Source organism: Pyrus communis, chromosome 11, assembly GCF_963583255.1.
Source record: "Pyrus communis chromosome 11, drPyrComm1.1, whole genome shotgun sequence".
In the NCBI taxonomy this organism is placed as follows: Eukaryota; Viridiplantae; Streptophyta; class Magnoliopsida; order Rosales; family Rosaceae; genus Pyrus; species Pyrus communis.
Genome location: NC_084813.1, coordinates 7,249,893 through 7,320,315, shown reverse-complemented (window position 1 = coordinate 7,320,315; position 70,423 = coordinate 7,249,893). Strand labels below are relative to the sequence as shown.

At 36.9% G+C, this 70,423-nt stretch overlaps 7 protein-coding genes across 8 annotated transcripts; 5 read left to right on the top strand and 2 right to left on the bottom strand.

Moving 5' to 3' along the window:
* The first annotated feature begins 1,061 nt into the window (after positions 1-1,061).
* On the top strand, positions 1,062-4,958 carry LOC137749230 (BIIDXI-like protein At5g11420). The gene is made up of 3 exons (XM_068489339.1): positions 1,062-1,175; positions 2,314-2,826; positions 4,157-4,958. Exons 1-3 carry the CDS (start codon positions 1,097-1,099, stop codon positions 4,687-4,689), a joined length of 1,125 nt encoding a protein of 374 aa, XP_068345440.1. The 5' UTR covers positions 1,062-1,096; the 3' UTR covers positions 4,690-4,958.
* Positions 4,959-14,126: 9,168 nt separating this feature from the next.
* LOC137708454 ((6-4)DNA photolyase) lies at positions 14,127-18,964 on the top strand. Its single transcript, XM_068447538.1, has 14 exons — positions 14,127-14,483; positions 14,584-14,655; positions 14,863-14,943; positions 15,078-15,257; positions 15,328-15,399; positions 15,747-15,833; positions 15,955-16,053; positions 16,140-16,223; positions 16,608-16,694; positions 16,819-16,890; positions 16,983-17,096; positions 17,537-17,624; positions 17,714-17,809; positions 18,250-18,964. The coding sequence occupies exons 1-14, from the start codon at positions 14,181-14,183 to the stop codon at positions 18,426-18,428; spliced, it is 1,614 nt and encodes a 537-aa protein (XP_068303639.1). The 5' UTR covers positions 14,127-14,180; the 3' UTR covers positions 18,429-18,964.
* Positions 18,965-20,860: 1,896 nt separating this feature from the next.
* LOC137708232 (cytochrome c oxidase subunit 5b-1, mitochondrial-like) lies at positions 20,861-25,012 on the top strand. Its single transcript, XM_068447266.1, has 6 exons — positions 20,861-21,152; positions 21,246-21,328; positions 21,591-21,641; positions 23,805-23,871; positions 24,011-24,090; positions 24,598-25,012. The coding sequence occupies exons 1-6, from the start codon at positions 21,002-21,004 to the stop codon at positions 24,649-24,651; spliced, it is 486 nt and encodes a 161-aa protein (XP_068303367.1). The 5' UTR covers positions 20,861-21,001; the 3' UTR covers positions 24,652-25,012.
* An 11,075-nt stretch (positions 25,013-36,087) lies between these two features.
* Positions 36,088-39,124, top strand: LOC137709459 (uncharacterized). Its single transcript, XM_068448546.1, has 9 exons — positions 36,088-36,178; positions 36,424-36,535; positions 37,550-37,586; positions 37,693-37,762; positions 37,854-37,958; positions 38,136-38,286; positions 38,371-38,453; positions 38,601-38,694; positions 38,772-39,124. The coding sequence occupies exons 1-9, from the start codon at positions 36,145-36,147 to the stop codon at positions 38,857-38,859; spliced, it is 774 nt and encodes a 257-aa protein (XP_068304647.1). The 5' UTR covers positions 36,088-36,144; the 3' UTR covers positions 38,860-39,124.
* Positions 39,125-53,046: 13,922 nt separating this feature from the next.
* LOC137707614 (periodic tryptophan protein 2-like) lies at positions 53,047-60,013 on the top strand. Its single transcript, XM_068446521.1, has 7 exons — positions 53,047-54,349; positions 55,751-56,002; positions 56,091-56,183; positions 56,437-56,808; positions 58,225-58,569; positions 59,096-59,323; positions 59,437-60,013. The coding sequence occupies exons 1-7, from the start codon at positions 53,129-53,131 to the stop codon at positions 59,605-59,607; spliced, it is 2,682 nt and encodes an 893-aa protein (XP_068302622.1). The 5' UTR covers positions 53,047-53,128; the 3' UTR covers positions 59,608-60,013.
* A 1,048-nt stretch (positions 60,014-61,061) lies between these two features.
* LOC137707612 (monothiol glutaredoxin-S15, mitochondrial) lies at positions 61,062-63,808 on the bottom strand. 2 transcript variants are annotated; one of them, XM_068446519.1, is made up of 7 exons: positions 63,697-63,808; positions 63,545-63,620; positions 62,768-62,902; positions 62,555-62,654; positions 61,855-61,921; positions 61,380-61,458; positions 61,062-61,286 (listed from the first exon to the last, which is right to left on the bottom strand). In XM_068446519.1, the coding sequence occupies exons 2-7, from the start codon at positions 63,617-63,619 to the stop codon at positions 61,224-61,226; spliced, it is 519 nt and encodes a 172-aa protein (XP_068302620.1). In that variant the 5' UTR covers position 63,620; positions 63,697-63,808; the 3' UTR covers positions 61,062-61,223. The 2 variants fall into 2 exon arrangements, with proteins under 2 accessions (XP_068302620.1, XP_068302621.1); XM_068446520.1 differs by having other exon boundaries at positions 63,545-63,629; positions 63,697-63,774.
* A 1,770-nt stretch (positions 63,809-65,578) lies between these two features.
* LOC137707567 (uncharacterized) lies at positions 65,579-68,760 on the bottom strand. The gene is made up of 3 exons (XM_068446463.1): positions 68,709-68,760; positions 66,135-67,618; positions 65,579-65,954 (listed from the first exon to the last, which is right to left on the bottom strand). The coding sequence occupies exon 2, from the start codon at positions 67,580-67,582 to the stop codon at positions 66,155-66,157; it is 1,428 nt and encodes a 475-aa protein (XP_068302564.1). The 5' UTR covers positions 67,583-67,618; positions 68,709-68,760; the 3' UTR covers positions 65,579-65,954; positions 66,135-66,154.
* Positions 68,761-70,423: the final 1,663 nt, after the last annotated feature.

The window sequence follows — 70,423 nt, the reverse complement described above, 5'->3', positions numbered from 1 at the left end:
CATCCATGCACTTGAGGAAGGTGTTTATCAGTCCATCAGTCCCTCAGTTGCCGTCACCTTCTGTTAAGGTGTCCATCGATCAGTTCATTTATCAAAATGTTGGAATATTAATCGTATTCCAGCGCAGCCATGTGGCTCTGCGCTCTGCATGCTAAGACTCAAAGTTATTTTGAATGGCCTGTCTATAAGTCTATAACCTCCCCCAGAAAATGGTACCTGAAATCCCAAATTTAAGCATTTTCTTAAACTTCAGTAAGTCATATAAAATAATTAGCATTTTTAATTAAGATTTAAGATAATCCGTCAGATGTTTACAAACACCAAGAAATTTCTATATTCTTCGAGTTTATGGAATTAATATTGCCAGCCCAATATCTATTGTTTCACCTCAAAGATTTGAATTATTATGTTTCTTTTAAACCCCATAATAGTGTACTATTCCAGCAATAAATTAAAATAAGGAAAATTAATAAAAAGCGTTTGAAAACTTTGAGTTTTAATGATAAGGACAAATAAAGGGTAAAGTGAATGGTACCATGTTTGACTTTTTAGTGTAAAAATGTGATTTTTCATTAAATTAAACAGTACTGTGAGCTTTTCGTTAAAAATCTCTTTCAAATAAGATGTTTGAAAGGGGTTTAAAAGAAAAACTGCTCGAACTTATTTTATTTCTATTACAAGATCTACACTAATCTAACGTACTAAGGAGATAAGAAAAATTTGAACTCGAAATATAATCTATACAAGTTTATTATTTTAACCTAATCCGGACCAATAAATCACAAATAATTAATAATAGATAGAGATAATTAAGAATATTTTGTTAGTGTCTGCAGGTGTAACGTTTTTTCGGTGAAGATTTGCCTGGGCAGTGGGTTTTTCTAGATATGGACCACCCCAAATTAAGCAAGAGTTTTGTAATATACGCATGTTTTGCAAAATTCGAGGAACGTGGTGCGTAGCCAAAAGATACTTCCAAACTCAGAGGCTTTTCGTGGCGGCCAGCAGTATATAAACCGCTGCTCACTCCCTGCGATCTCAACCCAACCCCTTCCAACCCTTTTCTCTCTCACGGATAAAGACTCCGAGAGCCACGATGAATAACAAACTCTCAGTGCTGCTGGTTCTGCTATGTGCAGCTAATTTCCACGCCACCTTATCATTTGTCACAGATGGTAAGCTCTCCTCTGCTATTTACACTGTTTTTATCTCTTTATTTGTGGACGTATCGGATAATTGAACTGAATTATGAGATCGTTTTAAGAAGGTGTTTTTGCGGTTCGTTATTTTTAATGAGTACTTTGAAACTTATACGTATATATATGACTCTGCCCGGGGAAATCCATTCCTAGTACTTGGGTTTACCAATTTCAAGTCATTCGGTCATGCTGGAAAATAGATTCTTTTTATTTTTTGTGATCACTATGCTCAAATACCTAACAATATTAATATGTAGCCTTTCAATTTTATATTTTCATACAGCTCCTAGGTAGGTTGTCATAAATATTGAAGTCTTGTTTTTTAAGTGATCTCCATGTGCCTCTAGTAAGTCCCTATGCAATAAATGAGAGATTTTTTTTTTTCAGTTTATTAGAAAATTGTGAAATATAGCCTTTGAAGTTACATTTATATTATAATACATGGTATACCATCTTGTGTTTGTAGTATACAAAACTTCTTACAGTGAGTTCAAACCTCTTTTAACTCGATGAAGAGGTTGTTTTCATTGATTTCTTACTTGTCTAGTCCTGCAAATAATAAATTTCTTCTAAGTTTTTAATAGAGCGACAACATTCAGACTAAGTCACATGAATATATGCTGAGAAATACCATCAAAACGTAAGATTAGTTAGTAATTTCTTTTTCTAATTTGAAAACACAAAATATAATTGAAAGAAAAAGTAATATGAAAATGGCCTTCTATATGGGTCAGAGTCTAACTGAATTCTCATCATATCATGATCGGTGGACACATAACAGGTGATCCTCTCGTGGCATCAATAATATGATTTAATATTAGGAACAAAGGCAAACACGTACAATCTTGCATGCTATTAAAACTTATTAAATTAACTTTCGGTCTTCCAATTTTCTTTTCATATGATTTCATAAAATATGTCATGCCTTTAAATGTCATGCCTTTTCATATTATTAAGTTAAATTTAATTTTGTTAAGACTTTTTCCCTTTAAATGATGTGGTGTGTGACAATATGCGAATAAATCAAATATTGTCATGCCAGTTAGCAGTCACAACCGTAAGATCTGTTGAATGAATTTACCTATTATTGACACTAACCCTATTCATTTCTCAGGCTTATTACCCAACGGCAACTTCGAGTACGGTCCAAAGCAATCAGAACTCAAAGGCACAGTAGTGACGAAACCTCATGCAATTCCCAACTGGGAAATCTCAGGCTTCGTCGAGTACATAAAATCAGGTCAAAAACAAGGTGACATGGTGCTGGTAGTCCCCGAGGGCAGCTTTGCAGTGAAGCTCGGCAACGAGGCCTTGATCAAGCAGAAGTTGAAGCTCACGAAAGGCGGCTTCTACTCCACCACGTTCACCGCTGCTCGGACGTGCGGGCAGGAGGCGAAGCTGAACGTGTCCGTTAACCACAACCTTGAAGAAAATGACTGGGGAATAATACCAATCCAGACAGTGTACAGCTGCAATGGATGGGATTCGTATGCATGGGGTTTTAATGCAGATTTTGATGACGTTGAGCTTGTGATCCATAACCCTGAGGTGGTGGAAGATCCTGCTTGTGGCCCACTTATTGATTCTGTTGCTTTGAAGCTCTTGGAACCTCCTAAACGTACTAGAGGTAAAAAGTTGTGGTTTTTTTTTATTATTATTATTTTTATTTTTTTTGGCTCTTGGTAATTAATGAGTTTATTGAGATTTTACATTAAAAAACCATTTTTAGACAACAAACAAAACCCATTTCAAATTAATTAATTTGCCATAAAACCCAAATTTTCTTTTTCCAACTCTCTTATCTGTACTAATCTCTACTAATTAATAAAACACTAATTGTCAACCAAAATCCTATGAAATTATCAGTTTAACCCTCTAATTAAAACAGAACATGAATAAGAAATATAGGGCAGAAATGTAATTTCACACAACCACATTTTGCTTTTTTTTTTTTCAAAGCCTCATCTACATGTAATCCTAACATATCTCTAATTAAAAAAAAAAAAAAAAAAAAAATCTTCCCACTCCCACATTCTCTATCACTCTCTTCCTCTCTCCTTCTATGTCAAAAACAAAAATAAAAATTTTTCTCACACTTTGTGTGTACCCATATGCTAGTATATATGACATGAGTGAATCCACATGGTCTCACCCACTATTAGAAAAATTCTCGCCTAGCGCCACCTAGGCCCCACTTAAGCGCTAAGCAGCTGACCACAGTCCCGATTCATTTTTAGGCGTTTGATAATTAAAAAATGGCATCTAGGCCTATCTAGACACCCGCCTAGGTCGCGACTCTCACTTAGACAAAAAAATAGATAACTTTCATTTTGCATTTTATTTTTTCAATAAATTGCAAGACACCTTTTAAATACTTGGGTGAACTCCCCACGTTTTCAATATGTTATAATACATTATAATCTATATGTTATCTATTTTGCAATTATGTATCCCAATACAATTATGTAATTTTTCAAGTTTATATTTATGTTATACAATAAATTTAATTAGAATTAAAAACTGCCTATGCCCCTATCCACCGCCTAACTATCGTCTAGCGCCTAGCACCTTTTAGATCCTTGTTCTCACCTAATCGAGAAAGTTGTTAATATGAATCATTCAAAGCGTCAAGTATATTGTCCAAGTGATAATTTGGTAACATAACTTGTCAGAACTAAATCATTATTTTTTAATTATCATACCCAAATTTAAGAAAATTTTTATTGCTGCTATATTAACACATTTTGTATTGAGCCATATTAATACATTACTAACCACATTATCGATTTATCTTCATTCTGAGATTGAATTAACTTGTAACCCAAGTAAATTGTTCGTGAATATGATATGACACATAATAACAATATGACCTATACATATGCTACAGACGTTTAATGTTGTCATTTTTGTACCAGAAAAAGTTACTTATCATGTTTGTTCAATTATTATTTTTCCAGCCAACTTGTTGAAAAATGGAAACTTTGAAGAAGGGCCCTATGTGTCGCCCAACACATCATGGGGAACCCTAATCCCACCCCAGATAGAAGACGACCACAGCCCACTCCCAGGCTGGATTATCGAGTCTCTCAAGGCCGTTAAGTACATCGACTCCGAGCACTTCTTCGTCCCAAAAGGCCGGAGAGCCATCGAGCTCGTCGCCGGCAAAGAAAGCGCACTGACCCAAGTCGTCTTCACCAAGCCCGGCAAGCTCTACGCCCTCACATTCTCCGTCGGCGACTCCAACAACAGCTGCGAAGGCTCCCTTGTCGTCGAGGCGTTTGCCGGCAAAGACACCCTCAAGGTGCCGTACCAGTCCAAAGGCAAAGGTGGGTTCAAGCGCGCGAGGCTCATTTTCACCGCTGTGGGACCGCGCACGAGGATCATGTTCTACAGCACGTTTTACACCATGGTCGCCGACCACTCTGGGTCTCTGTGCGGGCCCATCATTGACGACGTGAAGTTGCTTAGCGTTCGTAAAGTACGCGTTTGATTAAATGCCTATGAAAAAAAGTTATGCGGCTGGTTTGGTCTCTTAGCTGATTAAGTTATATATGTTATGTTATACAGGAAGGAGGGTTTCTGAAATTTTACTTCTGTTGTAATAGAGGTATAAGACAAACTTTACTACACGAATGCTATCTATATATGTGATGTGGACCAATATTTAAAATATGGACGAAGTTGTCAATATTTATGTCCAAATATTCCAGAAATAAAAAATTGATATGCAAAGCGGGTGTGAAATGCAAGCTTCATTCTTTACCAGCTAGATATTATAAATTTATGAATATCAACGATATTTGTCAATTCCATTACGGGAATTTCACCAGAACTCATTGCAGATTTGGAACTTTTGAAATTTTTTTTCTTTCTAATTTCGGCTAAATTTGAATAAGTTGATATGTCCAACCCAAATTATAGCTTTCCATCTTCAAATTGGCACTTGATCTCTCCATCTTCAAGTCTGTGCGTTAGTATCCTTCGTCGCTTACCCTCCATCTCTAGAACGTGTCTATAATCTATATTACCGACTCAGAATTTCAAATCTTTTAACATCTTTATGTATTTATTTAATATCTTAATCGTTATCCCTTATTACAATTAATATTGTTTTATATAATTACCTAATTAAATGTGTTGAATTGGAATTTTCTGTTGAGATTGTTTTGGTTTAAATTAAGTTATGTATTATTTGAAGATTATCTGAATTGTAGATCAATGGAATAAGATTCAACAAAAGAAAAATGATTAATTGGATAAGGACACCATTAGACCATCTCCAACCGAAGGGTCCAAAGGGTCAGAGAGCTGAAAATAGCCTGAAAATTGTCTCCAACTGAGGGCTAGGCCAGAGGGCTATGGAATCTGAGAGGGCTCCATGGAATCGGAGAGGGCTAGAGAGATGGAGGGCTGGCTAGAAAATATTGCTTAAAAAAAAAATTTGAATACAACGGCTAGTCAACTAGCCGTTGTATTCAATTTTTTTTTTTTTTTTGGTTTTTTGGGCCGATTTTTTTTTTTTTTTAAATTCTTAAAAATTCTATTTTTTTTTTCTTATAAATACCTAAACCATTCATTAAATTTTAATTTTAATTTTTTTGGTTTTTTGGGCCAGTTATCATTGTAGTTTTTAAATTTAAGTTGTTGGATTTGAATTTAAGTTGTTGTAGATTTTAAATTTAAATAATAAATTATGTTTGGCCCTATGACTCTTTGGCCCTCGGTTGGAGACGGAACCCTCTGACCAGCCCTCGGTTAGAAATGGCCTTAGTCTTGTATCTGTCAAAGGATGGACATGATATGTGGTAATTAATCATTAAATTGTTAGTAAGACATGTATTGTGGTTTTTTTTTAAAAACAAAAGACATGTATTAGGGTTGATATTGTTGCAATCTTATTAGATTATGAATGTGATTACGTAAATTTTAGTGTATCTAGCAGTATCTTTGAATATTCCTTAGGATTAGATATTATCCTATATGGTTCGTTTGTTTGGTTTCACTAAGTTTTATTGGACTAGACTGAACTAACTCTTAGTCTAATATAAGGATTAGTCCAGTCCAGTGTTTAGTATCACGCAAGACTCATGTTAATGAGATTAAGTAGGATTAGCATAGACTAAAGCCTTCATTGTAGGTTCTTAACGAGAGTCCCCAACAACCATGGGACTAGCTAAGACCTGCTTTGTTCCTCCGCTTTGCTCGTCTGCATCGCTTCGTGAACTCTCTCTTCTTCGCTCGTCTGCTTTGCTTTACGTCGAATTGCCGACCCAACACGCCAACTCCCCCAACGGGTCTCATATCGCCGGACTCCATCTCCGAGAAGAGTCTAGGTCGGCCGGATCTGGAAGATGACTGTGGTTTGATTTTGTGTTTCTCAACAATCTGATCCAATTATCTCTCGAAGCCTCTTGAGCCTTTCAAAGGCGTGGTCTTTCTCTCTTATTTCTTGGTAATTACGTGTTTGTTTGCTAGGAAAGTGTTGGAAAACTGATTGATTTGCTTGATGTTTGAGATTTATAATCAATCAATTAATTTGGTTGTCATCTATTTAGATGCGAAATCAGGAACTTGGAAAGAAAGTTTGCCTGGAATGTGATTTTTATTTTCAATTTTTATGAATTATGGGTTTTTTGGTATTATAACTCATGGATCTGCATATCTTTTCAAATTGAAATTAAATTAAGCTTTGTATCAATTTTGATATGTAGATTTTATTTTGCATCCGATATCTGATTTGAGATTTGTGGTTGATCAATCAATTTGCTATTCCGCAGGGAATTGTGGGGACAAAGTGAGTACTTTTGGAGGAAATTTGTGTTTTTTATTTGTAATTTTTAAATTTTGAGAATTTGGGTTTTGAAAATCAGAGGCTGTGTGGTTGGCGGTTTTTTTTTGAAGAGGAGAGAAATGGTAGGTGTTGAGGAAGAGGACAAGTAATTGGACAGATAGATGCAAATTATCACAATTTAGTTCCATTGAAAAATGGATAAAGACACCAATATTGGATCTAAAATATGTTAGTTCGAGGTCTAGTTTAGTACTGCACCAAACACTTCACTATTTTTACCATGATTAGTCTAAGCCAGTCCAGCTTAGTCTCTGAAGCTAGTCCAGTTTAACAAACGCATCCTTAAAGTTGTAATCCTATTAAGGTAAAGATTTAACCTTCCTTACTACATATCTCTATCTTCTTTCTCCGTGCCATTGGCCCCCTCTCTCCCTAGCCCTAAATACAGTTCATTAAATTAGGCCTATAACATATATGACATTTTCTAAAGTGTCGTTTTAAATTTCCACGTTTCTAGCAAATTTCCATCATTTCCGTCAATAGCAACCGATATTGATATTGATATATCCACGATATTTTCATAAATTTGCATATAAATATTTCCACCGATATCGATATTTTAAACACTAATGTGTACGCAAATTTCATCTTGGTTCCCATAGATTTCATCTTCATAATGTTTTCCTCAATCTTGAACTCCTGAAAAATCTCTTGTTTGTTGCTCTTTTTATTGAGGAAAACCATGCCTTTCTTATTTTCACTCCTAATGTCTATTAAAATTACGACTTGCGTACTATTTTGTTACTTTTCAGGTCCCATGTAAGGATGGACTTTATCCGTTGTCCCTATCATTTAGCCCAAAAATGTCACTCACCAATCCAACCAAGTCTCAAGGTCCAATTGTCATGCAAAGCCTACATTCAAGCCCAAACACATGCCAAGACGCGAGATCGATGAGAAACATATTTACAAACATGCCATGCCATATAGATTAAGCTGGATATTCATGTCATGCTCAGACCCATTCATCACGCCATGCTTCCTCATGATAGTCACTATTCATGCCAAGCCCAAGTCATACATTCAAGGCTTGTTAAGTGGATTGTGGTGTGGATGGTTATGGAAGGTTATTGGGCCTGTTTAGAATCGGGGTTATGGAAGACTTTGGGCTACTTGGGGGCCCAAAAATCCAAGCCCATACCCTTCCTATTTCACGCAGTTATCATCGAGAGAAAACTAACCTAATTTACTATTTCCCTAGCAAGCCAACCCCCTTAGTTAGAACTAAACTAGATTCCTTCATTAAATGCATACTAAACCTAGCAAGTCAAGCATTTAATGCTGACTTTTCCTTCCCAGCTTACACAAACAGCCAACGCGCGAAAGTCATAAAGTGCGCTACCAAAAGTAGCGCTTGCGAAAAGTCGGCCTGGGAAAGCCACGCCTTAGGAATAAACAAACTGCATGTCTCAATAGTGCGCTATCTTACACCAAAAAGGGAATAATATGGTGGCTAGGGAGAAATGAATGTAAGACTAAGCAACAAAGAGAGATTCATTTGAAACCTAGAGAAGAACCCTTCATCTAAAAAATGAGGGAGAAAAGCCATTAAAGGGGGCGACAGACATGAGGCAACACAGAGAGATAGAGAGAACGTAAGGGAGAGAACCATCCGGGAAATAAGTCCAGAGAGTTCCATCTAGCCCAAAAACATACTTCAAGCCTCAAGCATCATAATCCATGTAACCTTAGTAATTTCCACAGCATTCCATTAAACATCTTAGCCATTAGAAGTCTTACAATCCCCTTGGGCAAGCCCAGATTATCCAGTCAAGAATGTCATACATCCATGCAAATCCCTCATCTCTCATGTTAAACTGATAATCTTCTAGCTTCCACACCATGCTTCACTTAAGCAAGTTATTATCTTGATCAATCAATTTATCTTCGAGCCGTTGATGTTACCGAGATATTTCCTAAGACAAACTAACTCTTTCGATATATCCGGGGACTTGGTACGAATCCACACCAAGAAAGACAAGAAGATGTTCTCAAAGCCCAAGTCCACCTCGACCTAAAAGTCCCCCAACAACTACCTTCACTGTTCCTTATGCCTTTACTACTATCTCTTCTTCCACTTAGCATCAACGACTTGGCCATCTTTCATCTCCTTTCTCATGTATGGTCTAGCCCAAGTTCTGATGTTAAAATTGTAAGGTTTTTTTGCATGGGGTTGTGCCCTTAGCAAGTCTACCAAACTTCAATTTATTCTAATAATAATAATAATAATCATTTATCTTCATTATTTAATATTATTCTCTTTGATGTATGGATGCCTTCAGTTACTTCTACTAGTAGGTTTCAACATTATGTCATTTTTATCGATGGCTCGCTGTTCCTAGATATATCCCATAAAATGCAAATCTGAAGAGTTTTACCACTTTCAAAATTTTGTGGCTATGGTTTGCAATGTTTTTCTCGCCACTATTATGGTTCTCCAAAGTGACAATGCAACAGAGTATGTGAATCAATATTTTTTTCCACATTTTGTCGTGAGTTAGGCATTGAACAACGCCATTTTTACTCTCATACTCCTCAACAGGATAGGCTTGTTGAACGAAAACATTGCCATATTGCCACCTTCATACATGCATTACTCCATAATCCTGGCCTTCCTCATCATTATAGGTTGAGGCCGCTCTCACTGCGTTTCACCTTATTGACCGTTTTTCCCACCTCGTCTCACATTAAGGTTTTCGGTTGTCTCCGTTTTCCTCCCCTCAAACCTTGTCTCCCACAAATCTTAGAATCGGTCCAAACCCTGTGTTTTTATAGTTTACTATAGTCGTCACCACAAACGTTATAAGTGTTTGATCCATCCACAGGTCTAGTCTATGTATCACATCATGTTATTTTAACGAATCATGTTTTTCTTATAGTGAGTTGTAGGTACAATATCCCGCATAGTACATTGATCTCCTATTACACAACTCTCTACTCCGAACTCATGTACAAGTCCATTTTGACAACCTTGCTCCCTGTGCAACACGCCACCAATTTAGCCTACACCCAATGTTGCTATTCCTCGTGTGTATGAATCCCTAATTTGTGCCCAATTGTTGTCAAGCTCCTACTCATTCTTCATAATCTATCTCCACACCTAGCCCAATACCATTGTTAGGCCCTTATTCCACTTCTGTGTGCCCTAGCTCCGTTATGGACCTTATTTCATCTCAACTTGTTTCCATGACCAACTTAGATCAATCTCAGCCTATTGCCTCGTCCCTCGTCCAACTCTATGCCAGCTTCTCTAGTCTTTCGATATGCCGAGACTACTGCATGACTCCAGTTTAGCTCAACCATGTCCACCTACTGCACCACTCCAGTTTGATGTGTCTCTTACGCCCAACCACCACCTTTCACGAATTCCCATGAATCAATTTCTCCAATGGCAGTCAACTTCTTGTCAACTCATCTAATGGTGACATCTCCAAACCTAAAACCCAAAAAAATGACACAATTTGGCACCCTTTTCCTCTTGCTCTTTTAGCTTGTATTGACTCAGCAAACCTACATGTTGGTCTCAGGCTTCTAAACATCCTAAATGGTATCATGCAACGAATGAGAATATCTATGGCCATATTTGCAATCAGACATAGTTTCTTGTTCCTGCTCGCTCTAGCCAAAACACATGGTTGCAAGTGAGGTTTTTGCATTAAGCAAATTCCTAATGGTTTCATCAAACGCTACAAGGCTCATCTTATTGCCAAAGGTTTTCAACAATGTTTCGGTATTAATTATGTTGATGCTTTCAATGCTATCGTCAAACTAGGTATTATTCACAATGTACTAGGGATGGTAGTTTCGCGTGGTTGTCGTCTTTCGTTAGTTGGATGTGAAAAATGCCTTTTTTACATGGTTTTTTTTTTTAAATTTTATTTTATTTTTATGAGGATGTTTATACGCCTCAACCTCTTGGATTCATAGATCTCAATTGTCTTGAATATGGATGTCGACTTCATAAGTCACTTTATGGTCTCAACCTCCTGGATTCATAGTTAATTTTTTACTAGAGTTACTTGATTTCTCCTTGTTTATTTGTTGGCATTCCTGTCACGCCCCGGATCCAAGGTCGGTGGAAAAAAATGGACCTACCCCGATGCGTGAGTAAAAGTAAAATTAAAACGACAAAACTAACTTCTCTTATTCAATAATCTGAAAACCCTTACAAGGTGTACAAAATAAATAAAAACTCTTAAATCCCTCGTCTAACACAAACTCAGCTTATCCACCCTTCATTAGTCTTGTAACAAACATGCAAGGTCTAAAATGCATAAGGTGAGCGAAGCTATAGCTTAGTGGGGGTACATATGTCTTGTCAAAGATAATTGTCAAGGCTAAATCGAGTGTCAGGCAACACTTACTGAATTATAACATTATGACTAGAAACCATTTAAATGATAAACATGAATGCAGCTTAACTTCAATTACTCAACCCATTCATTTATACAACAAAACACGCATACCTGCACATCTCATACCATGCATTTTACCATTAGAGTAGTGGTCTGTAAGCTTTATTATATAAACTAACACCCATAACTTTGTCATTCCGAATTTCCCCTTTTGTTGTCATCTTGTTCTTCTCTCTTTCTCCAGAGTCCCCACTACTCGTACTACTCCTATAATTTTACTTTTGTCACCCTTGGTGGTTCTTACGAGAGCCGAATTCAACCACACAAAAGATAGTTCTATTTCCATATCCCAATCTCTAATATTCTAATAAAGTCCATCCAATCCAATATACAATGACATATGCATGTAATAAGCATTATAACGATATCCACATTATCGAAAATTAATAACAATAATATATCAAAGTCCCAATATAAACAATTATATCAGTTATACACATACCAAGTATAACACATACTTCTCAAAGCTTAAACAAGACAAATACCCCAATAATGATAAGTTCACTGAAAAATCCTTATCCCAAATCCAAAACTAGAGCCTAACTTTGTGGAACAACCCAAGCTCCAAGATCTACGAACTTAATCACAACTAAAAACATGTATTTCTTCCACTCCTCTTTCTTTTCTGATCCTCTATACTCTCACATACAGATAGACACACAAATTGTTAGAGCAATATTAGAAAATATGAAAATGACACAAGAATTACAATAATAATAATAATTATAAAGAAATTTAAAACATCAATTATGTATGAGATTAATATAAACAACTAGGAGAAAGTTAGAAAAACTGACAAATTTGGAGATTGAGGCTTACATAAATGCAATGTCCTAAAGACAAAATTTTGCCCCTGCTCTTGTGCTTGTAGTTCGGTAGGTGTCCGTTTCCCAGGATTCAACAATCTATAATTTGAGGTCGAAGCACTTCAATCTTCGGACTCTGACAAACTTTATATATTTCGTACTCTCAAAACACGACTCGGAATTTGACAAACGAATAATGAGAGAAATAGAGTGGGAAAACCCTATTTCTCAAGAGTAAAAATTAACTCTAATTTTCTATATATTCTTAATTATAATGGTTTCATGAGTTTATATAGAACCTAAGTACTTCTTGTTAAAGAGATATAACTTTTCATCTATAAGTATACATCATTTGACAAGGAAATGCACTTAAATAACATAACCTTTCTAAAAAATATGGTTAACACTATTTTTCCTTCAATTATTGAAATTATATATTACAATATTTTATACTACAATATATAATTTCCAACACAAATCTCTACGTAATGCATGAATTGCATGCTAACTCCATTTGTAAAGAATGAAATGTAGCTTCTACTATAACCCTACGCTCTAATTGGACCAAGTGGACAACACAACAAATAAGTTAAACTCTTTGATAACCTAAGCTATTACTTAGACGGCTCGTACTATAAAATCATGAGTCATACACACATATATATAGATGGCATGCAAATTCAATGCCACCTCCAGCTTGTGCATGCAAACTCAATTGTCACCTCCATAATTTGCATGTAAAGTTTAGGCCACCTCCTGCTTAAGTTGATAACTATATTGCATGTAGCTTTAGTTTGTCATCAACTGTAGAGTGCTGATAAACCTAGGACCATTATACACTGCCACCTTAACCTAAAACTAGATAGTAAGCTATGAATATATATATATATATATATATATATATATATAAAATAACAACATATATGCAATACTTACAAAAACTCAATAAAAATCCTTTTAAAATAGTAATAATAATCAACAAATATATAGGGTCTCACAGTCCCACTCACCATTTGTTTACTACTCTATATTGATGATATTGTGATTACTTGTAGCTCTTCAGACCTTCTCACTCGCTTACTGCACTCTTTGGTAATCTGACATCAATGATTTTGACCCTCTTAACTACTTTTTGAGCTTACAAGTTGCCGGTGACTCCACTCGTTTCAACATCTACCAGCTTAAGTATACTCATGATCATCTTCCAAAGTTTGATATGGTATCCTGCAAACCAGCTTCTACGAATGATTGCTCTCTTCTTGCCTCGTCTACTGTATGGCGAGTTAGTTGGCTCTTTACACCATCTCACTCTCATCCATCCTAACATCTCTTTTGTTGTCGTCGTTGTTGCCCAATATACGAGCTTCCTTCACGCTTCTCACATGAATGCTGCCAAAGAGATTCTCTGCTACATCAAAGATACTATGGATTTCAATATCTCTACGACTCCTCAAGTCTTTTTCTCCTTCATGGTCTAATTATTCTGATGCCAACTGGGTGGATTGTCTGAATACTCGCCGTTCTATATCTGGCTATCGAATCTTTCTCGCCATCAACTTGTACCTGGTGCCCAAACAAGCAGCCAACCGTTGCCCGCTCTAGTGCTGAACCTGAATATCGACCTCTTGCTCACGCCTATGAGCAAACATGGCTTCATTGCGACAATTATAATGTCAATTGCCATGTTTTTGTCGTAGATCATCTTTGATCACTTTGCATTTACGTGGAGGAGCATTCCTAGAACTAATCCGCGTGGTGCTTTCTAACAAAAGTTACGTGGCATCTTGTGGACCGGTCTAATGTGTCCAAAAGTAAAGCCTTCCTTCCAACCAACCATTAAAGCGCGCCAACCACACAGACGGTTTAAACTCTCCGACCTTCTCTAGCTTCTCTCTATCCGAACCCGACAATGTCATCCGGGTCAAGTTCTCTAATGTGGTTCCGGAAGGGCCTCAGGATCCACGACAACCCGGCCCTCGAGTACGCCTCCAAAGGCTCCGATTTTTTATACCCGGTATTCGTGATCGACCCGCACTACATGAAGCCCGACCCGGACGCTTTCTCACCCGGGTCATCGAAAGCCGGCCTGAATCGGATCCGGTTCCTGCTCGAGAGCCTTTCGGATTTGGATTCGAACCTCAAAAAGCTCGGGTCCAGATTGTTGGTGCTCAAAGGTGAACCCAGCGAGGTCCTCAATCGTTGCCTGAAGGAGGTAATTAACTCTCTCTTCCCCCACTCTCTCTCTACAATTTCTAATTTTTTGAGTTTATTTTTTACTTTTGGGTTTTTGGTTTTGGTTACGTTTTGAGCAGTGGGATGTGAAAAGGCTTTGCTTTGAGTACGATACAGAACCATATTATCAAGGTGTAGATGTTAAAGTTAAGGTATGCAGGTTTGGATTCTTGTATTTGGAAATTATATTATAATACCCGTGTAAAATTATATGATTGATTGTAGAAAAGCTTGAATCTTTTGTTAAATGGTGAACTTACACAATTGTATGCTAAAATCTCGAACGGGGTACTTTAAGATGATGTTAATTAGTGATGTTCTGGTAACTGGAAGAGGTTTTGTTTTGTTGGTATTGACAGGGGTATGCATCTGCGGCAGGCATTGAGGTTTTTAGTCCCGTAAGTCATACGCTCTTCAATCCGGCGGATATTATACGACGGGTGAGTTTCTGAATTATTTTGTTATTCTTTTTGTTATTCAGAATTTGAGTGTGTTTTTAAATGCTTCTTTGAGGGGTCTGGATTTTCTTAATTTAAGTACTGATGATTGGTTAAATATATTTGGTGCCTTGAAGAATGGTGGCAGGCCACCTTTGACTTATCAATCATTTGTGAAGCTTGCTGGGGATCCCTCATGGGCATCGTCCCCTCTTTCTATTACCCTTTCTTCACTTCCTCCAATTGGGAGTTTTGGAAGATGTGAGATTTCAGAAGTTCCAACAGTTGAAGAACTTGGCTATGAAGAGACACAACAGGTTTGGAGGAGTAATTTTTTCAATGGCACGTCGTTAGCACCCCTTTTCTTAAGGAAATACTTTCGTGCAGGACGAACATCCTCCCTTTAAAGGTGGTGAATCAGAAGCCTTGAAGAAGTTACGAGAATCAATTGAAAAGAAGGTGCAATGCAGAACTTTCTTTTGGACATTTATTAGGCTTTACATCCATGGCTTGCTGTGATATGTCCTTAGCAACGACTATATACATCAAGTCATGTATGCTAGGCTGAACCAATTTCCTCACTGTTCAGCCAATGAATTATTGACACTCTGGTAGTGCATATTCTTCTCCGTGATGGCTATCATGAACCAACATTCTTCCCTTTGGTTTTGATGATTTTTACCTGGTTCATGGATGCCTATCTACTCTTGTGATTTTATTGTAAATATTGGTCTGCAGCTGAATTCAACTTGTTAGGATGTCAATTTTGGTGTCTGAGTCTTTTTGTTCCTTAATTGGTGTTGTAGGAGTGGGTGGCGAATTTCGAAAAACCTAAGGGTGATCCATCAGCATTTATAAACCCAGCAACTACTGTTTTATCTCCTTACTTGAAAGTGAGTTGGAATTAACACGTTTTATATTTCTTTGAATTGTTTGAAATATAAACTGTCTTGGCAGTATTTCTTACTGCTTGATACATTGTTTTCACCTTTTTTTTTTTGTGGTCTTTGGAAGTTTGGTTGTCTCTCTTCGAGATATTTCTACATATGCCTTCAAGATTTATATAAAAATGTAAAAAGTCATACTTCACCACCGGTATCTCTTGCTGGACAGGTCAGTCATCCTCAACCAGTTATATTGTATCTTGGAATTCCTTGTTCTAGCTTTAGAAATTTGAAACAATGTCTCAACCCTTTTAGTTATTATGGCGAGACTTTTTCTACACGGTTGCATTTGGCACTCCTAATTTCGATCGGATGAGGGGAAACAAAATATGCAAGCAGGTAAACTCATGGTTGGTATCCAATCTACTTCTATAACTTCACTCCTTTTCTGTATTGTTCAGAAATCGTTATCCTTATATAGTAGGATACTATTTAGACAACTGACATTTATACATGAGAGTGAATGATACATTATGTTGAGAGAGAACGACAAATCTAAACGATAGGGTTTTTGTTAGAAACACTGGTTTATTATGTGTTTGTGTGATAAAACCTTGTAAATCTCTTTATAGTTATCAAATGCACTGTACTTTTCAGCAGTAAAGTTAATCACATATCTTGATAAAACGAGATGATTTTTTATCTTTATGAAACCGATGAAGATGAAGTATCTGTTTGCTTCTGTATATGTAATATATCTTTGGCGACTGATAATTCTTGTAGATACCTTGGAATGATGATGATGAACTGCTGCTGGCTTGGAGGGAAGCTAGAACAGGATTCCCTTGGATCGATGCCATCATGATCCAGGTTGGTCTGTGGCATGGTGGAACCGGTCTTCTTAGATATGATTATATTAATTCCCCTTGTATTCAAATTGCCTTTTTCTTCTTATTTAGCATTCTATTTGGTCCATGTATGTAATCTGTTGTAGCTCCGTAAGTGGGGTTGGATGCACCATCTAGCACGACACTCTGTTGCATGTTTTTTGACTCGGGGTGATCTGGTAAGGATTCCCATTACTCTTCTCGTCCAGTAACCTTTATTCAGTTTCCTAATAGTATATTTCATTTCTGATACTATTTGTTTCTGCTGTAGTTTGTTCACTGGGAAAAAGGCCGTGATGTTTTCGAGAGGCTTCTGATTGATTCAGACTGGGCAATTAATAATGGAAACTGGCTATGGCTATCATGCTCATCATTTTTCTACCAGGTGTGAAGCATCTATCACCATTATTTGCTAGTTCTTATAGAGTTGCATATAAGTTGGGAAGTGAGTGACATCTCAGCTTTTAAGATATAAATGGGTTCTTTATATTTTGCACTTGATTGATATATGATTGGCAATGACTGTTGATTTCAACATAGACATATAACACTGTGCTAATGATGATACCTTTTCTGGATACATGAGTTGTGATTCTAACGGTGAGCATTCATCTTAAAACTAAATGTGAAAGGTTGTTTTGGTTTGAATATATGTATAAATGTTTATATGCAATTCCATCTTTCACATAGTGTAACGAAGTAAGCTTTGTGTGATTGGGTGCTGGGATTCATGATTTTCTATTGTGAATATTGATGGTTTTGCAGTGATGTTTAGTGACCCTTTGATGAAGATTTTTTCATTTGAATTGTTTCCATTCTGACCAGTATAACCGCATCTACTCTCCAACCTCGTTTGGAAAGAAGTACGACCCAAATGGGGATTACATTAGACATTTTCTCCCCGTACTTAAAGGTATGTTTACATTCCTCTCATTTCCTGCATATTCACTATGCTGACTACACTGTCTTGCATGAAATGTATAACCAATTTTCATTTACCAGAAATGCCGAAGGAGTACATTTATGAGCCATGGACGGCTCCTGAAAGCATTCAGAAAAGGGCAAAGTGTATAATCGGAAGAGATTATCCAAAGCCAGGTCAGTTCTGTTAACCTTCTGTTTTGCAGTATGATCAGTACTTAAACCGGAGATTAATATGTCAGGTTATGTCTGAACTATATACTCATGGAATGGATTGTACTTTTACCTGTTGTAGTTTGAATAATCCTGTCCTTTTTCCTTTGTGAGAATGAATGCAAAATGAGTACTATTATGGAGTATTTGGAGGATGAAAGTTGTCGAATTTTGGTCATGTGGGGAATCAACCCATGGTTGAATGCCGCGTTGCAATTTTTTTACAAGATTTTATTCTTTTGGTCATGGGGCGATACAGAGGGTTTTTAGAGGCCTAAAAACGTGGAAGACTCTGATGAGCTTTGAAGTTTGAATAATTTAGAAACACAGTATCTCTATCTAACTTCATTGCTTATGTCGTTGTAGTTCTTTGTTTTCTTACTCTGCACCTATTTGTATTTCAGTGGTTGCTCACGATTCTGCAAGCAAGGAGTGCAAGAGGAGAATGGCTGAAGCATATGCATTGAACCAGAAGTTGACTGGCTTGGTGAGCGAAGAAGATTTAAGAAACTTGAGGAGAAAACTGGAGGAGGATGAAAAGCCCGAGGTAAAAAATAAACGGCAAAGAAAGCTAATTGGCTGAGGGCTAAATCGAATCTTTGATCATTTGATGGCAATCCTTGCATTGCAAGACGGTGATAGCATGAGTTGTAGGAATAAAACTATCTACTTAAGCAGCAACATTTGGTGCTAACCGTATCAGTTGTGAAATTTCTGATCCTAGGACTCCTCTTTCAACGATCCCGGCATCACAGCACCGTGTGAATATGGTTTGCCGTTGTGCATGCCAGACTTCTTCATTCGACCCTGTTTGGTTACATTGGAGAGCATCGATACATCGAATGATTGATGACTCCTAATCCTAACCCTTTTCTCCGCCATGCCTCGCCACTAGGAGCTCTTTAAGGGCTCAGTTTGTCAGTTTTTGTTTCGACTGGCATCCCATTCTGTGTTACACAATCAAGAAGTTGATGTGAAATAAATTCTCTCTTTACCATGCTTTTGGCATGTGAAATATGTACCAAATTTCACACGAGTTAATTTTCTGATGTGCAGTCGTCAATCGTTGATAAGTGTAGCTCTTACAATGGAGCCTAACAGATTTACAACTGCCATCTGCATGTTTCGATGTCTGAGGCTCGAGCCATGTCGAAACATGCAGATGGGGCCTAAAAGATGTACGATTGCCATCTGCATGTTTCAATATGTGTTGCTCTTACAATAGTTCATAATCGTATATATTTACTTATAAAAACTGTTATTAGCACTCAAAATCTCATTTTACATCCTTCAAAAGTGGGTTTTTCCATTTTTTTTTTCTATTTATAAACAAATTTTAAGTGCAAAATAAGATTTTTAGAGTGCTAATAATGATTCTCTTACTTATTAGTAAAGTTTTTTGGGTTTGGACGCTCGAGCTACGTAGGTAGTCCGACCCCCCTCGTAGAAAAAACGGATCCCTTGTATTTAATCTCACCCAACCCCACATTTCTCATGCCTCTTTTGAGTTTGATGATACGGACGCTTGCTAACAAGATTCTACTTAAATTTGGTAGGTTTTCAAAAGTTTAGGGTTGTAAATGAGCCAGCGCGGAAATTGAATGTCATTGTGCTCAAATTTGGCTTGTGTAATTTTTCCCCAGCTTGAGCTAGGCTTGGCATGCTTTTTATACGAGTTGAGCTCGCTTAAAATTTTCAAGCTTGATACCGAGCTCGAGCTGTTTCGAGCTATTTTAATACTAAGTTGGTTTGATTGCGTAAATGTTTTACCCCTTGGTAGTGCATGTTAGTAAAAGAATTTAAACTACATATTAATAGAACTTTCTTTATTAACCAAAAAAGGGTGAAACTATTATTTAGTCTACTATCAATTCCTACGTTCTCTCTCACTTTCTTTCTCTCTTCTTCAATTTTAAAAGAAAAAATAAAAAATTTTATACACACATTCTGTGTGGGCGTATACTAAAATTTATAACATAAACAACGCACACACAAAATTTTCAAACATGCTACTTGAAGTAGAACCCGATAGCAGGTTAGGTCATCCCACGTGGTTTCTTTAGAAGTAAAAGAAAACTGGAGGATACAATGTTTCAAAATCAATATTTCAACACCTTATCTTCATACAAGGAAACATCTTGCATAAAATAAACGTATGGCAATATCTTACCTCTACAAAGTTTTGAAGTAGATACCAACAGAAATGAACAATTCTGCAATGAGCTTTGGTTTTTCAAATTCTGTATGTGATTTAAGCCACGATTTAAAAGTCTCATTTGAATATTTTCACCACATTCCACAGAAAAGAAGAAACCTTATTAAACTGCCATTTCTAGGTTTATCTTTTTGTTTTGTTAATTGAATTAGTTGAATTTGTGTCTCTAAATACGAATTAGACAAGAAATAGGAAAAATATTATTCTTATAACACATTTAATCAAGAGTACAGTTGATGACATGTATTTTTTAACTTATTATTACATGTCAAGCTTGAATGATCGAGCCGAGTTCAAGCTTATTTTGAGCTGGTAAAAAAATTTCGAGCTGGTCACTGCCAACCACGAGCTAAACCTAGTGCGAGCTCGAAGTGTTTTTGAGCCAGTTTACAATCCTAAACGAGTTAGTCAAGCTACTTTCACAAAAGATGAGATTATATGCATTGAAAGTTGTACTTACATAAGGTCAAATGATATCTAAATATAATAAGGCTCTTTATGTCTAAAAATGCTCATCTTTGCGTTGGGTCCAACTGCTCTACCCAAGTTTCTTTCAATTGGGAAGAAATGGCTAAACAATCTTCATTGGAAACCTAACCAATAGTCCATTTTACCGAAAGTAAAAATGACAGGACCGTAAACATCCCATCCCAAATTGGCAAATTCCAGCACGTGCACACCAACTTTCCCACGCGCGAGGTGAATCCTTACCCGTATAGACCCGGCTCCATCATCCTTTCTCCCGGACAAACCCGCAGACCCGTTGGACTCCTCCCACCTAGCCTCCCACCATTTTCCCACCCCTAAACAAATCCCCATTTTCTCGAGAAACAAACAGAAAATTATCACAAAAGGAGATCAAGAGATCCAATCTCTTCGTCTCCAACACCAAAGGGGTGGCCTGACATCAAAACACACTCACCACCACAACAATCAGAACCATGTGGCGGAGACTGCTCTCTTCCTCTCAGCTCAAAACCCTAACCCTAGCCGCCGCCGCTCCATGCCGATCGGCTGCTGGACCCGCCCGGTCTCTCCTCCACAAGCCCCTTCCTCTCCTTCCTAGCTACTTCAGCACCACTGCCGAAGCTGGTAAGCACTTCTTCTTCCTCATTGCAAACCCTTGTTTGTCCTCTCAGATCTTTGTCCGATGAGCGGGATTTTGATTTGAGTGTTTTGTTGCAGCGACGACTGGTGTGAAGAAGGTTGAGGACGTTATGCCCATTGCCACTGGCCACGAGCGAGAGGAGCTTGAAGCTGAGCTTGAGGTAACACTTTTTTTTAATTAATGTATGATTTTGATAATTTTTTATTTTTTTCCTGAGGAGACTGTTTGACTGCTGAGAAAATGTAGGAAAAAATGAGTTAGTGAGGGAAGTGACAAATTGTACCTATTTCTTTGGTATTAACTTAACTAGTTGAAATCTGATTGACGATTTACACTTTTCTGTGTCATTTTCATTAACCAATACGCGATCGTTTATTTTGGGTTCTAGAAGTTTGATGCATTTTCTTGATCTTTTTCCCCAGGGAAGGGATGTTCTCGAAATCAACTATCCTGTTGGTCCTTTTGGCACAAAGGTCAGTGCTATCTCGTGAAATTTAGATTGCGTAACGGTTTCAAAAGTTATCTGTCACTTGATTTGTGGAGCCTTCTGCTATATGCTATATGACGGTCAGCTAGAAATATATCATGTGGAACTGGAAACGGATTATTCCTGTAAATTGCTTTAGGAATTTCGTTTTGGGTTCTGTGCTTCACACGTACTTGAAATGCATTTTTTTAAACACAATTGGATTTCACAGTAGCAGAATCTAATTAAAATTTAAACATCTGCACCCAATTGAGCATAACTGGCATTTTGGTCACATTTGCACCCAATTGTTGGGTGTAATACATTGTGAAATTGGAAAAGCTAGGTACTTTACTTTTATCAGTGTTCCAGAAGTCCTTGCCTAGGCGCTAGACGGCTGGCCACCGTCCCGATTAATCTCTAGGCGTTTTAAAAATAAAAAAGGCCACCTCGACTTGCACAGCACCCTGCCTAGCCGCCTAGGTTGACATAAGCGGGCTAGGCAGACCTAGGTAATGCCTAGGCTGTCTGGGTGGTCTTGTGACTTTTTTTGCTTTTTTTTTATTTATTTAAGAAAATGGCTTTGGGTCGCGACTCTCACTTACAAAGAAAATAGATAACTTCCATTTTGCATTTTATGTTTTCAATAAATTGTAAGATACTTGTTGGATACATGGATGAAAACTCATTATGTGCTTGTTCCCCATTTTTTTACTTTTTACTATGTTCTTGTACTTTATAATTTATATTTCATTCTATTTTGCAATTTATGTTTCTCAATACAATTATGTATAGTTTTTTAAATTTAAGTAAAAACTTATTTGTAAGTTATATAATAAATTTAATTAAAATATAAAAAAAAAACCGCCTTGGCGCCCGTGTAGTCCCCTACCCGCCACCTAATTAGCACCTAGCGCCTTTTAGAACCTTGACTTTTATAAAATAGTTTCAGTTCTTCTATTTAAGCATATTCTTTTATTAAATAAAAAGATATGCATACCTGTTAGTGTTAATTTTCATAATTCCTAATTGGACTTGTCTCCGCATATTAAGATTTTTACTTTTGTAAATAATAAATTATTTACATGTACATTGTTCTGGGTTGAACTAAGGAGATAATATAAAAAGTTAAAAACTGAAACCTCAAAGCATCAAATGTGGTAGTGGCTTAAATGGACCAACCAATAGGGCTTCGGTTCAAAGTCCAAACATCTACAATCTGAGGCACATATCAAAATCATATTTTTGAAGTAAGTATAGAAGTCATTCTACTTTAATTCTGGTTTTGTAGCTATAGACCAAGCTGTTTCTTGGTAATGGGTTTGGACTGGACTGGACTGATTGAGTCTGGTTTCCAGAAGCCATGCAAATGAATAATCCAGGATTATGCAATAGGTTATTTCAAATTTGTGTGGGAGGTTCAAGTCCTGACAACTTTAGAATACCAAAATAAAATAAAATAAAATGATTGTTTGGTTTTGGTAAGGTTGCTATTTGGTTAAAGTTCATGCAGCCCTTTTAAGTGTGATATTGATTGTTGTTGTGCTAATTTGTGTTTTGTTCTTTTTTTTTTTTTTTTCTTTTTGTTCTGAAGAGAGAGGGAGGGAGGGAGAGAAAGGGCGAGGGGGTGTTGAACTAGTTTTGGAGTATAGACACGTACTGTTTTTGTAAAACATATAGTTGAGCACCATCACAATTTTCTTTTCAGATAAATTAAATGAACACATACTTTGTATAATTACATAATGTAAGCACTGTTTGGTACCACTCTTTCTTAATTTTTGTAAATGTCCCTAATTTGTCCCAGTTTGGCTCTTTACAGAGCAATGCTCAATTTGAGTCTATCGGGCATGGACTGGAAGAGAAAAGAGTACTAATTGTTTTCATATATTTGATTTTATGGTGGAATAATGAGAATTGTTTGTCTCTCAAGAAAAATGGAAACGAATCTGGATTTGATTTTTGGTGGCGGGAAACTGAACTAAATCAGTTTCTATCCTTATCGTTAGGTTGCAATTTATATGTTCTTAACCTTCTTTAAGGGAGGGAGAAGGATTACTTTACTCTTGATTTTGCCACAAATGTTTTGATGTGTATACTTGTCTCTAATTTTATTATAAAAGTGGGGAAAGAGAGATGAAATTGCAACTTATGTATTTTTGGCTTTTAGGAAGAACCTGCGGTTGTCAAGTCCTATTACAACAAGAGAATAGTTGGATGCCCTGGTGGTGAAGGCGGTGGGTACTTCTATCTTCATTGTTTCTCTTCTCCCTGTGTGCATATGTATTCTTGCTCACTGAATCTTGTAAAAAAAATCTTTTGGATTATGTTGCTATCAGTTTGATGTTTCTTTTTTTGTCGGTATTTTAATTGCAGAGGATGAGCATGATGTTGTGTGGTTTTGGCTGGAGAAAGGCAAGCCGCATGAATGTCCAGTGTGCACACAATACTTTGTGGTAAGTGGAGGCTTAAACTTGATGAGATAATTTTTTTCTTCTCCCTGATCTGGACCGGATGGAAACAAATCTAAATCCAGATATGGACTTTTACGTTGTTACATGGATTATGATCCAACGGCATGTGGGTCGACATGAAGACACGTGCACGTGTGAGATGGGTCGGTGGACTGCAACTCCACATAGTGTGATGTCATCGAGATGGTAGCTCTAGAAATAGAAGAGTGTTTGAGCTCAGGGGCATCTATAAGCTGAGCTTCATAGGTTCATACCTACCATGGTTGGAACAACTGGTAGTGTTTTGTTCCACAACCTTTGTTATTGAAATGCTAACGATGGTAGAGTCAATCAGTTCCATGCAACGCAGGTTATGCGTGAAATACTTCCAATCAAATCCTATAGGGAATCATAATGTTCTTACATCATTTTTCGTTGTTCATGCAGAGCTGCTTATTTGCTTCAAGTTATGCAGAATTGATCTAATTTATTTCATCTGATACTTCACAGCTTGAAGTTGTTGGACCCGGTGGATCTCCAGACCATTCCGATGACCATCACTGATTTGAATTGACCCAAATTCAGGGGGAGATGGAGATACGATATCCAGTATACGCTGCAGTTTTGACTTTCAAAATTGGAAGCCTTCTGTTTTTGTCTGGTTGATTGATGTTTAGTTTTGTAATTTGTGGCTGTTGCTTTTGCAACATTTGAGATAGAACCTCTGTGATAATTTAGACACAGGGAACACCAACTTTTGGGAACACTATCGATCCTCTTGTAAGGACGCCCTTCTACGCATTTTCCAAAATAATTGATGGGTATTGCTTGTTCTTTCTTGAACCAAAATTGATTGGTTCAAGAGAAAATTAATCAAATAAAAATTGTCAAAATGCAGAGCCTTATAATTGATTGACATGACGTATATGCTGATGTTTCGAGCATACTGAAAAATCTCTTGAATTCATATAAGAAGGATGTGTAGTTGCAGCACTCTCATATATGAGAGTCCAACGTTGGAGAGTGCCTGCAAGCTCTCGGGGAAGCCATGGCCAAACCCTCCGAACCAACTGCCTCCTTGTCGTGTTATTGTCGAGGTTTATGGTCATTGTCACGAGCTTAGGGGTGACCATTGGAGTACAGAACGCAAGAAGCATCCCCTTCAACAAAATAAGGTTTTGGGATTGAGTTGCGGGTTCCTTTTGAGGATGGTCCGTCATTGTCGTCAACTGTAAGAAATCAAGGCGTACTCAGGTGAAGGGGGAGGGGACCTGCAGAGCATGTCAATACAATATGTTTATTTATGGGATGATAATGTATTGACCGTGGCAGGTGCAGCTCGAAAGTGGTCCGGAGGCTGAGTCCCTGGACTATTGAATCTTTTGATCCACTCAGCAAGAGCAAGTTATTTATCTCTCAGTTCATGAGTCCATTGTATGGCAAGAAACCAATAACACACTTGTTTCCAGACAAGCAGAGGAAGGATGAACTACTGAAGGACTCCGTGGTTCGTTTCAATCACGAGGTTGTGGCTTACTGTGATGACGAGGTACTGGTCAAAGCTCTGATTTCATATCTGCAGGCAAACCATGGAAATGTATACGAGGTACTAAATCGAGAACTATTTGTTTCCGTTGAACGCTGACCACCCAAAATCGTACATTGAGCTGCTCGTCAAAGTGTGTAGACACTCAATGCTTTTGATCAACAGGTTGAGTAAATTATAGCCAAGAAGCATACTGAACGAGTAGAATCCACCCTAGTCTTACATATGCATATGTAAGAATGCTATGTTCTGTGGTTGGCTTATTTTGATATTTATGTTGGTAATCCCACACCGGAGATTTAACAAAACAAATTACGATTTATATACAAATGGTTTCATACTTAATTATCAGAGGTTTTAAGGTTAAAATTCCACATCCCATGGGCTACAAGTGGTTAAGTTGAGGACGATATCGGTATTGGACCATTCAGCCTGTTTTTAACCTACTATCAAAGTAGGTCTTGTTTTGGGACTGAATACTAGGTCAGTATTCTTTTCGATCCCCATTACTAGGTCTGTTCCAAGTTCTAATATTAACATGCTTGTCCTTCTCTTCCAATGTGGTTCGCTTCATGTGTGACCCACTAAAATAAGATCTCACATGATGGAGCATGTTGAAAATCCCATGTCGGAGATTTAATAGAACAAATTACAATTTATATATGCCACTTAGTATTCCTCTTCACTTGTAAGTGAGATGTTTTAGATTTAATTTTTGCCAAAAACGAATTTGAACCAAATTATTATGACTAGCTCATTGTGAGATTCAGCCCACTCCCCTATCCTTTAGTACTTAAGATAATATCGAATGTATTAAAAAAATTACGACTTATATTCAAATGGTTCCATAATTACACCAAGGACAAGTAAGAATATTTTTTATTCGAATGCGTGACCCAATAAAGTAATTGTTGCGAGTTGACTTGTAATTAGGGTAATATGTTTACTTACTTTTAATAGCTTGATTGTCATTCAATATATGTTATCCACATATTAAGCTTTAAATGTCTCCAAACGCAAGAAAGCAACTCTCAACGGTTAATGCATATCTTTTGACATCACAAGCCCACAATCATATGATACATACCTTTCCTGAGTGTTGATGGCTCGGCCACCAAAACGCTTAGTAATCAAGTTTAAGAGTAGTGATTTTGCGGATAACACTCATGGAAGAAAATAATATTACCGATCTTGATTCTATGAATCAACTAATCATGTGGAATTTGAAAGCCATATATGAGCGCAGACTCGTCAACTGGGTCTAAAGTTTTAGATCCACTTAAAAACAGTGATCTAGGAAAAGTGTAGAATACACAAGCATTATGCCCGCGCGCAACAACAGATTGAGAAATTTGTCATATAAATAAAAATATATATAATAAAAGTTTTAATACCATATATTTGTGCAAGAAAATGAATAAAAAAAATCTTGTTTATTTTATCCTCAAAATGAAACTAAAGCAATATTAAAAAAGAAATACATTTGTTTTCAACAACAATACAAAAACAAATAAGGTTACATAATATGGCATTCAACTCACTATGTATTTTTTGAAAATAAACTTGCCCCACTAATAAAACCGTTAACCCTAAAAAAAAAAAACCAAAAATATTTAAATGAGTTACAACTAATTGTGACAGACCTAGTAAGGAGCCTAAATGGGCAAATACATTAGTCTAACAAAAAAACACAAGGCCAAACCCACAAATTCACACTACAACCCACGTAGGTCCCAAACTCAGGAACTCACACCATAGCCCATGTTTACATAAAAGAAATGGCAATTTCGTATTAAAACCAAATCCATCCCCCCCCCCCCCCCCCCCCCCCCCCCCCCACCCATCCATTTTAACTGTAGCCGCCCGTCCCTAAGTTTACAATAGAGTAACACACACACACACACACACAGGTGCTTTATGCAAAGAGATCTCTATTTGCTTTTTTTTTTTTTTTTAAAGGATTAGATGTGGGGCTCGTTCTACATCGAACTTTAACGATCCGAACCGTCTATTTTGTAAGTCTCGATTCATAGATCATCTTTGAAAAAATTCAATTGAATCCGAAATCATTTGCCTATTTAATTATCAAGATAAAATTTCATTGTTTCTTATATACCAAAGTATTCGTTAATTTCTTTGAACTCAATTAGATGTCTTAAACATTTTCGATGTGGCTAATATTTTGTAAGAATGATCTATGAGGTGCAACTTGAAAAATAAACAGTTCAGATTGTTAAAGTTCGATGTGGTGTGGACCTTACAACTAATCCCCATTTTTATAAAAAAAAAAAAAAAAAAGGGGATCCCTTCTCTTAAAGGTTTCCTACACACACACACACACATAGAGTTTATAAGCAGGAATCCTGCTCAACTGTAGCCAAAATGGGATTTTTATTGTTCTTCCATTCTTTTTGTTCGGAACACGAGTTTTACAAAGTAAATACACGGTCTCTACCAGGGAAAACACAAAACCTTACAACTTAGATTCATAGACACGGATACGGATATGAAGACACGTGACACGACGATATAGGAACATGGCAAATCTTAGAAAATAAGACACGGAGACGGCTAAGATACGACGATTAAAATATAATGAATGTATAGTAGATATTGCATATATTAAAAAAATAATAAAAATAATAATATAACGAAATAATCGTGTTCATCAAATTCATTCATTATACATAATAACTAACATAACCACAAACATAATAATTAAAACAACACAAGGATTGAAGTTAGGTTAGGTCGGGTTGCTTTTAGGCTTTAGTTTTTGGTTTTCCAAATTGCCCACATGTTTCAATGTTTCCAAAATTGACTCAAAATATTTTTCAAATTTACGAAAATGCTCCTGCCATATCTTGACTAGTGTCTTGACCGTGTCTTGACCATGTCCAACCCGTGTCGTGGACGCGGTAGAGTGTCCGACACTCCGTGTTTTCAGGATTTTGGAGTGTCGCACTCCACACTTTAGGATTTCGGAGTGTCTGTGCAACCTAGTTTACAAGAACAGCGGGGGTCAGATAAAATTAACCTAGCACCAAACTAGGAGCAAAACCCCATAGAATTTGAAGAGAGGCTTCTATTTGGTGGTCTGTGGATGGAGGTTTCTGGAACTTTCTAGAGAAAACGAGACAAAGGAGTAGAGCTGACAATTAAGACATAATAATATTAGAACAGAAAATATCACTAAACAAACATTAAAATAACCTTATTACTTCGTCATTTGGCACGACGAAGTCTTAATTTGTCAAGCGAAGTCTTTTTGGACGAAATATGCTTCGTCATCTAAAGTTTTGTTACGCAAGCATTTTTTTTACTAGTTTTGAAACTTACCAGTCCATATGAATCAATTAATATAACGATCATTTCATATAAGAATAAAACTTCACGCTCATTTACAAGGAGGCCGACCTAAACGAAAGATAAAAATCCTTCTTATGCCACAAATTTTTTATGTGCCGTGGCCCAAATTTTTTTCTTGTATTGTGACTCACTAACAAGTATTGCTATTGTCATTGAATAACATGTAGTGATAATAGTGTATTATCAGTAACATTCGACGTTCATGTTATCATGAGTGCTATATAAATTACAAGCGTCTTATTACACGATGTGTATTGTATATGGAGTTTGATGAATTTTTATAGACTTTCAAATTCAGATGCATTCAAAATAAACTTTTATAGAGTCAATAAAATGTAAGAACATGTTTAAACCCTCAAAGATCAAAGGTAAGTTAATAAATCACAACACTTAACGCACACTAAAAGGGCTCTATAAGAGCACTACAGAAAGAGCGCACTATGAAAACGCTATAAGAGCACGATAAGAGCACTACGACAGCTCTAAATCTAAACCTTGTAATTCGAAGAAGAATGAAAACATACCTATAGAGATCGATGAACTTTGAAGCCGTAGTCGATACCGGTATCTTTTGTGAGAGCACAGTACAAACAATTCATGTGATTCTTCTATTAGAATCCATGTATGTATGAAACTGATAATCCTTCTCAAAATAAGGACTAAATAACCGGCCTAAAGACTTGGATTCATGATCAAATTCTAACATACAAGTCACCTTAATCACCTTTTCAAATAATAAAAATTTGAATTCATTAATAAATTGGTCATTAAAATACCATAAAAATCAGCATAATTCTATTAAAATCCATGATAAAAGTCTCACAAACTTCATTAAAATCCACGCAGCATTCAATTAAAATTCACATAAATTCTATGGTAGTCAAGCAAACTCTCTTAAATTCATGTCTTCATATAATTCTATGAAACTCCATCAAATTCTACATATGATACACCCCTTAAGGTTGTTGAAGTTTGTTTTAGTAATTTTTCACTAAACCAAATTATATACAAATATATTTATTTATTTATTCAACGACAAATTCTCATTCATTAGAACTTAGGACCTCTTCTATATGCCGCCAAAGCTAACGATAATTGACATATTTAACTATGTTTAGAAAACAAAGTAATACTTTAAATAAATGGTATGGTTCACAATTCGTACATGTCCAGTCAATAGCGGAGAACCTGCTTCTTGCCTAGATATACTTGATGCTTAAACTTTTTTATCCATTAACTTATAGCTAGGCTGAAGTTCCTCAAGAAACCTGGACGTCCCTCATCGATTAGACTTCACTAAGGGCCTAAGTAATTAATTTTTCTAAATTATGCTTTTGGACCTATTTTTCAAGGTAAGTGAGTTGTCTCCACTTCAATCTGGTATTACATTACACTACTTTAAGTCTATGACATATAATTTATCGTTTACTCATATTGTAACACGTCAAAAACATCATGTGAAGCAAATGGTAAATTGCCTTGTTGGATAAGGTTTCTCTCTTTAATCCATTGCATCTTTCTGAACTCCCTGTTTTTGACATAACGATATGTTTCCACTAAGACCAACTCTAATGGTTGGATTAAAATTCAAAATTTAAGTTTTAAACTTACCCAAAGCTTCTCCAATCATTGGGTTAAAAAAAGGTTTTGGGTTAAAACCTATTTTCGAGCCAAATTTAACCCATAAAATGAGCCAAGGTTATGTCGCATTGTAAGAAGCAGAAAGTGGTGTCAAGGTCATCTGCTGAAGCTAAGTATAGAGGAATGGCACACAAAATATGTGAAACTTCTTTGGTTACGTAAACTTTTGAGATGTCTTGGTTTTGAACCAAATTAAGGAGGCTATGACTTTATATTGTGACAATAAATCTGCAAGGGAGATTGCAAATCATCTGGTAGAATATGACTGAACAAACATATGAAGGTTAATCAACATTTTGTCAAGGAAAACCATAAAAGGAAGATTACATCTATACCATTTGTGAATTCAGAAGAGCAGTTGGCTGATGTTCTTACTCATGGAGTAAGTAATAAAGTTTTCCAAGACTCAATTATCAAGTTGAGCATGTATAATATCTATGCACCAACTTGAGGGAGAATGTTGATTTGAGTCTTAATTGTGAATATTCTAGGAGTCATATTTTAGGTAGGATTAGAATTTGTAATCTTTATATTTAATTTCAGTACCCTTGTAATTGCATTCCTTGTATAATAAGGAATATGTACCTAAATATTGTAACGCTAGAGGATGACTAAAGTAATGAAGTATATTTACCATATTTCTTCTTAAAATCTACGACAGCTCTAAATCTAACATTGTGATTCAAATAAGATAGAAAACATACCTGTAATCGATGAACTTGAAATCGTTGTCGATAGCGATCCTTCTCTCTGTCAAAAGCTCAATGCTTAACCAATATCTTATGTGAGAGCACAGTACAAACAATCTATGTGATTCGTCTATGAGAATTCACGCATGTATGAAACTGATAATCCTTCTCAAATAAAGACCATGTATAACTCTTTACATTGGAAACTTTTCTATATCAGTAAGAACAAAATAGCCGGCCTAAAGATTTAGAGTCATGATCAAATTCCCAACATAAAAGTCACCTTGCCACGGTCATAATCAGCTTTTCAAATAATAAACATTTGCAAATAGAAAAGCATATTAATAAATTGGCCATTAAAATATTCATGACAGTATAACTGCATAAATCTATTAAAATCTATGATAAACGTCTCATAAACTTATTAAAATTCATGTAGGATTCAATTAAAATTCACATGAATTATATGGAAGTAAAATAAACTTTCTCAAAATTCATATTTTCATATAACTCTATGAAACTCCATCAAATTCTATATACCTCTAAGGTTGTCGGAGTTTGTTTTAATAGTTTTTCACTAAACCAATTATATACATATTTATTTATTTATTCAACAAAACAAATTTTCATTCACGAGATTAGAACTTAGGACATCTTCTATATGTCACGAAAAAAACGATAATTATTTAACTATGTTTCGAAAACAAAGTAATACTTTAAAGAAATGGTATGGTTCACAATTCATAAATGTCTAGTCAATAGAGGAGAACCTGCTTCTTGCCTAGATATACTTAATGCTTAAATTTTTTATCCATCAACATATAGCTAAGTTGATATGTTCCTCAAGAACCCTGGATGTCCCTCTCGTAGATTAGACTTTTGTTTGTGCAATCCAGCCTTGCAAATGAAACAAGCAATCATAGTAACTTGTGAGCTGCATTGGTTTCTAAAAGTTCGAAAGTTGCTGCCTCTCCAAATTTTATACACATATTTTAGTAGGATACTTTGTCCAAAATTTCAAAAGTGGCAATTTAAACCATTTGCAGCCTTCAATAAATCTATAATGAACCGAATTAAATAAACTCCAATAACAGATCACAAGTGCCAACAGCATATTGTTGTCTATTTTAAACAAATCTGTAGTTAGTATAAACCCAGTTGTCTAATCGACAATGATTCTTCCTCTATGGGAGTGTGGGAAAAGGAAAGAGTTGACAAGGAAAAAAGTTGTGCTGCTAATCTAAAATTATTTCCATAAAGTAGGGAAAACTTGTCCTAATGCATGTTGACCTCGCAAAGTTTTTAGATGCTGCCATTTTCCTACGGCTGTTTGCCATGTTAATTAGTAGTATTTCCAGAGATGTGTGGTCAACTGTTTTAATATAAAAGAAAATCATTCCTACAAATTATCTTGTACGTTCATAACTCTCAACAATTTGATAGATGTGCTAATGATAATTTGGTATCAGAGTTTAAATTTTGTGAACAATTGGGCGATACAAAAACTTTAATGAATCCAAATTAAGTTTATTTAAAACTCTACAATTGCATGCATGCATAAACAATTGACACTAAAGTATTATGTTTTTCCTATTTGTGATTTCTCTTGCTATGTAAATTGTACATTAATCTATGCTGAACCTAAAATGTTCTAGTTATCAAATTTGCGGAAAATATTCACAACGTTAAAGAAAGAAAAAACAATTTAAAGGAGAGAAAGTTAAAAGAAACCTTCATACACATCACCATGCTGCATGGATGCTGCAACTTAGTGGTGCATAATGTGCTTTGGACCCTAACCTAATTCTCTATGGAGCCTCTTAGTAAGTAATTGGTGCTTCTTCTTTTTATCAAATTTATCACATTGAAACCAGGATTTATTCCTGGGCCACTTTCTGAGTGACCAACTACAAAATAATTTGGATAACAGAAGGAGAAGCGAAAAAAATAAAAAATGAAAAAAAGAAGTTAGAACTTCTGTTTGGATAACAGCATTTGAGGTTAAAGTATTGGAATATGAGTTAATCCTAATTAAACTTCTGGTTTTAACTTGCTTGTTGCCAAAGGAAATAAACGACGATGTGACAACAGTTTTTGGGTTTTTTATCTGAGGTTAAAAAATTATTTTCAATCTTAGAGTTAAGTCAACAAACATTTCATGATATAGGAAATCTTTTGAAAAATGATCTTGATCTTAGCTGAAGAGTAAACATGAAATAGGGGGATAAGTTCAGAGACCATTGATTTTGATCATGATGTATTCAACTTTGGACTTATTGTTTGGCTCCTTATATGTACGTCCTTGGTCATTTTTCTTTTCATAAGTGTTACCAGAGCATCTCCAAGAGCATTATAGCTATATTTTTCTTGATTTAGTTAGTCTTTGATTGCAAATTGTTTTCGCTAGTCAGTTTAAATTAGCATCTTACAATACTAGCTATTACGAATATTATGTAAAAGTATCACATTTTACCTATCATATTTGTATCATCTCTCTAAGGCCTGGTTTGGTACTGAGATGATTTTGAAAAAAGCTGGTATCAAAAAAAGGTGGGAGCTGTTTTTGTGTTTGGTAAACATTCAGCTTCAATTTTTTTTTCACAGTTTTGGATGAAAAAAGCCAAAAACAAGAAGCTACAAAACCTAGCTTTGAAAAACTGGCTTTTTTTCACATCTGTTTTACATAAAATTTTACCAAACACTATAATATTGTTTGTTTTTTTTTTCAAAAGCACTTTTACAAAAAAGTTTACCAAACACTTTGCTGCTTTATTTCACAACTGCTTATTCTTACATCACAGCAGAACTTTTTTCAAAGCACAGTAATACCAAACTAGCCCTAATAGAGATGAAAACTGCTGATATTAGTGCGCCCTATTTATGTTAGAGATGTGATACAAATGTAGGAGGGTATGGGCCAAAAAGAGAAGATAGAGTGCAACTGGTGAGTTTTAACATTATTTAATGTTTAACATTTTGCTATTAGCATAAAAACTGTTTAACGTTTTGCTAAACTATATCTCCTCTTAGCTAAATCATGCAAGTTAGCAACTATTCGCATAGCTATTTTAAGATGAAATATAACTACTCTCTTGGAGCAAGGTTTTAGTTATTTTAGGTTAAAATAGCTAAGCAATGTGGTTTAGCTAGTCCCTTGGAAATGCAAGGAAAGATGGACTTCAGTAAGGGTCTAAGCAATTTTTTTTTAATTATATATGTTTTTGGACCTATTTATTATTCAAGACAAGTGAATTCTTTCCACTTCAATCTGGCATTACAAATCCACATATAAATATGTGTGTTAACTAATTAACACTACCTTAAGTCTATGACATATACTTATGTTGTCCATCATCATATTATAACACATTAAAAACATCATGTGAAGCAAATGGTGGATCGCTTTGTTGGAGAAAGTTTTTCTCTTTAACCCTTGCACCTTTCTGACCCACTTCCTCATTTTGACATAACACAGTATATTTTCACCAAAGGATTGTGGAATAAATTGGTATCGAACTCGTCATTTATGAGATTTGAACATAAGACTTATCAATCAAATAGTGTCACTAGACTGTAGTACTAAATAACATCAACTTCTTTTTTAATTTTAGCTTAATAGTAATATCAGTGGTAATAAAATTATAAATTAGAAACGTCTCTAAAAAAATTCTAGTGATTTTGGTTGTCTTCTCTAATGAATATGAACAAAAACTCTTAAAAGGTGGGGGTTCAATTGTAGTGGAAAGTAAGAAAGTTGGCAATTGGCAAAGGTGATGGAAGGAGAGATCGTTTACTTACTTTTCCCTTTGTCTCTTTCATATAACAAATCCAGTTTGGTAATCTATGCACAAATCTTTTTGGAAATATAAGTTATTACAGCATAGTGTGTGTGTATACATACATACAATTTTATGCCAATATTATATATATATATATATATATATATATATATATATCTCCGTATCAATATTGTATAGATACAATAAAAAAAAAAAGAACATAAATTTTATAAGGGGAAAGGAATACAAGTGAGAGAGATCACCTGGAGGCTGAATGGAACCCAGTTCGTCAGTTTCTTGGCTCTTTTCCACAGGTGAGATTTTTCACTAGTTTATTTCATATTTTGAAACTGAGCACTAGAATGTAGATGGAAAAAAAAAAAAAAAAAAAAACTGGAACACTAGAAAAATTTTAATTGTGGTTAATGGGTATCCATCAAATCAATCATGAAAAATTCGTTAACTAATGATTGGAAAAAATATATTTTTCTTGTACAAACTTGTGTTATTCTTTCTCTCAGCAATATTCTTTTCGGTTTATGGTGTTGCTGTTGGGTTTTTGCTTTATTTCTGGCTGCTACCCACAAGCAAGAAGCATAGATTCCTCTCTCTCTCTCTCTCTCTCTCTCTCTCTCTCTCTCTCTCTGGATGTTATCTGTCTGTCTTTGTTGCAAGAGCTCTCTCTCTTTCTAAAGAATGGATGAATGTGCTCAACCTTGGCATGGATTCTCTCTGCTATCTTCCTACTTTTGTCCCTTTATTTACCTCTCCTTTTCATTGATGCTTTGCTTTGCTTTTTCTCCTTTTCAGTTTCGAGGCAGTTTTTGGCGTAGCTGGTATGCATTGCACACTTGTCTTAATAGTGATGAATGATGCATATTCTCACATGTTCTATTCCATTTTTCTCACTCTTCCCCGCAACCATTTGCCTATAAATACACATTCCCATTCTTCGTTTTCTATATTGCAGTGCCTTCTTCTAGCTTGTTGCAATAGGTGGCCTGTTTAGCGCAGTTTACCCAAAAAACATGCAATGATGAGCTATACGCATTCTAACATGTCTTCTGGTTTGTTTCTTGCCCAGCATAGCATTAGCACTTTCATTGTCTCAATTTGTTCAAGTCTATATAGATAATAGATATTACTATATTTCATTCAATTAGGCAACTCAATTTTCGGGTTTTTGCTGTCTTAAATTTTGTGTTCTTATTATTGATTTCTACAGAGGGGGGAAAGGGTTGTTCTGGTTAGTTGAGGCATCTTAAACTTGTATAGTCGCTGAGTAGCCACTTTATGTTGACAAAAATTTCAGGTAGCAGAACTGCTAGAAGAATTGAGTTTGGTAGGACACATGTGGTGAGGCCCAAAGGAAGGCATCAAGCAACAATGGTCTGGCTGCATGGACTTGGGGACAACGGTTCAAGGTATTCTTGCTTTTACTCTTTTTGTTTTTGTATTCCTTTGCCCATTTTCTGAGTGATATATCATGCATTGCTGTGGTTCTGTATCCGGAAGACTTTCTCTTGAAGCCCTACTCTATCTAATTAGGGAAAGAAAACCTCAACCGACTAATCTTGTATCGCATCAGAGACGACAATATGAATAGCATAATGTTTCGTACTCAGCTGCTTGCAGCAACATTCCTCAGTTAAATAGTTAAGGTCATAATTGAACTTGAGTATCAAGCGTGATTTGTCATAACACCACCAAACTTGTCTTCCATAACTTTATCATAAGACAGATTTTTTGAATTTGGTGTTTATAACCTGACTTATCATCCACAGTCGATACAATTCTTCATTCCTTCCCTTTTGTATCAACTATATGTCCTGCACTGCAAGGATGGACTTTTTGGTTTTCGCTTAAGAGAAAAAGAAAACGTGTTCAAGAATGTCAACACCTGTACATATTCTATAATTTTACAAAGGAGGGTTCCATTAAAGATCTTTTCAGCATCTTTCTGGTGAGATTATCAATCGAATAAATTCAATTAAGAGAGGAGCACCGTGAGATTTTATGATATGATAGTTGTCCCTTTCACTTCTAATCTGATCGATGGCAAGCTTAATTTGATAAGCCTTGATTTGGGAAATAGTATATGCCAAAGTCATTACTGGGGGGCCGCTAGTTTACTTTGTTCTCCGAGTGGGGAACCAGAAATGCACTTAATTGGTTACAAATATGCTTTCTAAGTATGGATTATTCTTGCATAATCGACACATAAACTGGTTCGGTTCCTTCTATCCTCGATACAATTGTGGACTTTTTACCACAGTTGTGGTTTGTTGCTTGTGTCGTTGCCTGTGTTGGTGCTTTCTCAACATGTTCAGCACAGGCTCCACCTGCAATTTCAGTTTTAATTTTCAGCCGTTGAATTGCATGCGTGATGAATAATCTAAGACCTAAAAAGTCTCATGTTATACTCCTTCTGTCTGCAGCACATCTCAAATGTTGGAATCTCTACCTCTTCCAAATGTAAGCATACATGTGTATCCAACTATTTCTAAGTAATTTGTAGTTCTGTTACAACTTTGTTCAACCTGTATGAAAATTAACTTTCTAACATACAATTATGAAACAGATTAAGTGGATCTGCCCAACTGCTCCTAAACGTCCTGTGGCTATGCTCGGTGGATTTGCTTGCACTGCATGTAAGATTATACTTCGGTTAGATGAAATAGTATACTTTGCACTTCTTCATATGTTGATAATAATCTTCTGAATTATGTGATTCCTTTTCAGGGTTCGCAGTTGGAGAGCTTTCAGACGATGGTCCAGATGATTGGGAGAGTTTAGATGCTTCAGCAGCGCATATTGCAAACTTGTTGTCATCTGAGCCAGCTGATGGTACGTTCAGTTCTACACGACTTTAAAATGAATAAATTTGTGGGATTCTTTTTCCTCCCTTTGTTACAAACCATCATCTTTAAAATCTGCACAAGTTTTCAAGAAATTAATCAGAATTTATGCTGATTATTTTCATTTCTGAATGTCTTAAATGTATATCACGTTTTCTTGTGGCAGTTAAAGTCGGTATTGGAGGCTTTAGTATGGGTGCTGCAATGGCCCTTTACTCTGCAACTTGTTATGCTGCGGGTAGGTACGGAAATGGGAACCCATATCCTCTCAATCTGAGGGCAGTTGTTGGACTAAGTGGCTGGCTTCCAGGAGCGAGGTATGACTTTGTACGTGTTGATCCGAGTATCAATACCAAAAGACTTACATGTCCAATAATTAAAGGGCTTGCAACTTTGTGCAGGAGCTTACGGAACAAAATAGAAGGGTCACATGAGGCTTTGAGGCGTGCCGCATCATTACCCATTTTGCAATGCCATGGAAGCAGTATGTCTCCATATAATTTTTTGCCAATACTGCAGTCTGCATTTATTTGAACGGTATCTAGGTCACTTAATATACATCACACCAGAAGCCATTATGCTGCACAGAAGATCAACAATAGTATGCGAAACTATCACATATTTTTTGTAGGTGATGATGTAGTGCCCTACAACTATGGAGAGAAATCAGTCCACTGCTTGACTTCAGCAGGATTCCGATACCTTTCGTTCAAACCCTTTGAAGGGTAAAAATATCTCAAGCAATACATTTTGTTCAAACCCATTTAAGCAAATTTTCTAAGTATGTGGTTCGACATTGCAGGCTCGGTCACTACACTATTCCCAAAGAGATGAATGAAGTCTCCAGTTGGCTTTCTGCAAGGCTGGGGCTTGATGGTTATCGCTCGTAAATCTGACTGTTTCTGCGTGGAGCTAATGAGGAAGTAGTACGTAGCTAACAATAACGGGTGAGAAACGCACATGTACAAGTAGGTGTTGTACAAAATGGGGCATGGAGTATATGGGTATAGCTAGACTGACCTTTCTAATTCCCTTTTGTGTTCTGTTGTTTCCGACAAATAAAGTTTTGGGTGTGCTTTTTGTATTCCACTTGGGGGGAGTAGAGTGAGTAGTGGTTGAATTGATACCGTCTGTGATCCATGGATCTCCGATCAGGAAACCGTATCCAAGCTCCGCGGCTAGTCTGCGCCCTTGTTTTGGTATTCGTTAATGTAATATAATTATTACTATTTTCTGAGTTCATACTTTTCCAGATACAAGCAATATTCTACACTAAATTCATTTAAACTAAGAGGAGGAGGAGGATTCGATCGTGGGTGCAAAAGTCTGCCTGAGTTCACAAAAGAGTAACTGCATGTTTGCATCTCAAGTCAATGTCTGCTTGGAATTATATGATAACTGAAAAGAATTTTGATCATTTGCTAAGCACATCTCCATTACAAAAAGCTACCTTTCTAGTTTTCACAAAATCCAGCATCAGTAAAGAGTGATATACAATCAAGAGAGACGAAAAAGAAAACGAAAGAACCTGCAAAATTGCCCTAAATCTTATTGCAACTGATAAGTACACCTTTCCTCTCACCATGGACACCCAAACATATCACCGAGCTTTGCAATGACATCACGAAGTAGCACTGCCTTTGAGAACAAGGCTTACCGAAATTCTGGCAATACAAAGAGGTAGTCTTTGGATGAGTTTGCGGAAGCGGGAAGCAGATTAGTAGCTTGTGTTGTCCAATCGTTCTTGTTGGTAGCTTTGTCCGATTATTAAGCAGATTGTCTATAATCAGCTCTAAAAGCAAACCAGAATCATGCATTATTCGACTCCTTCTGTGTTGTCCACTTGTTCTTGTTGGTAGCTTCATCATCATTCCCAATTTCATCACTGCCTTCTTTAGAATTGCGGTATGGAGGAGGAGGGAAAGAAGGCACAGCATGCAAAAATGAATTTACGGCCACTTCCCAAGCCTGTTGGAGAGCTTGACCTCAACCTGGATCGGGATTGTGGAGGTGACACGCGTTTCTGGTTTGGCGATGGTGAGTGATGAGTCAAATATTATACTATATATTTTACCTTTATCTTAGTATAATTTATGAGTAAATTACAAAAAACCACCTCAATTATAGGTCCAACGACAATCTCATACCTCATGTTTGAAAAATGACAATGTCATACCTCATCTTATAAATTCGTTTCAATGTCAGATCTCTATCAATTTTTCTGTAATTTTTTTATTAAATGCTGACGTGGCTTAAGATGGGATCCACTACTTAGTCCAACTGGATTAAAAAATTAATAGAATATTAAATAATTAAATAATATTTTTATAAAATAAGGGACCCACCCCCTAAAAATTCATCACCCTCACCAAATTTATCTGTAAATAAACACCCCCACAATCCCCCATCTTCTCCATCTCCAGACCAATTTCAAACAACCCCCCCCCCCCCCAAATTCCCCCGAAACCTTAACCCTACCTCGTCCCGGATCTTCCCCTTCGGACCCATCGGCGCCCAGATGTCTAGAATGTTGAGCGACCACATGCAATTTCTAAGTAGGAACAACTCGGTGTTCAACCTGATCCAGTTCTTGTCATCATACACCATTTTGTTCCATCCGTGCATAACGAAATTGTGATCCTTGTATCGTTCCTAGGGGACCTCGAACGCCATGTCAGTGAACATGTAGTCGGAATCCATCCACCAGAGGAACTCCACCTTCGGGTGGGACAGGAGGATCTTCTGAATCAGTGGCAGAAAAATTAAAGAAGGGGAGAGAGGCGGTGAGAGACGGCGATGGGAGATGGCGATGGTGTAGAGTGTAGATGAGAAAGAAAACAGAGAAGTGTTTGGAGATAGAGAAGAGACCTCTGGTTGTTCTGTTTGGCGATGCCGTAACAACTACGAGTGAGGTAAGGGTTTTGGCACTGAAGGCGTCACGCTGGAGGCGGAGGTGGAAGAGTTGGGTGGGGGTTTTGTTAAGCACCATGGCGTCGATGTAGTGTAACTATAAGCAGAGAGTTTAGGGTTGTGGCGGTGGCGGAAGAGAAGGATTGTGGGGGTGTTTAGTTACAGATTTAAATTTGGTGAGGGTGATGAATTTGTAGGGGTGGGTCCCACTTATTTTATAAAAAAAATTTAATTATTTCATATTTTATTAATTTTTTAATCCAGTTGGATTATGGAGTGGAGCCCATCTTAAGCTACATCAGCATTTAACAGAAAAATTAACAGAAAAAATGACGGATGTTTGACAGTGACACGAATTTGTAATATGAGTTATGACATTGTCATTTTTCAAACATGAGGGATGAGATTGTCGTTGGACCTATAGTTGAGGTAGTTTTTTGTAATTTACCCTTAATTTATTGGTTATTTTGGAAGAACGTTGATACTTTGTTATATATTTTCAACGTAGGACATTCGACTTCCTCTGGAGAAAAACATGGTGAAGCTGATGAATTTTGGAGTGATTCAAATTGGAGGACGTTCATGGTTCTCTCAACTTGTTTGTGTCAAAGTTTCATAATTTTCTACCCAGCGGTTTATTTATGGTGATGAAGTAAAGGAGCAACACACAGTGCTGTCAAAGTGATGTTTTGGATTTATTTGGGCTTTTTGGCATCCTAGATGATGTCTTTGGGTTCGAGGTCTTCTGCAATTCTGTTTGGGACATCTCAAGCTTTAATTCTAGCCGTTTTGGGCCTGTTTTGGAGCCGTGAAAGCCTAAAAACGTGGCTGATTTGTGGCTGGGCAGATTTCTCAAAGATAGAATACGAATGTATTTCCTAGTTATCTTATTTTATTTTATTTCCTAGTTTTATTCTAAGACCTTTTAGGGTTTTGTTTTGTAGTAGTATAAATAAGGCTTTATAGGCATTAGGATGAGAGGAAAGCATAAAATTTAGGAAGGCATCAATTTGGAGAACTTAGCTAGACTTTGATGATTTGTATTTCAAGGTGTTTTCTATCTTTTTCTATTTCAATAGAATTCCTTCTGTTTTATGGTTGTTTGTAACTAATTGTCGTTTGCTAGGGTGATCCCTTGAGCCTTAGCATGAATATGTAGTTTTTATTTAATTTCTTATGAAATTATGTGTGACGACCCGTCCCTATTTTCTATATAATTTTCTTCCCGAGTGTGTAAAGTGATGATTATGCCCTAGTTGGCTAAGTGACGTGGATGTATTTACTCAGTTTTAAATTATTTTCTCGCTGTAGTAATTAAATTAGCCTCGACGTCACGAGTGCGTCAGCGTGAGTTAGACCCGAATTGGTGTCGTAACGAAAAAGTTAGGAAAAATTAAAGTGTGCAAACGGGTAGACTTATTTCACGGGTGCATTAATTAATCAGTGTCGAAAACACTGTTTTGGATAGTGTACGTTAGATTACATTTTTAACGAAATTTTGTCATCTCTTTCTTTTGAAGGTTTAACCCGTACTTATCCTTACCACCAATTATTTTAGCTCCTAATTTTCCCTAGCCCATCAGATTATATCTCTCTCTTCTCTGCCCAATCAGGTACTCTCTCTCTCCTTCTCGGACCATATTCTTCCTTCTTCTCACACTCGAGACACCCTCACCTTTGAACACACACCAAATCATCACAGATCAAACCCCTAGTCGTACCATCTGATTGTCGAACGGATAAGTTTTGACTTGTTAACTCAGAAGCTCCGACTCAGTGCACTTTGCTGTTACGCGATCCTAGCTAGATTACAAGGTTTTAAGATGTGGTGGAGCTTTTATTCAACTCCATATGGACCCTAGACTAAGTTTGGGAGGGAATTGACATCAGATCACGGGAGTTCGAGAAGTTTCAGTTTTGGCCGAATCTTTCGAGGGATTTTCATGCCATTTTCTGGTCAATTTTGGATCCCCAAAAGGTACAATGTTGTTCTCCTTGTCATAAGCTTCAAATCTGTATGAATTTATGGATTTTGGTTGAGAAATGACTTAGATATAAAGGTTTGAAAATTTTCCCACAATCCAACGAGATTTTCCAGAAACAGGAGAACCATACGGCGGGCAGCGAAGCTTACTGGAGAAGAAGACGAATATTCTGTCAAAGTTGACGGAATATCCTGACGACGTCAGGTAACGCCGTTACTATTTAATGAAATATTCCGTCTATTCTGAAGGAATATCCCTAACGTCCATTAGGGTTCCATCAGCACATGCAATGCACGTGGCGTTGCGTATGGCCGTGGGTTGGATGGCGCGTGAGGGTGAGTTCGGCCTCCGATTGGCGAGTGGTTTTCATGTACGGGTTTGTAACTTCGAGTAGATCATTTTCGTATATTCAAACCTTCCATTTGAGCAAACTATGAGAAATTTATCCTAGATTTTGGTTTATGTGCTATTTTAATTAATTAAAAGTAGTTGTTTTGCATATAGGGGAGACATACCCCGAGGACGAACGCAGACAAGCGAGGCTAGAGGGGCTACGATCCTTCGACATATCAGTGAGTGGGCATTTGTTTTCGTGTGTGCATAGCATAAACTTATTGGTTTCCAGAAATGTTTTAAATTGAATTGTGCATAGCATGCCATGATTTAAATGTGTTATATTTTGAATGTTGCATTGTTATGAGTTTGTGATTATGCCGCATGATCCTACGAGAGGTACAGGTAAGTTCAAGTGAGTTGTTATGTGATTGAAATGGTTGCATTACATTGGCATGCATATATTCATTTAGAGCTCATCATTGTTGCACCTCGATGTTAGTGCTCCCGTCCCAGGTCAGGGCCAGTCATTCATGTGATGTTCACTTCCTGCACCTCACGCTCACCTTGGATTCAAGTTTGGTGTCAGCCCTGACGTACAAGTCACATTAGGTGACTCTAACTCGTAGGTGACTTGCGATTTATCGCTAGGCTTCATGTGATCGTAGCATTAGAGCGTACATATTTACACTCAGCCCTGTCGTACAGGTCACACTAGGTGACTCTGACTCATGTGCAAGCATAGACTGATGACCAATAAGTCCAGTCGTATAAGTCACATTAGGTGACTCCAACTGACATGATAATTTAGATTAATTCACACCTGATTTACATTTATTATTGCTAAGAAATTGTGGCATGGCATGCTTTTGTTTTCTCTGCTTTGTGCATTGATTTTCATACTTACGTAGTATTATTTTCTAGAAACTATGCAGGTTTTACAGTGAGGGGTTATGACTTTCAGAAAAGATAAATGTGATTTCTAAAGCTTTGTTTTTGCCCAATCACCCTTTTGTTTTTTGCCCCTTCAGGTACTAGATAGTTGTTCTTCTGTGTGGCACATAAGGATTACCCGGCGGATTCTGACATTCCACTAAATTATGTAGGGTTCTTCTCTCTGGTTGTGTATTTAGTACTTAGTTCGACTGCACCTTTAAATTACCTATGCTCTGAATGTTTGTATCTTGGGTTTAACCACCTCCGCATACTCACTTATTTTTAGTTTTGGTTTTAATTTGTTCACATTTTTAATTACTTTTTTTGCACTCTTGGCTACGTCACTCTCACGTGACGCCCAACACGCCTTGACTTCGGTCGAGGTGTGTCATTATGCATGCATACTTTGAATTATTAATCATTGTGTTTAAACCGTCTCTATATCTTAATGCTTAAATACCATTAGGATGTTTAGATAAGTAATTGGATGCAATTCGGTTAGAATGCCATCGGAGGATTGAGTGTTGCTTCTTGTGATTGATAGTTGTAAGTTTACTTAGGGCGAATGCCACGTCTTAGGGGTTGCATGGTTTTTCAAAGGGTTTTCACAAAGCATAATAAGTCATGCATGTTTATGTTTGATCTGAATGCCACAGGCAGATTGCATGTTTGATATACATTCTAGCTTGAATGCCACAAGTAGGATATACTTTAGGAAAACCTAACCTTCAAAGTTTGCATGTGTAATTCATAAGTAATTGGTAAAACTACATAAGATTGTTAAGGGGACAGCAGAATCCTAGTGTCCTTTTATCATTATTTTCTAAGATTGTTCCCCTTCAAATTGGTTTCTTTAATTGTTTTGATTTAAAATTCGTTTTAAAATATTCTAGGTCATAAAATCAACATTTTCAACATTTTTTTTTAAATAGTTAATTAAGAATTAATTTAAATACAAATTATTCAATCAATCCATGTGGAAACGATTTTACTTGAGCCTTTTATACTACAACTTCCTTGTTCTCTTGCAAGTATTTTTAAGCGTTTTTATCCCTACTTTTGCAGATAGTAGAAATTCCTATCAGTGAGCTAACCTTTACAACCTTGTTGGGGTTAGAAGTTTCCCTGAGTATCTCAGGTGTATCATCATCCGTCATTTCATGACGTGCACCAAAAGAACTCAAAAACCGGGGAACATTGCCTTCAGGTAACTGCGGTGTGACAATGACGGGTGAACGGCCCTAGTTCAAGTGTCCAATATTAGATGGATGAAGCTGACTTGATGGCAATTGTGCTTGTGGAATTTTCCCAAATTTTCTTCTACCTGATGAAGCTGAAAAAATTGTTGGACGTGAGATATTGGTATTCCTGATATGAAGGATATCTTTATAGCTCGAGTGAGATCATGGCGTAGAGTTGAGAAATTGACAAACCTTCATCACATTATCGTGTTGGTCTCTTTATTGATGTTATTGATGAGCAACTTTAAAAGTTGAACAATCGTTTTAATGAGGCAAGTACATAGTTGCTTCTTTGTGTGGCATGCTTAAGCCCAGACAACCTTTGACATTGAAAAGTTAGTTCATCTTGCTAAATTTTATCCAAAATTGATAGGGAGCTCACACTTCTTGAAGATGAACTTAAGAATTATATGTATGTTTTCATAATGAATTTTTTAGATTGAAAACAATTAGTAGTCTTGCACAAAAGTTGGTGGAGACAAAGAGGGAAAGACATTATCTCTTAGTGTGCTTGCTCGTCAATTTAGCATTGATTTTACTTGTTGCAGCTTTTGTTGAAAGAGCATTTTAGGCTATGAAAATTGTCAAGGATCATAATAGGATAGAAGATTAATGGTTGAATGATAACTTGGTTGTATACATTGTGAAAGATGTATTTGATTCTATTGATAATGATGTTGTGACATGACATTTCCAAAATAAGAGAACACATCGTGGACATTATAAATGAAATTTTCATCGATTTTTGAAAGCTAGTTTTTGACCCCATTGTTGTGAATTCCTAGCTCCATCACTAATGAGTTCAGTAATCAACAATGGACATGGATGGCAGTATTTGATGTTGCTACACACTTTTGGGCCATAAGAGCACTTCCAGTGTAGGAAGGCCCCTGAGCAATAGGCAACTCAATCCCTTAAATAAAGCCTGCAATGAACAGTAACTGCCAAAGTGCATCTCTACCCCTAAACTGAATAGTCAAGGCAATTCGTATTAAAATATTAGTATTTTTTTTATTTCATAAAATAATAAAAGATAACTTTATTTTTAATTTCACATAATAATAAAAAATTGGTATAAGTATTTGAAAATATTGAAATGTAGTGTAAAGTAGAAGAACATGGTTAGTATTTATAGGAAAAAAAAATTATAATTTTTTATATTTTTAATTAGTTTTTTTTATTATAATTATTATATTTTTTAATAATTTAAATTATGACAAATGTTATGGCAACGCCACATAAGCAGGGCGTTGGGCTAAACGATTATTGCATGACTTTTCCATTTGGCTCGCCTTGTGTCCAATTGACCTAGTGGTCTGGAGTGTTTTGGGGAGGGGCCAGAGGATAGTGGATTGAGTTGCTAATCCTCAAGGCAATAAGCAATGAAGGAGTTGCCCTAATATGCACAGAAACCCGTGAGAAGCTGAATATCATGTTGAGATGTGATGCAAGTGATTGGGTTTATGAGAACTTGAACTGATTTTTTTTTTTTTTTTTTGGAAAACGGGTTACTTTATTACTAAAACACAACAAAATTACATAACAAAGGCCCAAATACATAAACCACAGAAGCAAAAGAAGGACCTTCGTTGTAACCTAATAGCCCAAAACGTAGTCTTGAGCCCAAAACAAAAGCACACAAACAAACCCTAACAACTTCCTCCATGCGCTATCGCCGAAAGAGCCTCAACAACACAACTAGCACGAGCCTCCATAGCCAACACCTGCCAGGAGCCCAGCCAAATATCACCTCAGAGATGGAAAGAAAACAAAGATCGTCTTCCGTCATATAGTATACCACAGATCACAACCACCAAGTGGTAGAAACCGAAGACGCTTGTGGGATTTCCACAAGCAACACTGCCAAAGAAGGCAGACATGGAGAAGGTGGTGGTATGACCACCCAAGCCGGTGAAAACATCAGAACTCTACACACCTTCTTGATGAAAGGCCGCAACAAATCGCAGCTAAAAATGGTTGCAGATCGGAATAGAGAGGGAATCTAGGGACGACAAAAGAACATGCAGATGAAGGTATAGATGGGAGACATGCAGATGGGTGGGTGGGTGGATGAGGACATGTTGATTGGTTGAAGGCGAAAAGAAATCAAATCTGAGGGCTGGAAAGCTCAGTGGCAAGTAGGGGTGGAAAGGCAAGAAAACAAGGAGGAAACAGGGACAACCACCAAAGAACCAAAAATGAGAGGTTGCCACCAACCTTACACAGAAATAGGGCCGGCGGCTAGAGGAGGAAATTGAGGTTCTTTGCTACTCTCACACATGGGGAGAAAAACTCTCACTCACGGAGAGGAAGGCTCTCACTTACAAAGAGAAAGTTTGAACTTGAGCTGATAGGCATCGATTTCTCTTGAAATATGAAATTAGCTCTACTTTGACACCTATTCTTTTCCAATTCTTATTGAAACTCCCCATCATTTCATTTTTCCTTAAAATTATAATATCGGATTAGGAATTCTAAAGACTACCTTAAGAAAAATAGAACAGAGATGGAAAGATGGAGAGTGATGATGATCAAGATGCCCCTCCCCCCGTTTGAATGGCATGTGGTGTTGTTTATAGCCACATGACTAAAGACTGCATCGAGAAGAATTGGAGGGAGAGCAATTGTAAGTGGCATCACAAAGTCTAATGGTAATCTCAATTTGCGAGGGTTGCAATCACAACATATGATGTAACACACTGAATTCACAACACATCAATCCTTTGTAAGTTTCAATTTTACAAACTCAATAATATAAATGGTTTCAATTTTGATTATAGCTATGGGTTTTTTTTTTTTTTTTTTTTATATTTTTATTTTAACAAAATGCCCTAAAATGGATAGAGGTGCCCCTGCATGGGTGCGAGATGTATTTATTTGTTTTTAGGGGTGGGCTCCAAAACTTGAAATAGAATAAATCGGATCGAATTGAAAACAAATCGAATCAATTGAAAACAAAAAAAACAAAAAACAAAAAACAAATTGAACAAACAATTATTGGTTCGGTTTCGATCTTGGTGGTTCAAAAAATCAAATCGAACCAAACCGAACGAGATATAAATTAATATTTTATTTATGTTTGGTGTTCATTTTTCAAGCCCAATTCCATGTCACCATTGTGGGACCATGATTTTCCAGGGTCGGAATAAAGCTGATCCGAATACAGTTACCTCAGAAGTCTAGTCATGGACTTTTAACCTCATCCCATTGATGTAACACATCAATCATTTGTATGTTTCAAGTTTATAAACTCAATATTATCAAACTATATCTACATTACATGCCCTAAAATGGATTGAGGTGCCCTTGCATAGGTGAGAGACACATTTATTTGATTCTAGGGGTAGGCTCCAAAAATCGAAAAATCATATCGAATGTTGAACCAAAACTAAAAGAATCAAATTGATTGAAAATCGAATTGAAAAAAGAAAGAAAAAAAAAAAAAAACCAAACTAAACAAAAATATTATTGTTCGGTTTAAGTGGACCGTATTGAAAACAAATCGAATCAATTGCAAATCAAATTGAAAACTACAAAAATTAAAAAATAATAATAAAAAAACAAATTGAACAAACAATTATTGGTTCGGTTTCAATTTTGGTGGTTCAAAAAATCAAAGTGAACCGAACCGAACGAGATATAAATTAATATTTTATTTATGTTTGGTGTTCATTTTTCAAGCCCAATTCCATGTCACCATTGTGGGACCACGATTTTCCAAGGTCAGAATAAGGCTGATCCGAATACAGTTACCTCAGAAGTCTAGTCATGGACTTTTAACCTCATCCCATTGATGTAACACATCAATCATTTGTATGTTTCAAGTTTATAAACTCAATATTATCAAACTATATCTACATCACATGCCCTAAAATGGATTGAGGTGCCCCTGCATGGGTGAGAGACACGTTTATTTGATTCTAGGGGTGGGCTCCAAAAATCGAAAAAATCATATCAAATGTTGAACCAAAACTAAAAGAATCAAATTGATTGAAAATCGAATTGGATAAAAAAAAAAAAAAAAAAAAAAAAAAAAAAAAAAAAAAAACCGAACTAAACAAAAAAATTATTGTTCGGTTTCAATGTTTGGTTCATACCAAACCAAACCGCACCGAATGAGATATGAATTAATATTTATTTTATTTTATTTATGTTTGGTTTTCATATTTCAAGCCCAATTCCATGTAACCAAATGTCTAATTTTAATCCAAGACTAGGCAAACCAACTTTATGTCTAAATATTTTGACAATAAAATAAAATAAAATAAAATAAAACTTTATGTCTAAATATGTTGAAGGCCTTATTGTGACATCCCACATCGTCCAGGGGAGTGATCTTTAAATGTATATTCTCATCCCTACCTAGCACGAGGCCTTTTGGGAGCTCACTGACTTCGAGTTCCGTAGGAACTCTGAAGTTAAGCGAGAAAGGGGCTAGAGCAATCCCATGATGGGTGACCCACTGGGAAGTTGCTCGTGAGTTCCCAAAAACAAAACCGTGAGGGAATGGTAAGCCCAAAGCGGACAATATCGTTCTACGGTGGTGGAGCGGGCCCGGGAAGTGATCCGCCCCAGGCCGGGATGTGACACTTATTCTCTATCTTTTTTCTTCATCTTGTATGTTAAAAAGAAAAAGAAAAAAAATAAAAAAAATAAAATAAAAACCTAACCGAAATACAAATTGCAAATTTCAATCAAAAGATCGAACCGAAGGAACCGAACTACCCCACCTCTCCTCCCTTGGTAATATGTTAATTCAATAAAGCCCCCCCCCCCTTGGTAATATGTTAATTCAATAAAGCCCCCTCCTCTGGTAATATGTTAATTCAATAAAGCCCCCTCTCTCTCCACCCCCCCCCCCAGGTGCCCTCTGGCAGTATGTTAATTCAATAAAGCCCCTTCCCCCCTAGTAATATGTTAATTCAATAAAGTCCACAAAATGCCCTAAAATGGATGAGGTGCCCCTAAATGGGTGCGATATGTATTTATTTGATTTTAGGGGTGGGCTCCAAAAATTGAAATAGAATAAATCGGACCGTATTGAAAACAAATCGAATAAATTGAAAATCAAATTGAAAACTAAAAAAATAAAAAAAAAACAAATTGAACAAACAATTATTGGTTCGGTTTCAATTTTGGTGGTTCAAAAAATCAAAGTGAACCGAACCGAACGAGATATAAATTAATATTTTATTTATGTTTGGTGTTCATTTTTCAAGCCCAATTCCATGTCACCATTGTGGGACCATGATTTTCCAGGGTCAGAATAAGGCTGATTCGAATACAGTTACCTCAAAAGTCTAGTCATGGACTTTTAACCTCATCCCATTGATGTAACACATCAATCATTTGTATGTTTCAAGTTTATAAACTCAATATTATCAAACTATATCTACATCACATGCCCTAAAATGGATTGAGGTGCCCCTGCATGGGTTAGAGACACGTTATTTGATTCTAGGGATGGGCTCCAAAAATCGAAAAAATCATATCAAATGTTGAACCAAAACTAAAAGAATCAAATTGATTGAAAATCGAATTGGATAAAAAATAAAAAATAAAAAAAACCGAACTAAACAAAAAAATTATTGTTCGGTTTCAGTGTTTGGTTCAAAAACCAAACCAAACCGCACCGAATGAGATATGAATTAATATTTTATTTATTTATTTATGTTTGGTTTTCATATTTCAAGCCCAATTCCATGTAACCAAATGTCTAATTTTAATCCAGGACTAGGCAAACCAACTTTATGTCTAAATATTTTGACAAAAAAATAAAATAAAATAAAATAAAACTTTATGTCTAAATATGTTGAAGGCCTTATTGTGACATCCCACATTGCCCAGGGGAGTGATCCTTAAATGTATATTCTCATCCCTACCTAGCACAAGGCCTTTTGGGAGTTCACTGACTTCGAGTTCCGTAGGAACTCTGAAGTTAAGCGAGAAAGGGGCTAGAGCAATCCCATGATGGGTGACCCACTGGGAAGTTGCTCGTGAGTTCCCAAAAACAAAACCGTGAGGGAATGGTAAGCCCAAAGCGGACAATATCGTTCTACGGTGGTGGAGCGGGCCCGGGAAGTGATCCGCCCCGGGCCGGGATGTGACACTTATTCTCTATCTTTTTTCTTCATCTTGTATGTTAAAAAGAAAAAGAAAAAGAATTTAAAAAAAAATAAAAACCTAACCGAAATACAAATTGCATATTTCAATCAAAAGATCAAACCGAAGAAATCGAACTACCCCACCTCTCCTCCCCTGGTAATATGTTAATTCAATAAAGCTCCCCCCTCTTGGTAATATGTTAATTCAATAAAGCCCCCTCTCTCTCCACCCCCCCCCTCCCCCAGGCGCCCTCTGGTAGTATGTTAATTCAATAAAGCCCCCTCCCCCTAGTAATATGTTAATTCAATAAAGTCCACAAAATGCCCTAAAATGGATGAGGTGCCCCTAAATGGGTGCGATATGTATTTATTGATTTTAGGGGTGGGCTCCAAAAATTGAAATAGAATAAATCGGACCGTATTGAAAACAAATCGAATAAATTGAAAATCAAATTGAAAACCAAAAAAATTAAAAAAAAACAAATTGAACAAACAATTATTGGTTCGGTTTCAATTTTGGTGGTTCAAAAAATCAAAGTGAACCGAACCGAACGAGATATAAATTAATATTTTATTTATGTTTGGTGTTCATTTTTCAAGCCCAATTCCATGTCACCATTGTGGAACCATGATTTTCCAGGGTCAGAATAAGGCTGATCCGAATACAGTTACCTCAAAAGTCTAGTCATGGACTTTTAACCTCATCCCATTGATGTAACACATCAATCATTTGTATGTTTCAAGTTTATAAACGCAATATTATCAAACTATATCTACATCACATGCCCTAAAATGGATTGAGGTGCCCCTGCATGGGTGAGAGACACGTTTATTTGATTCTAGGGATGGGCTCCAAAAATCGAAAAAATCATATCAAATGTTGAACCAAAACTAAAAGAATCAAATTGATTGAAAATCGAATTGGATAAAAATAAAAAATAAAAAAAAAATAAAAAAACCGAACTAAACAAAAAAATTATTGTTCGGTTTCAGTGTTTGGTTCAAAAACCAAACCAAACCGCACCGAATGAGATATGAATTAATATTTTATTTATTTATTTATGTTTGGTTTTCATATTTCAAGCCCAATTCCATGTCACCAAATGTCTAATTTTAATCTAAGACTAGGCAAACCAACTTTATGTCTAAATATTTTGACAAAAAAAAAACTTTATGTCTAAATATGCTGAAGGCCTTATCTCTTCTTCATTTTGTATGTTAAAAGGAAAAAGAAAAAAAAATTTAAAAAAAGAGAAAAACCGAATCGAAATACAAATTGCAAATTTCAATCAAAAGATCGAACTGAAGGAACCGAACTACCCCATTTCTTTCGGGTCAGCCAATAGTCCCCCCTCTCCCCCCACTCTGGTAATATGTTAATTCAATAAAGCCCCCTTGTATTGTCAAAGTCCCCAAAAAGAACCTTGTACCATGACCCATTTGTTAAAACTGAATTTTTAAGAGGGCAAAATGACAAATGACCTGAAAGACGGGACCCAAAGTGTAAATTTATCTTCGCTTAAACCCTAGCTAAACCTTTAGCTGTGGTAACTAAAATCTCTCAACGTTCTTCACCCTCTGTTTGGTTGCCGAGAAAATTCTGCTTCTTCAGTCCTGCGCTTTTCTTGGCAACTCAATCTGTGAAAAGTTATGAACTACAGGTTCCAGAACCTCCTTGGAGCTCCGTACCGAGGAGGCAACGCCGTAATCACCAACAACACCGAGCTAATCTCACCGGTCGGTAACAGAGTCTCCGTCACCGACCTCATCAAATCTCAATCCATAACCCTACCCGTCCAATCTTCCTCCAACATCTCCCGAATCGCCGCCTCGCCTGACGGCGTCTTTCTCCTCACAGTCGACGACAATCGCCGATGCCTCTTCATCAACCTCCGCCAGCGCGTGGTGCTTCACCGCATGTCCTTCAAAAAAGCCGTCAATGCCATCGAATTCAGTCCCAATGGGGCGTTTATCGCGGTCGCCACGGGTAAGTTGGTTCAAATTTGGCGCTCTCCTGGTTTCAAGAAAGAGTTTTTTCCGTTTGAATTGGTTAGGACTTTTGCTGATTGTGATGATAAGGTTGTGGCATTGGATTGGAGCCCGGACTCGAATTATTTGCTTATCGGGTCGAAAGATTTGACTGCTAGGTTGTTTTGTATGAAAAAATTGAAATCAGGCGGGGTTAAAAGGAAGCCATTTATGTTTTTGGGTCATAGAGATACAGTTGTGGGTGTGTTTTTTGGAATTGATAAGAACACGAATAAGGTATGCAATGTTTATACAGTTACCCGCGATTGTTATGTGTTTAGTTGGGGTTTGAGTGACAATGAAGGTGAATCTGATGGAATGGATGTTAAAGAGCCACCCTCACCAGGTACACCAGATAGGGATGGTGACGGTGAAGTTGAAGGTTTTGGAAGTGGTGATTTGAAGAAGAGAAAGGGTTATGAGGGCAGAGAAGGTGACTTGGATGAAGAAGGTGGGTATTTGCGAAACAGGAAATGGGAGTTGTTGGGGAAGAACAATTTTTTGCAGTCCCAGGCGAAGTTGACAGCATGTGATTATCATAGGGGCCTTAATATGTTGGTTGTTGGGTTCTCAAATGGTGTATTTGGGTTATATCAAATGCCTGATTTTGTTTGCTTGCACTTGTTGTCAATATCAAGAGAGAAAATTACCACCGCAGTTTTTAATGAACTTGGAAATTGGCTGACATTTGGGTGTGCGAAACTTGGACAGTTGCTTGTGTGGGAGTGGAAGTCAGAGAGTTATATATTGAAGCAGCAGGGGCATTACTTCGATGTGAATTGTCTTGCTTATTCACCAGATTCGCAACTGTTAGCCACTGGAGCAGATGATAACAAAGTCAAGGTAAAGTAGTTTTTAGAATGGGAAGCTTTTTATTTAGAGGACTTTGCTTGTGTAGTTCCATGCAGCATTTTTGTTCAAGCATCTTAGCTCTATGTTTAAGCTGTTATGATTGAAGAATGAGGATTAGTAACTTGTTGGCTGTTATCTGCAGATTCATATATTGTCTCTACTTTTGTGGGTTTTTCTTCAGTGTAATACTAACCTTTTTTATTTAATCCATTTGTTTCGGTTGTGGCATGGGTTGCCTTTAATAAATGATGACTCGTTTCATAACTGACTGAAAGGTGCGACTTAGAATTCTTTTGTACTGTAGGTCCATTGTACTTGTATGTTACGATGACTTTGCATTACCTTATTCTTGTCTTATGATTCCCAAAAGAATGGTTTTTTTATAGTCAACAATTGTTATCCATGAGATTTTATCTCAGGAAATTCTCCAAGAAAGTGGAGATTGGGTGCCACTAGATCAGATGATCATTGGTGATATATGCACTGGTCTAAAAATCCCCGCCTAGGCGCTAGGCGGCTGGCTACCCCCCCAATTAGTCCCTAGGCATTTGAAAGTTAAGAAAGTGCGCCTAAACCCGCTTACGCGTCCACCTAGCCCGCCTAGACTGCCTAAACCTGCCTAGACACCCTAGGTCGTGACTCTTACTTAGACAGAAAATCGATAACTTTCATTTTGTATTTTAATTTTTTAATAAAATGTAAGAGACTAGTTGAATACTTGGATGAACACTCATTATATGCTTATTCCCCATGTTTTCAATATGTTTCGTACTTTATAATTTATATGTAATTTTATTTTTCAATATACGTATCCCAATTTAATTATGTATGTTTTTTTTTTTTTTTTTTTAAGTATAATAGGCTCTTATTTATACAATATATAATAAATTTACTTAAATCCGAGTAGTCTGCTTGGGCCCCCTCCTAATCACCTAGGCGCTAGGCCCTAGCCCACCGCCCAACTAGTGCCTAGCATCTTTTAGTACCTTGGATATATGTACTATAGATTTGTCTAGTGAATTTAAAACCGCATGACAGTTTGGTGGGTTTGTGATGTATTGTTGTCTTATGATTCTCATAACGAATGATTTGTTTATAGTCAACAATTGCTGTCCATGAGATTTTATCTCAGGGTATTCTCCAAGAAAGTGGAGATTGGGTGCCACTAGATCAGATGATCATTGGTGATATATGTACTATAGAATTGTCTAGTTGGTTTAATAATGCATGACTGTTTGGTGGGTTTGTGATGTATTGTTGCATTACCACACCCATTTTCTATTTGCACTTTCATAATTACATCAACTTGCCAATGTGTGGATTATTAATATTTCGTACAAAATGCAATTGTGGACTATCATACCCAGAGAGTTTACTCTTCTTCTTGTGCAGGTCTGGACTGTTTCATCAGGTTTCTGCTTTATAACATTCTCTGAGCACACTAATGCAATCACCGCACTCCACTTTATGGCTAACAGCCATAGTCTCCTAAGTGCCTCTCTGGACGGGACTGTTCGTGCATGGGATTTGTACCGTTATCGAAATTTTAGAACATTTACCACCCCTGAAACTAGGCAATTTGTTTCACTGGCAGCAGATCAGAGTGGTGAAGTGATTTGTGCTGGAACCCTTGATTCCTTTGAGGTATTTTGCCCCTTTGATCATAGCTTTTTGACTTGATGCTTCATTTTAGTTCCTGTTTCCTGACTTTTCTTAATGTTATGTACACTAGATCTTTGTTTGGTCAATGAAGACAGGCCGTCTGTTGGATATTCTAAGCGGCCATGAAGGTCCTGTTCACGGTTTGATGTTTTCTCCTACAAATGTGAGTTTACTTATATTATATTTGATTGTTCTGCTGGTATAATTGTTCTGTTGGTTTATTATAAATGCATATGCTTCTATAATGCTCATTCTGGCTGTTGCAGATGCATTTACTTTTATAGAGGTGGTTCTGATTTAAGTTGTTTTCTTTATGTATGTTGTTTTTATATTCTCATGCAACCAAGAGTTTATTTACAAGGTTTAACGTTGATAGCTTTTGGAGCTTGATGAGATGTTTTTTCTCCCACATGCAGGCAATTTTAGCTTCATCATCATGGGACAGAACAGTTCGGTTGTGGGATGTTTTTGATGGAAAAGGTGCCGTTGAAACATTCACTCATACACATGATGTTCTTACATTGGTTTACCGTCCAGATGGAAAGCAGTTGGCTAGCAGCACATTAGACGGTCAAATTCATTTCTGGGACCCGATTGATGGTTTATTAATGTATACCATTGAGGGCCGTAGGGATATTTCTGGAGGTCGTCTTATGACAGATCGTAGATCAGCTGCCAACTCAAGCTCAGGAAAGTTCTTCACAACCTTATGTTATTCAGCTGATGGGAGTTACATATTAGCTGGAGGAAGTAGCAAATACATCTGCATGTATGATGTTGCTGATCAGGTTAGTTTCTTACCGCAGCATGATCCACACTCAATGATGTTTCTCAAACTTCAATTTTTTCACATTCTTGTTACTGTTTTGTTTTCTGGCTGGAACATCAAGACCTTAAACATTGAACTATATGCAGTTATGCACATACGTCTCTTGCATCTCTTTCATGCTTTGAAGAAACTGCTCAGAAACACATGAGCTATATTTTCATTAACCATTGGGTCATAAGCTTTTACACATTCTTACATGAGACATGTTCTGTACTTTGATTTATTGCAACTTTAGCCAACCACTGCGATATATAGAAAGCTTGTATGTCATTTGTTATCCTTTTTCTTTTGCCCCCATCATTTACCTTTTCAGCCACACAGATGTAAGACTTCCCATGATTTCTGGCAGGGTTTCAAATGTGTCTGTTTCTAATTACCTTTGATCTATGCTTTCTTCCTAATCTTCTTTCATTCCATCTTTGGGTCCCATTGGTTATTGGTTAATAGATTAAAAATCGGTGTCTGAAGTGGCTTAATGGAAAATACACTCTAGAGTTTATTAGGCCTGTTGCAAACACCAATATTTCGAACTTCAGATAGTTAGAGGGATAGATCTAGAGAGTGTTCGTAGGCAGCTTTTAAGGCTTTGAACCACATGCTTAATATACAGGAAAAGTAGTGAAAAGTGAGGTAACATACATATTCTCCAAATTTGGAACAGATCTGTTGAATATGTACGAGTTGCATATTCAGAAGATAAAGTCAAATATGTGATGAGGTTTTTTATAAGAGCTGTACAACTTTCCACCTCTTGGCCAGGTCCCAATGAATTAAGATTTCTCCAAGTCGCCGCATAATCAGAACATAAAACATTTAACGAGGACTTTGATTGGGGCTGTGCAACTTCCATGGTTATCTGAATACCCAATGCCTTCGAGTTTTGAATGAACTTAAGCAGCTTGTTGTATATTTTGATATAAAAAAGCAGCTTGTGTAACTTTTATATTGATTCTTTCTTTTGCCGTCTTGTATGCATATGCTCTTGGGTAGAATGTTTTTGGCCTTAAACCTGTTACAATCCGCTTGTTTCTACATCAATTATCTAAACCTATTCTTTAGAAAATACCCCAACTTTTTTGTCCTAATGCTTTTTTGTTCCCTTCCTGTGCGAGAAATATATCATTGGATTGGTAATACAACAATGTATTTTAATCCAGTGTGAGAATGCTCTATAAGTTGGGAAAAGAGAAGTTAGGATGTATAGAATTGTCCTTGTCTATATTGTACATGTATAGGTGATTGGGTACATCTCCTTCTGCCTCACTCAGTACCATGGTATTTCTCTGAATCTAGCTTATAGAGGAACTCCATTTCTTCATTATGTTTAAACTTCAAAGTTCTTAGGTCTATTGATTTAGTGGATTTATTTTCACAGGTGTTGCTGCGGAGGTTTCAAATAACTCACAATCTATCTTTGGATGGAGTTCTTGACTTCTTAAACTCAAAGAATATGACAGATGCTGGACCACTGGATTTAATTGACGATGATAACAGTGATATAGAAGAAGGTGTTGACAAACAAACCCGGGGAAAGTTGGGTTATGATTTACCAGGATCCATGCCTAACCGTGGAAGGCCGGTTGTTAGAACAAAATGCTTGAGAATTGCCCCCACTGGTCGGAGCTTCTCAGCTGCAACAACAGAGGGAGTTCTAGTTTATTCTATTGATGATTCTTTTATCTTTGACCCAACTGATCTTGACATGGATGTCACACCTGAGGTACGTGGTGAAACTTTGAAATATTCTGAACATCCCTCTACTTAGATTACCATTAAACATTTTCAAAATGTTGTTTCTTTAAAACTCAGTATGCCACCATAATACTACAATTGCTCTAATTAAATTCAATTTTCTATGAACATCAATATTTGTCTGATAAAAACATAAACTTAATTAAAGAAAAACTAGGTAGACTGTCCACCTTTGAAACCTAGAGGAGGTACCATGGGCACCTAGAACAAAGGTACCTCCGTTCCAAAGGTGGGAGGAGAGCAGCTGGATGACGGTGGCAGGGAGAGTGGATGCGGAGGGGAAAGAGATTTGTGTTTTAACCAGTCCTTGAATGTTATTTTATCGAAGGTTTATAATGGAGATTTAAAGAATTCATAATTGGAAGGCTTGCGAGAATTTTATTTTAAATAGTGAGACCCTTCGTTAAAATTGCACTAATTTTCTTAGTTTTTGTAGATTTCTACCTTCAATTTTGTTTTCTTTTCATTTGTTTTCTGATCACATTGTTCTGCAGGCTGTTGATGCTGCACTCAATGAAGATAAATTGAGCAAGGCTTTAATCCTCAGTCTCAGATTAAATGAAGACAGTCTGATTAAAAAGTGTATTTTCAAAGTTAGTCCGACAGACATCCCTGCTGTCGTCTCATCAATTCCTTACAGATATTTGCAAAGGTTAATCGAGGCATTAGCAGATCTTTTGGAAAGTTGCCCGCATGTGGAGTTCATTCTTCAGTGGTGTCAGGTAACTTCTATTGACTTACGTTTCTGCTCAGTCCAGATGCTGTATACCTCTTACAGCAGGATTGTTTTCATATCAGGACCGCACTGAGGGCTTGTGTTTGTTTTGTCTTGCAGGAGCTCTGCAAGGTTCATGGTAACTCTATTCAACAAAACTTTCGAAAGCTGCTTCCTGCTTTAAAATCCCTACAGAAGGCAATAACAAGAACACATCAGGATTTGAAGGAGACATGTTCTTCCAACGAATATATGCTTCGATATTTATGTTCAGCAAGCTCAGGGAAATGAAAAGTATGGCAACGCTGCTGCACACCTCAACAAAATTTTCAGGTAAAAGATTACTGTTTTCATTGCAATGTGTGAAATCAACTTGCTTGGTTTTGGGAACCCTTGTCGCTCTATTGACATGTTGGAAAATACTTGAGCTGTGAAATTGAGGCTCGTGACAAGAACTGCAGTTTGTTGCTTAAAACATCATCCGTGCAGTAAAGTATTGCAGTCATTGCAGGCGTATGTATTTGCAGCATCAGTTAATGTTGTCTCTGTGGTAGTTAAAAAGTAGATTTGTCTTGAAACATTGTCCGTCGCTAATTGGCATTCATCGTATGATCTGATGCCGATCTGCAGTTTTTCTGTACTATATTGACAAAGAGAATTGGTCCTCGGGAAATGTATGTCTTGAAGTTTTCCTTTTTCCCCAGTCTGCTTTTGGTCTGCTTTTGTCTGTGTGGAGTTTGGAATGATGATTGGTCTTGATGGATTGGATCAGAAAAAGCAGTTGGAACATGAATATTTCAATTTATTTTTTTTCTTGATGCTTATTACAAAGCATTTCTTTGGTTGCAAGTCGTTGACTTGCATCTTATTTCAAGGGAGGGAAATAAACAAAGGTGTCTAGGTATGGGCAGATCCACAAGAGGCGGTCTAGGGACCCTTTGAAGGCCCGGAAAAATACATGTAAAGGTTCTTCGAGGACTTTCTGAATGTCTAATACGGGATCGTTTTGTGCCCATCAAGTGTTTTGATGAAATGTCTTGTAGTAGTCTCAGTAATATTTGGCAGGATGTGTCGACAACGCTAGGCATGAGATCTCGACATCACTCAGCAAATTGCTTTAGATTTGTAGACATAAACAGAAATGGAGACGATAGGCGCACCAAGTGCTTGACAAATTTCCCCACTAAAAAAAATTTGCTCACTAAGCACAGTTTTCAGCTAAATAAAACTTGAATATTTTACATTAGAATCCGTTAAAATTACAATCCTGAACCCACCACTGTAGAAAATAGGTGCAAAGAAATCATTTTTACTTGGGTCTCAGAGGGGGGGTGGTAAATTGGAGATGTTGCTGGGGCTATCAATCATTTTTTCAAGCAACCCATTTTTAATTGAATTGTTTTGTTCTATAGTTTAATTCCGGTTTTCCTCACTTCAAATTCAAATCTACATATCTTAGGACTCAGTTCAGTTTCTACTTTCGAGGATTTGATGGATTGATTAACTCGTACAATTCAAGAGCCGTGTAAAGGTAAGGGTGAATGATTTTTCATATTCGGGAATTATAAGAAATCCGACGTAATATTTTTTTTTTTGTGGATTTAAAAAATTTTCCTTCAAGTCGGACAAAATTTCTTCCATCAACGTTCCTTAAATACGAGTTATCAATCCAATCCCATCGCACCAGAACAACCAACTCAAACCCAATCTCACATGAAAACTAGATATATTGCACAAGGACGAAATGAGATAAATAAATAAGCGAGATTTTATTACTCTTGATATGATAAAATTAGGTTTATTAACTCCAGTGATACATAATCCCACATATTTGTCATCTTTCAGCAACAAAAGAAAAACATGGAAGAAATGTGTTACTCTGCACTCCACAGCCCAAATTCAACAACTTATTCAGATTTCTTCTCCTGACTGCCTGAGATGTCCTTAAGCTTTTCCTTCAATTCACCACTCTACAAACGAAAAGACAACATTCTTACAGCAAATGCGTTGCCTTGAATATATAACAAAAAATACAGTAACTGATCGAATTTATAAGGACTAACCTGATGCATATTGAGAATAATATCTGACCCTCCGACAAACTCTCCCTTGATGAATATCTGAGGAAACGTCGGCCAGTGGCTTCATAGGGAAAAAAGGAAGTTAAGAAATCAACTCCAAATCAAAAAGGCCAAAATGCCTTAGTTTAGCATAATCGACGGTCCTGCCTCTGTATAATGAACAAAATTTGAAGTAGTTTTCGTTTCAGGTTTGCACGATCATTACTGAAAAGCGTGACAGGTTTTAACTTCCAACAAAAACAATGAGTTCTATAATTCAATCACAATTCGTGACAATCATATTCTTCATTCAACCACAATTTCTTAATAAATAGTACTATGTACTTCACCAAAAAAGAAAAGATTTGCTTACCACTTTCGTTAATAAGCTGTGCTAGCAAATTTGGAAAGGCAAAATTATATAAACTAAAACCAGAGTGGGAAACCTTTAAAAACTAACGACAAAGAATCAACTCACCTAAAGGCTTTTACAGCACTTTTCAGTTCAGGGTCTTCCACGATATTTCTAGAAGCCAAAGGAACTTCTGCAAAGTTCACAATTATCATAAAAAAATAATTAGCAGCAATACATAAAAACACGCGAAAGTAACTTTGTTATAGTCATGTTTGTTCATAACCTCAAGCTACACTCGGTAACAGAGAACCAGTTATTTCATAATTTCTTGTTGGACTACCTATTGAATTAAATTTCCAAAAGACTTGAAAAGTAAAACAAATCAGAAGAGCTTCACTCAACATACTTCATGCAATAAGTAAACTTGAAAAGAAAATTAATTCAATCAATCAATCACTGCACCGAAACAGTACTCTACTTCATTCTGGATTACTTTATGAACAATAAATGCGTGACTATGTTTTAGCCATTGTTGAAATTTCTAGTTGATTAGGTGCATCACGTATTTGTAAGAAACTGACTCTTTATGCAGGAAGTATTAAATGCACCTCTATGTATTTGTTCAACATTAGTGAGCTATTTATATCCATCTTTAGCTAGAGGCGTCTCACTTTGATGGAACTTATGAACAATCATGAACATAGTGAGCACCACTTTGCTTTCATTTCAGTTATTTCCGTTCATATGTAGATAGATTTGGTTGCTAAATGAACTTTAGAAAGCCATGAATGAAAGTTGGAGTGGTGAACGACTTGGCACTTACCATATAGTTTCAATACTCTTACAGCAAGTGAGCTGAATCCACATTGAGGAACTTCAGGCACTCCTTTCATGTAAAGCATTACAGGGTTGTCCTTGACATCCTACGCCAGAAACATATCAGAATCATTGAACATAAGGAACAATAAACCTTCATCCAGATGACAAAGGGAAAAAAAAAGATTATATTAAGAAGATTTGTTTGGCATATGTCTACCTTTTCAACAAGGTCCTTCAAGCTAAGGTCAGAACTCTCAAGCTTATTAGTTGGTTTAAAATCATCGTGTGTGTCGGGCTCCTTTGGCACACTGGTGTTGTATCTCAAGCCACTAAGATAAAAGGATGCAGGAGCCTAACACCAAAGAAACCATTCAAAGTTATCATTATTAAGTATGAAGTATAATGAATCCAAATTGAAAACATGGCGTGGATTAACATGTTGTTGTAACATATACACTGCACGTAGTTGCGTGCACACTCCTATACATGGTGCGGTTGAAAAGACAAACATAAAGCATGCGGAATAAAGATTAATGTTTCTTGCCAGACTATATAATATATATCATGTGATCAAAATCTCAATCCATATGACAAACAGGGTTCAGGGTTTAGGGTTCATGTTATGTTCGAACATAGATAATCCAATTAACTCTGTACCGAAACATATTTCCAATCACAGACAGGTAATATCAAAATACAACAGTATTTTTTTTCTTCTTAAAATCATATATAAAACAGTATTTAATCCAAAACAAAACTCTCAGTCTCAACACTCTTTGAGTTACGCACTTTCGTTTCACTACTACTACTAGTGATTTCTACACCTCCTTTTTCTCCTTGTACACACTCTTATTTCTCGCCTTCGAATTGAAGAAATCGAAAGAGAAACAACAAACAGATGTGAACGTGGACGAGGAGAAATGGGTGTGCGGAAATCAGTTCCCCCCGCAATAACTACTAGTACCCAAATGTGGAAAACCCGGAAAAGTCTTACAATTGTGGCAGGACGAGCAGCCGAGCCGGAAAACGAAAGCCCCTTGAAGAGCAAATTCGAAAGAGACCTAGCCATGCTGCGAACCCTAAAAACATGAAATCGTGTTTGGTTAGTCGGAAAACGAAGGAAAGTCGGGAATTTGATCGATTTACCTGGAAGAAGAGGAGGAGAGAGGTGGAACCGCCGTGGAAGGAGGCTGAGGAGCTGAGCTGAGAAGGAAGAGGGAACCTGGTGAAACGATGCGTTTTTCTCGAGTGTAGTGAAGGTTTCTGCAACGTGTGTCGGTCTATATGAATCGAGTTTCCTTCTTTTTTATTGGTATATTTTTGGTCCATTTTGTTACACATTCTAATTCCTGCCTTGAATTTTACTTATTTCAATTTACCCTTGAAATTTATGATGAATGTCAATTTTGAATTTTCCTTATGACTCAAAATTTTGTAAAATTCACTTAGCGAGTGTTTTTAGGCATGAAACAAGAGTTTGGGCAAAGATGGGCTGACCGGAAGACCACTGATCTCGGGCTATTGTGTGTCCTTCAACCCAATGGGCTTTTAGCCCCATGAAGAGGATCAGTTCGACCGAGTCCTTATGAAGGAAGGATTGTGAAGAAACCAAGTGTGGTTGGCTCGGTCATGTCCTATACGAAATGAGAATGCAAGAGATCAAATTGGAACTTGGATAAATATGAATTATCCCAAGGGTCAGAATGCTTGCTCAATTGGATAAAGATGAATGAATCTCATAATGAGACTAGATTCATGAGTCCTAGTTGGAATGAAAGAGGTTGAGACTGGTTGAAGATGAAGTTTTGGCCATTAAAGGATAAGGGGAATACTGAAGCAGATGTCGAGCAAATACAGTCCCATCAGGACTCTGCCTTGGCAGGCTTGTTTATCGCACATACCTCACCTATAAATAGAAAATGATCTGCAATATTAAAGTCACTTCAACTCAAAAAACAACTTAAAACGCACTGCGCGAAAACCCTTCGCCTACGCACAACCCTAAGAAAAACACTAACTATCCTAACTCTCCTGTCAACACATCTTCAGTTTAAACTAACAACACTATGTTGAGAACCGGCAACATCTTCATGGACTAACAACACTGGAGCCATAGAATCAAGCGGTCAGGGAGCATCTTTAGTTTAGACTAACAAAACTACTTCCAGTTGGTTGGTTATCTATCCAAGTCTTAGCTGGTGAAGAAGTTTTTAACTTATTACTAAAAGAGGTCACTTCATTAGCTTCCTAGCTAAGCAGAGGTGTTCAATGATTGGTTACTCCCAAGTGCATTTTGCAGTTTGGCACTTAGATAGCTGAACTACATTCGCCATTAAAACGCTTATCTCTTTTGAGTACATGTATAGCCTGATACCAATTCAGCGCACATATATTCTAATGAATATAATCGAGGCAGCCAAACCTGGTGTAGGAAAGGAGATCCTGAACTTTACACTGATCTAGGCAACCTTGTCTTCAAGTTCTAGAATCCAAAGCCAAGACGTGTTCCTTTCTCGACTATAATCGCTTGAGCACGGAAGTCAGCACTGCAGTCGACACCACTACCACCACCACATCTATTCTACTGCTCGACCGAGCTCGATTGCGAGTTGGAACCCCGCTTTCACAAAAATGATGTAGTTAGCTCATAGTTACTCGCACTGCCGGCCACGTAGGCTTTGTATTTTTTAGAATCAACAACAGGTGTAGTCAATTAAAATTTTGAAAGATTTAAAAAGACACATAAAGTGATAGATTTGATAGGATTTAAAATTCTACGAGGACTTTTGAGAGTATATATCGAGTTTGTTAAGAAATTTTGACGAATAGATTAATGAGATTTTCTTGTTATATATCGAGATTTTGAATTGAACCACCTAACTCATCTAAACTGTTAACACCGTGTCACGTTTAAGTCTTTTTGTTTCAAATTTGACACAGGATAAAGGTCAACTAATCAGCTAATTTGACACAGGATAGAGGTCGTCCTTTCCATCAGGAAAAATAAAGTTGCCAGTAGCTTCAACTGATTCAATAATTCTTTTCATAAATTATTTGAAAAAAGTTTGGCGAAAAAGTTAAAAACCAGAAATATAAAGCGACCCTCTGTACAGAAACATCCTCATAAACCGAAACCATAACTAACATAGTACTCAACCGTGCTAACACAATCTAACAATGAATCAAACAAGAGGGAAAAAAAAAAAGAGAGTTCTCGAGGCCCTTTAACATTGTCAGGCAAAATGAAACTTCATGCTTTCGCAGTTCATTCAATGCTTCTTCTTCTTAAACAGTCCGACACGATCCGCAACTAAGCAGAGACGTAATCTGAAGATGCTACTGCGGCAGTTCCATCTGCAACTGAGCAGAGACGTAATCTGAAGATGCTACTGCGGCTGTTCGATCTGAGAACGCCAAAAGAAAAAGGGGAAAAAAAAAGGAAAGAGTGATGAGAAATACGTGAAACATTGGAAAATGACTATACTTCTGCGAAATATGAAACTTACATACAGAATCTTGACACTAAGTTTTAGCGTAGTTTCATAAAAAATCTTGACACTAAATTTTAGCGCGAGAAAATTGACCTCAGAATAGTCTGCCGCAGTCACCGCCTGTTATTTGTTGGCCATCTTTGATTTCTCCAGCGCAGCCTCCCAGTACGAGGGGTATTGTCAGGTGCTGAAGCATTGCCCCATCTAGGAGCACGACTGGTCTCTTCAGTTAAGGAGTTGTTGCCCCATCTAGGAGCACGATTGGTTTCTTCACGTAAGGAGTTGTTGCCCCATATAGAAGCACGACTGGTTTCTTCTGGTAAGGTGTTGTTGCTCCATCTAGGCCAACGACTGGTCTCCTCCGTTAAGGAGTTGTTGCCCATTCTAGAGGTGCGACTGGTCTCCTCTGATAAGGGATTGTTGCCCCATCTGGCGGCATGGTTAGCTTCCTCTGACAAGGAGTTGTTGCCCCATCTTGGGGTACGGCTATTTTGCTCTGACAACAAACTGTTGCCCCATCTAGGCGCATGACCACCAGCCTCCCCAGACATGGAATTGCGACCCCATCTGGAACGGCTAGTCCCCACATCATCATTCAGTGCCCGCCATCGCAGACGTCTGGGACGAGATGTAATATCTGATAAATTGTTGCTCCGTCTAGTGGAAGGAATGGTATCATTGTCATAACGAACCCTGGATATCCTTCCTGATCTGCGGTTATGCGTCTGCTGCTCTCTGCCACTTGAAGAGCCACTTGACGAATCCATCAAACGAGTCACAAGCATGACCTCAAGAGAACGAAACATTGCAGCGAACACGGTCGACATCCAGGAATTAAGATCCCCTGATGAATCATCAAGAAGTTCATCTCCGGGTCCTTGTTGGACCAAGCTAAGAACATCTTCCAAGTCCCTTTCACGCTCCAACCTTACCCAATCACTATGCCGAGTTGGATCCACCTCGGATGGACGGACAGAAGGATGTTCAGACCTAGCATGCTTCCTCAGTTCTGAATAAGTCCCACTAAAGTCACATGTCTCAGAAGAGCAATTCCTCACTTTGGCATTCATGAAGTGGCGAGCAGCCTCTACAACAACATACCCATAGATCTCTCCACGACAAAGAGGGCAAACCGGCTTCGAATCCAATTGACTGCCACAGGGGCTGCTTTGCCCAGGCGATGACTGTTCCTCGCTAGCAATGTGAGAGGTGTGTGTGAGAGGAAGTTCCTGCAACATAACTGTTGAGCAGCAAGGCGAAGATGATTTACAAAACTGGTCAAAGCAATTTGAGTGCCGATAGCTTGTATTGCACATGAAAGGCCTGCAGCCCTTCTCATGAGATGAACATTTTAAAAGAACCGCATTGTGTGCATGTTCCATGCAGATGGGGCACCTAGCTTCTTCCCACTCTTTTGCGTTATCTTCGCTTTCCAAAGGATTTTTCAGATTGTAAGCATCAGAATCATCAGAGGTGCACGGATAAGGAGATGCCCTAGATCGATCAAGAGACAAGGAACTATCTCTTCTAACTTTAGGCATTTTTGAAGTTAAGAAGCCACCACAGAATACTAAAACCTACTTTTTCCAACACGCAACATTAGGAAGCATTATATGTAGGAAAGAAATATATCACAAATATTACAAAAGACTGAAAAAAATGCATAGCAGATTCGGAAAACCAGACTTTAACAGATCTTAACGAAACAGGCCTTTTTTTGTGTGATATAATCTGTGCGTGCTTATGTGCATGATTGTATTTTCAATCTTAAATTGCAGAGATCATAATCATTGATATGTCACAAGTATACTAATGGAGCCATTTGATCCAAACAAAACAACTGAACCATTACTACTCCCTAGTCAGGTAAAAAGAATATTAGAAAATCTATCAACTCCTTTTCTGTAATTTGACGCCACAATAGAAAGCGACACCTTAATCATGAACACCAATAAATAATTACTAGCAAACTCCAAGAAACCTGCACAAATGTGCAGCCCAGTGCACGGGGCTACTGCCATTGCAGAGTCAGTTGAAAATAAATTTCTAGGTTTAACTACAAACTAAGTGCCTATATACACATACAATTCAAGGAAGCTCACCACCCACCACACAACCCATACCACTTAGCCACTAGTGATTTATGAAAATAGACACACTCGGCCAAAATACATAAATAATTAGATTCCAAAGAAACTCAACCTAGCTTCTAGTTCTAGTTCAATTCCTAGCCTTCCAATTAAATTACCAATTTTTCCTTATATCTTCGACATCAATACATAAAACGCAACATCATTTACCCTAATAGCAGCCACTCAACACTACCCAAATCATAAAATGACACCCAGAAGCCTCACCGAAATCCCTTTGCTCATATTCAATATTCACCGTTGACCCATTCGACATTTCAGCATGAACAAACGATCCTAACATGTTCAGAGAAGCCATCAACCCAAATCAAAAGCACCCAAAACCACAAAGTTTAAGAAAGCTAAAATTATCCACAAAAATTAACAATCTTTGCGCTAAGAATTCAAAATTTTCATAGTTTTCGAACCCAAAATAACGAAATCAATCAAAACCCAGAAATAATTTCACGATCTGCAAAAATAAATCGAAGAAATAGATCGTATCGAACTGTAAAGGATTTTAGGGTTCGGAATTTACCGGAGGTTGATGTCGTTGGAGACTCTGGGGAAACTTCCGCAGAAGAGAGCGAGCGTTTCTAAGCAAAGTTGAAAAGTAGGAGGCGTGCTAGCTCTATATATACGCAAGAGAGACACGGGTGGCGTCTACCAGGTGTTAAAAGACGACACTGCCCTCAGTCGTTCTTGTTCTGGTCTGGACTTTATCGTAATTGGACGAGTCCAAACGGTTACGTCTCAAAATCCCAAAAGTTGAGTCCAGTGGTGGGCAGCACAGGAGTTATGTGTTGAGTTCAAATGTATTGGACCTGGACCATCGGGTTCCCAAATACCCGACCCGAGTTTCTTTTATCAACCCTGAGTTTGTTTTTTTTTTTTTTTTTAGTATATCGGTATTTTTACATTAGGGGGAGGGAGAGTTCAGCTAAGTCATACAATAGGCAGCCTAATTTGGTATCAAATTCGCCATCCACAATATTCGAACCTAAGATCTCTCACTTCTCAGCAAAGAGGAAAACCACGAGACCGTAATACTGAATGACTTTATCAACCCTGAGTTAAACGCATGTTTATTAATTTGGAATGAGAAGCGGAACGAGATTAATTCATATTTCAAATTTCTCCCTTGTTTAATTTCATCAAGAAACTGAAAATTATCTGTGAGTTCTACACGAAATCGAGTGTGAAATTCCTTAATCTGTAAGGAATGTGATAGAGAGGTGAAACTCGAGAAGGGTAAATGAGAATAAACTTTTCTGTAGCACTGATATTTCTTCTCTATCACTAGCACAAAAAAATTAAAAACAAAAAACAAAATAATGATTAGACATAAAGTTTTCTTCACTTGAGCTCTTCTTCAATTAAGAATCAATTAGATATACTCGTAAACCCTTTTTTTTTTTTAACTTCTTGTCCCTTTTTTTGGTTTTTTTTTTCCTTTCCAATCTAGTATCAAATAAAAACCATCAGCTCATAATCTTTAGTATATACTTTATATTAAGCTAACCTGCATCATTTTTAATCACATAGGCACATGTCAATGTTGTTCAGTTTATATTAACACAAATTTAATATAAATCTAAAGCTGAAGGGTAATTTGGCATTCACCTATTTTCTATTTTATTCTCATTGTTGTAATTTGATGCAGCTTTCAAGTTAACACATGCATAACTTATGTTCATAGTTTAAAGTGTTAATTTAAAAAAAAATAAAAAACAAAGCAGAAGTACTGTGACTTTTGTTTCTAATAAGTCTTTGATTTTTTAGTTCATGCAGACAACATGCTTTCTGAATAGATTGTTCATGAAGTAGTAGATGGAGTGGATGATCTTCATTGACTAAAGTAGTAAATTGTTCAGATGGTTAGAACTTTCCTTTTCATTTATTGACTAAAGTAAGTAGTAAATTGTTCAGATGATTAAGGGCTGGTTTGGTATTGTTGTGCCTTGAAAAAAAACTGTTTCTGCTGTGCTGTGAGAATAAGCAGCTGTAAAATAAAGTAATAGAATGTTTAATAAACTTTTTTGTAAAACTGCTTTTGAAAAAAAAAAAAAAAAAGACAGTATTATAGTGTTTGATAAATTTTTATGTATGAATGTTTACCAAACATAAAAAGCTCCCAATTTTTTTTTATAACCATTTTTTTTTTCAGAATCATCTCAATATCAAACTAGAGCTAAGGCTTTCCTTTTCAATCCACTTCGCCCTAATTTCAAACTCTCACTTCATCCTGAATTC

Bases quoted from the DNA above. Each gene is read 5' to 3' on its own strand.
- LOC137749230 (XM_068489339.1), top strand. From the start codon at position 1,097: ATGAATAACAAACTCTCAGTGCTGCTGGTTCTGCTATGTGCAGCTAAT. The intron at 1,176-2,313 runs GTAAGCTCTCCT...TTCATTTCTCAG, and splicing joins CTTATCATTTGTCACAGATG to GCTTATTACCCAACGGCAAC. The intron at 2,827-4,156 runs GTAAAAAGTTGT...TTATTTTTCCAG, and splicing joins ACCTCCTAAACGTACTAGAG to CCAACTTGTTGAAAAATGGA.
- LOC137708454 (XM_068447538.1), top strand. From the start codon at position 14,181: ATGTCATCCGGGTCAAGTTCTCTAATGTGGTTCCGGAAGGGCCTCAGG. The intron at 15,258-15,327 runs GTTTGGAGGAGT...ACTTTCGTGCAG, and splicing joins GCTATGAAGAGACACAACAG to GACGAACATCCTCCCTTTAA. The intron at 16,891-16,982 runs GTAAGGATTCCC...TTTCTGCTGTAG, and splicing joins TTTTGACTCGGGGTGATCTG to TTTGTTCACTGGGAAAAAGG.
- LOC137708232 (XM_068447266.1), top strand. From the start codon at position 21,002: ATGTGGCGGAGACTGCTCTCTTCCTCTCAGCTCAAAACCCTAACCCTA. The intron at 21,153-21,245 runs GTAAGCACTTCT...GTTTTGTTGCAG, and splicing joins CAGCACCACTGCCGAAGCTG to CGACGACTGGTGTGAAGAAG. The intron at 24,091-24,597 runs GTAAGTGGAGGC...GATACTTCACAG, and splicing joins TGTGCACACAATACTTTGTG to CTTGAAGTTGTTGGACCCGG.
- LOC137709459 (XM_068448546.1), top strand. From the start codon at position 36,145: ATGATGAGCTATACGCATTCTAACATGTCTTCTG. The intron at 37,763-37,853 runs GTAAGATTATAC...ATTCCTTTTCAG, and splicing joins TGGATTTGCTTGCACTGCAT to GGTTCGCAGTTGGAGAGCTT. The intron at 38,454-38,600 runs GTATGTCTCCAT...TATTTTTTGTAG, and splicing joins TTTGCAATGCCATGGAAGCA to GTGATGATGTAGTGCCCTAC.
- LOC137707614 (XM_068446521.1), top strand. From the start codon at position 53,129: ATGAACTACAGGTTCCAGAACCTCCTTGGAGCTCCGTACCGAGGAGGC. The intron at 56,184-56,436 runs GTGAGTTTACTT...TCCCACATGCAG, and splicing joins TGATGTTTTCTCCTACAAAT to GCAATTTTAGCTTCATCATC. The intron at 56,809-58,224 runs GTTAGTTTCTTA...TTATTTTCACAG, and splicing joins TGTATGATGTTGCTGATCAG to GTGTTGCTGCGGAGGTTTCA.
- LOC137707612 (XM_068446519.1), bottom strand. From the start codon at position 63,619: ATGGCTAGGTCTCTTTCGAATTTGCTCTTCAAGGGGCTTTCGTTTTCC. The intron at 61,922-62,554 runs GTAAGTGCCAAG...TGAACTTTGCAG, and splicing joins AAGAGTATTGAAACTATATG to AAGTTCCTTTGGCTTCTAGA. The intron at 61,287-61,379 runs GTTAGTCCTTAT...TTTCGTTTGTAG, and splicing joins TTATTCTCAATATGCATCAG to AGTGGTGAATTGAAGGAAAA.
- LOC137707567 (XM_068446463.1), bottom strand. From the start codon at position 67,582: ATGCCTAAAGTTAGAAGAGATAGTTCCTTGTCTCTTGATCGATCTAGG.